A 71,170-nucleotide genomic window follows, 5' to 3' on the forward strand; every position below is an offset into this window, starting at 1 on the left:
TATACCTAGGAGTGAAATTGCTGGGTCATATGTAATTCCATGTCTAACTTTTTCTTTTTCTATGAACCTGACATTGTAAACAAAACAATTTCAAAATTGGTTTCCAAAGAGGTTGTTGGCCAGGCGCGGTGGCTCATGCCTGTAATCCCAGCACTTTGGGAGGCTGAGCCGGGTGGATCACCTGAGGACAAGAGTTTGAGACCAGCCTGGCCAACAGGGTGAAACTCCCTCTCTACAAAAACACACACACACACAAAAATAGCCACGCATGATGGCGGGCGCCTATAATCCCAGCTACTCGGGAGGGTAAGGCAGGAGAATCACTTGAACCCGGGAGGCGGCAGTTACGGTGAGCCAAGATCTAAAGAGGTTGCATCATTTTACATTCTTACCAGCAATGCTCAAGGGTGTGAGGTTGTATGTCATTGTGGTTTTTATATTTCCCTAATGATGATGTTGAGCATTTTTTCATATGCTTATTGGCCATGTATATATCTTCTTTGGAGAACTGTATATCCAAATCCTTTGCCCATTGTTTTTTAAGATGAGTCTCACTCTGTTGCCCAGGTTGGAGTGCAGTGGTGCAGTCTCGGCTCACTGCAATCTCTGACTCCCAGGTTCAAGCGATTTTCCCGCCTCAGCTTCACAGGCGCCTGCCACCACACCCAGCTAATTTTTGTATTTTTAGTAGAGACAGGGTTTCACCATGTTGGCCAGACTGGTCTTGAACTCCTGACCTCAACTGATCTGCCTGCCTCAGCCTCCCAAAGTGCTGGGATTACAGGTGTGAGTCCCCGTGCTCAGCCTGCAATAGTTCTTTATACATCTGAAGACAAGTGTCTTATCAGATATATGATTTGCAAGTATTTTCTCCCTTCCCATGCATTGTCTTTTCAGTTTCCTGATGGAGTCAATTTTAAATTTTCATGAAGTCCAATTAATCTATTTTTCTTTTTGGTGTCCTATCTAAAAAAAAACTTTGCCTAATCCAAAGTCATCCTACTTTTTCTTCTGAGTCTTATAGTTTTAATTCTTACTTATATCTAGGTGTATGATCCATTTTGAATTAATTTTTGTAAATGATGTCCAACTTCATTCTCTTGCTTGTGGACAGCCAATTGTCCCACATCATTTGTTGAAAAGACTATTCCTTCCCTCATTGAACTGTCTTGGCACCTTTGTTGAAAACTAATTGACAACAATTTTTCAAAGATAATACCTAGTTTAGGCAAGAGTGAGGGGAAGCCTTGTACACTGCTAACGGGAGCATAAAGTAGTAGCCTTTGAAGGGCAACTTGGCTACGTGTATACCAGTTTGAAATGTGTACACTCTGATTCAGGAATTGCACTTCTAGGAATTTATTCCAAGGAGCTAAATGTCTTCAACGCTGTTATGTATAATAGTAAACAACTGGAAGTAATCTAAATGTCCATCAGTAGGCGACCAAGTGAGTAAATTATTCTCCAATCCATACAATAAAATATGATGCAGCCTTTAAAAATGAAGTAACTCCAACTAACTTTGAGCAATTTCTGTGACCCATTGCTTAGTGAAAATTAAAAACATATTTTACAGTATCATTTATAGAATTCCATTTATATAAAATTATATATGATATATATGCACCTTCATTCACAGAGTAATCGCTTAGAAAATATTCACAAAAATGTTAACAGTAGTCCGTCTAAGTAATGGGATTTTGGCTGGCTTTTATTTTATTTATACTTTTTTGCATTGCATGAATTTGCTACATGAATATGTATTGTCTTTATGCCCAGAAAAAGAAAACATATTTTCATTTTTGTAGAAGAGTATCTTCAAGGAATATATAGTAGAAGATTATTCAATGACATGGGAATATGTCTATAATAGATTGTTAACTAAAAAGCAGGTTATACTATCCCACTTTTGAAAAGTATTTTTAACTGTAATATTTCCTAGGTATTATATTTTTTTCACTTCTATATGTGAAATATCTCTTATAATTGACATGAATATTTGATGTCATGGGTTCCCCCTCCCTCCCTCCTGAAAAGCTCTTACTAATGAGATGATGCTTCTCACTATCTGAGACTTGAGAAAATGCCATGTGTGTAGAGAAAAGATTGGAGGAACAGACAACAAAACATGAACAGTGCTTGGCCCTTTAAAAAAGCCTTAGACGGAAATTCTTATTTTCTTCTCTGTAAGTATAGTTTCCAAGTTTTCTATAGTACATGCATAGATAAACATAAAAAGAAGCCAGGGACCTAGATGCCCTTATTTTCAAGGATAAGGATATTTGGTACTTGTAGCCTTTATCAAAATAAGAGACTAGCAAATTTGGGACCATGCAAGCCACCTCAGTAGTGCCAGGGTCTAGCGTGAGACAGGACAAAAGCACAGGCCCACGGAGGGGTGCCTGGCTGGAGAACAGATGGCAGAGTTCAGTCAGCAGGAGCTGGACTCTTGGATCAGTCTCAGTTCCGTGTGGACAAGGAAATCCCTGTGAGGTATGAGAGGGTCCAGATGGCAGGGATGCTGGCTAATTATGGAGAAGGGCACTTCGATATTTTCCGTGTCAGGAGCATGTTCCAAGTTCCTCAAGAGTGACCAAGGACTATGTGAAACAGAAAATGAGCCTGACTATTTGAGATTTAAAAACATATTTCCCCCTCAGCCAAAGGGGTAGCACATGGAGCAGAGATGGAAAACTGATGGCCACAGCAGAATGTTCCTAGCCTTGAAGGCCAGCAGGCTCTGGGACGCTGCTTGGGTAAGGAAGGGACTCAGGCTTGCAGTGACTGTGGCTGCGGGGGGCAGAGAAAAGTGACAGGCACTCAGTTTCTCTAACGTGATTATGTCCAACCCTCAATAGTTCTGAGATGAGCAGCCTGAGGCCCAGAGAGGCTATATGTTTTGCCCTCAAGCACACAGCCAGTAAGTGGTGGAGTGGGATTCTCATCTCACTGAAGTCCTTCCCAAAAGGGGAACACCACTGAAGAAAGTTATATTAATACAGATTTATCATAATGATAGGCGGAAAAAGCAAGTCTCTAAAAAAAGATCTTCAATCTGATCCCAACACTTAAAAACAATATGTATAGTATAGAAAAAAATTGCAAAGATATACAACTTAATGGTGGTTATCTCTCAATGGCAGGAACTTTTAAATTTATTTTCAGTGTTTTAATTTTCTCTGCACAGTAAGCAAGTAAACCTTTTTAAAACAGGAAAAAAATGTTTTATTTTTCAGAAGCAGTTCTGAGGACTAGTCGATCAAAGTAATGAGAATGAATTACAGTGAGCCCTAATGACAGAGAAATCTAGCTTCTTAGTAGTTATGTGAATTTCAGCAAACCTACTTGGCTTTCCTGAGTCTGTTTCCTAAACACTATAAAAGGTGGATTATCATCCTGTCCTGGGGAGCTGTTGCTAGGATTAACTGAGAAGCAGTACACAAAAGTCCCATGCACAGCACTTGGCATAAGGATGGTGCTTAATAAATATTAGACTTGACTCTTGGTAGTCACAGCTCTTCCTTGCTGCACCAGGAAGGCTGAGCACCTCCAGCTGGTTCAGATAGCAGAAAGGAACCTGGGCAGGGGCCCATTACTGGGCCTAGAGCTTCCTGTACATCTGACACATTCCCCTCCTCTGTTTTTACCATGTGAAGACTAACAGGATCTCCTCCCTTAACCCATTTTCACCTATTTGCCTCTCCCTCTCCCCTTGTCTCAATAATCTCAGCTGCCTAGATGGTATTTTTTTTAAGTACATGTGACATTATTTTTAACATAACATACATTTGCAAAGCATCTGCTCTGTTCTAAAGATGGACCCAAGGTCCTCCTCTCCATTCCTATCATCCAGAAATACTTGTGAGTTCTAATTGAGAAGTTAGATCCTTCAACAACTACCATTTGTTGCCAAACTGCGATAATAGAGGTACACACACTAAGTTGTGGAAACTCCGGGGCGGGGAAGAGATATGTTCTTACCAGTGTATGCACATGTGTATGGAAGAGGACAGGAAGAATGGAAGTATTTAAAGAGTAATCATTTCCTCATCCTATATTATACATCAGCTTCAAATACTGTCATTACTAAAATATGCCCATTCTGTTAAGCTGGTTTCAGAGCCAGTTAAATCAATGACCTAGTAGGGCTGTTTCCTCTCATCTTCAGATTTATTAAAGTCTGTCCACAGCCACAAAGTTTGTGGGGAAGGCTCAAGTCATCTGATGATATGACAAGTAATATGCTGTTGCTGAGGCAGGGGGGTGGGGCACAGGTCCAAGGAGTTACAAACTGGCTCGCAGTGTTCTGCTCAGACATTTTAGAGCTTTTTGGAATACACAGCCATTCTCATTAACAGGCAGTTTTAAGGCTCAAGGGGTGCCAAAACCTGGCATTATTTGATATTTTTATTACTTACTGGTCAAACGTTAACATCAATGGAAGTAAAAAGAAATTCATTCTTAGTTTGGTCTAACAAACTCTTTTTACATTTCCTTATTCCCTTTCAGCCCTTGTTGAAATCCATAAATCTATGGTCACAATAATACTTGCAGATTAGATACAAGTGAATATTCTACATCTTTCTCACACACAGATGCATACAGAGAATGATGTTAAGCGCAGCAATATTCAAAACCCAGGCCCTGTGACAACAGCCCCTTCAGGCCTGTAGACTGACAGTCCCGTAGAAGATGTTGGCAGGGCAATGAGACACACCCTGTTCTGCCTGTGTTATTTATGCCTCTGGCAGTGAAGCCCCTGACAAAGAAGCATGTCACTGGAACACATGCTCTTTGTTCACAGAGGTGCATGCCAGCACCGGCTGCGTAAGAAGGGACAGTGCCGTGTCTGTAGTCTCTCCTCCTTTGGCTCTTTTGCCTTCTATTTGCAGCACATTGTGGCTATGTTTATTAATTACTTTGTAGCTAAATACTATAAAACACACATCTATCCTGTGAGCTATGTACCCTGAGGAAAGAGTCCTTCATACCCTCCAGTTGGCCATAAAGAGAGGACAGAGTCTCAAGATTTGCCCTGATGCTAAGGATTAATACCATCTCCTCCGGGAGCCACCAGGACTCCTTCAGCACCATCCCCTTTTCCTGCAAGGGGACACTTGCATGCTGTTTGGTATTAAAAGTCCTCTACAACTGTTCCCAACCTACAGCACCAACGCAGCCCCCCACCATGCTATGACTCCACTCAAGATAGACTGATGATGTAGCAGAAGATGGTGGCCTGCAGAGTCAGACCTATCTGGGTCTAAATCCTAGCTCCGCTTCTTGTTGGACGTGCAGCTTAAGATTCCTGAGCTCCTCATCTGTAAAATGATTAAATTATCACCTACTTCAGAAAGTTGTCTGAGAATCAGAGAAATAATATCAAGCCCCTTAAAGCAGATGCTCAATAATCGCTTGTTGGCTCATGAAACCGATTTGGTAGTTCTTATTTTTTGTTTGTTTGTTTTTTTGTAAAAGCCCTCATTGCATAGCCCGGTGGTTCTCATAACCTTAGTTACAGACCTCTTGTAACCTCCTGAGAACATCTGTCTCCATTTTCCCTTGTCATGAAGACATCTGCTGAGACAGTTAACAGGAGTCAGGGAACCACATACTAGAAAGTTTTTCTTTTCCCATATTCCTTCTAAAACTTTCATCTTCAAATGTTAACTCACTCAGTATTTTAAAAGCTGATCTATAATCGGTTTACAATTAAGTTTGGGTTGTTTGCCACTAAAACTTAGGTAAAATACGAATTGGGGCACTTTCCTAACTTCATAAAACTTTATATTAATGCATAGAATTTCAAGTTTTTCTTTCTTTAACAAATTGTTCTTAGTTTTTGGTGCTTCTAGTCAGTACAATCTCACATTGTATTTGATATATTATGTATTTACTTATTTTACGCTGAATATAAAGTCATTCCCAGGTGGTCTGCAAAGCACAACACCCACCCCGATCTGGTGCTCTAACCCCTGGGACCCTTTCAGCCAGACCATGACAAAGGCTGCCTGCCAGGTTTCAGCGAAACTTAGACCACCAAGAATTTACACACCTCACAGGGGTGCCCTAACGAATAAATGAGATTTAAAAAAAAAAAAAAAAAAAGGCAGGGAAACCCTGAGGCCCTATTAGAAATGCTAATGGTTTCCTTCTCTAGCTCCTATTAAAATGTTAGAAAACCGAGGGAGACTCTCCTGAAGAGGGTGGAGATGCTAGCCTGCTCTGCGGCTTAGCAAGCGACCCCTGCTGCCATGCCAGGGCCGGCCGGCCACGATTCTGTCCCGACGGGGGGCGCGCGGATCCTCGGCGGCACTACGGACGCCACTCCGCCAACGAGGCATTGGTGTTCGGCCTGTTGGCCCCAGACTGTGTGGCAGGCAAAAGGTGAACCTCAAAGCCTCTCTGTCCCCGGCTTCTTCACATTTCGCGCCTCCGCGGGCGTCGTGCTGCCCCCGTGAGCCTCCCCGGATGGACTGGGCTTTAGGGACCCCTGAAGCCGGACTGCCAAGCTTCCCACCAGCCCTGCCCGCGAACCTCCGGGCCCGGGCCGTAGACCCAGCTCCGGGCACGACGAGGTGGGGCCGGGAGGAGAAGTCTCAGCCCGGCGGGGGTCGGGGAAGCCCCCCCACCCCCGAGAAAGGTCTTACATCAGCCGCCCCACGTGCAATCGGAAGGAGGGAGGGAGGAAGTCGCTCCTCTACCCCGGCTGCGCCTTTGCCCAGCCTCCGCCCCGCCTGTCGCGCGTCTCCCCGCCCCGTCCTTGGTGCAACCGCGGCCGCCCAGCCGAGCAGCGCCGCGCGGGGCCGAGTGGAGCCGAGCAGCTGCCGCGCCGCGTCGCCGGTTTAAGCGCAGTGCAGGCCGCGGCCGGGGGCGGCGGTAGTGAGCCCAGCGCTGCGCTCCAGCCTCCTTTTCCCTCCATGGTTTCTCTCCGCTCCCGTGAGTAACTTGGCTCCGGGGGCTCCGCTCGCCTGCCCGTACGCCGCCAGCCACCCAGGACCGCGCCGCCGGCCTCCGCCGCGAGCAAACCCTTCCGACGGCCTTCGCTGCGCAGGCCGGGACGCCTCTCCCCCCTCCGCCCCCGCCGCGGAAAGTTAAGTTTGAAGAGGGGGGAAGAGGGGAACATGGACATGAAGAGGAGAATCCACCTGGAACTGAGGAACCGGACCCCGGCAGCTGTAAGCAGAGCCCCCTCCGGGCGCCCCCTCCCCTGATGACTTGCATGTAATGGTGGCCACCTGCGGGGCCCGGCCTGAGGGTTCGCCGGCCCCGGCGCGGGGAAGAGCGCAGCTCGTGGGCTTGGACGGGGAAGGCGGGCGGGCGCGGAGGGGGGAGCAAGCGCGCGAGGATTAACTCTTTGCCGCCCGCGGGCCCCTGGGGCGGCCGGAGGAAGGCAGCGGTGTGGGGGAAAGCAAACTTTGAGCGCTTCGCCCGCCGGGGTCTTTCCCCGGAGGGAGCGCGTGTGCAAGTGGCCGGCGGCGAGGGAAGGAGGCGGGGGTTGTGTAACGCTGGGAGCCATGTTTGCAGCCTCCCGGGATGCGCGGCCGGACGGAGGCCGGGCCTGTCGAGGAGCTGCGCGGCCATCCCCGCCTGGGCCAGGCCGGGCTCCGCGCGCCCCGGGCCGGCCGGGGAAGGGGCGCGGATGAGGCGGGGCGGGGGGTGGCTTCTGTGACCGGAGCTCGCGATGGGGGCCGGCCCGGCCGAGGGCAGCGGCTGTGGGGCGAGGAGGGGGCTTTTTTCCTTTGAAGGGAGCGAGAAGCCCCCTCGGGCGCTTGGGCGGGCGCGGCCTGGCGCGCAGAGCGGGGGAGGGGCGGGCCAGGGCGGCGGAGGTGGCGCAACCGCCGCCCCTCCCGAGGCCAAGTTTGAAAAAAGGACGCGGTTCCCGCCATTTTTCAAGCCTAAAAATAAAACTTTCTCTCTTGTTTCCTCGCTCCCTCTTTGCCCTCGGCCTTGCCCATTCCGACCTCCCAGAGGCAGCCCGGGTCGACCGGGGCCAACCGTTGTGGCGACGGCTTCGCCCTTCCCCCTGCGCCGCGGCGGCGGAGCCCGGGGCTCCTGCCCCGGGAGAATGGCCCCTCCGTGTGGGCGGGCGGCGGCTCCTCACGCCAGCCGGGGCGCGCCACAGGCCGCCGCAGCGCCATGTTGGCGGGTGCCCGTCTCCCTCCGCCTGGTGAGTCGGCCCACGAGCTTGGCCTTGCCCGCCCTCCCTCGGCACTGGCTGTCGGCCGCCTCTTCCCGCGCCGAGCCCTCGGTCTGTTTCCCCCCGCCCCGCCGGGGCTTGGCTCCCACTGGCGGGAGCCGCGCGCCGTGGCCGCCGCCGACTCATCCCGTCGCGGGCGCGCTGCCGACCCCCTCCCCCTTCTTAAAAGGGCAACGGCAGGCGGCCACCCCCGCCCCGCGCCGAGCGTGCGGGGTTTCGGGCGGGCCTCAGCTCGGCGCGCGGGATTTTGGGCGGGCCTCGGCTCGGCTCGTGGGCCGGGCGGCCTCTGGCCTCCCACGTGCTTGAGAGCGGCCTGGTGCGGCCGGCCGCGCGCCTTCCGGGCTGCAGGGGCCTGAGGGCGGCCCTCTGGCGGCGCGGCTGCGTGGGCGTGGGTCCGGTCTGTGGGAATCGCCCCTTTCGTCTCCCGGTTTTAGCGCGGCTGCCCGCCGCCGCGAGCCCCCCGACTCCGCGAACCGGCGCGGGGCCAGGTAGCGCCGCGGCCGGGTGCCCCAGCGGTCCAGTGGTTTCCCGCCGAAGGTGGCCCGGCGGGGCCTCCCGCCCCGGGCTAAGCGAGCGGCCGGGTTTCGTGCCCTCAGGTGGCTGTGGTTAACGAGTCGCGAACTTGTGGGAATTCGTCGACCAGGGTTCACCTGGTGTGCTCGACGTTTATATCCTTGCTTTCTAGTCTTTGAGGTCACCACCAACGCGGGGTGGGCCGGGCTCCACCGCCCGGCGCTGTCCCTCCCGGAGGGCCCGCGAGGTGGGCCGCTCCGGGGGTTCCGAGATGTAGGGTCGCGGGCGCGCGTTTTTCCGACCTTCCGTCAGACATTTTGTGCCCGCCACGTGCTAGCCCATAGCCGGGGCGTCCAGCTCGCGCCACAAAACTTGAGGAGAGGCGTTCTTGCCTTGGGAAGGTGTTCGTTCCAGACTTTTCCATTGCGGCATAATTGCAAATCCGTAGGATATGGACTAGCTAAAATTAGCCAAAGTGTCTGCGAGAGAAGTACACACGTGGGTCTTCAGAAATGCTTTAAAATCTTGAATTTGAGTTCTTTAGAATATGCTCAAACTAAAGGTCTGTTATAATTCTAGAGTAGTGTTCCCTCTGGGAAATAACAGTTGGCCTGCTGTTCCCCTTAGATAATGATTTCATATATGAAGTAATATTGCTTTAAAAACACATGATCTACAGGTGTTCATTTTTCTTTTTTTTCTTTTTTCTTTTTTTTTTTTTTTTTGAGACTGAGTCTCTCTTGTGCCCAGACTGGGGTGCAGTGGCGCTGTCTCGGCTCACGTCAGCCTCCGCTTCCTGGGTTCAAGCGATTCTCCTGCCTCAAACTCCCGTGTAGCTGGGATTACAGGCATGCGCCACCACGCTGGGCTAATTTTGTATTTTTAGTAGAGACGGGGTTTCTCGCTGTTGTTCAGGCTGTTCTGCAACTCTTCACCTCAGGTGGTCCACCTGCCTCGGCCTCCCAAAGTGCTGGAATTACAGGAGTGAGCCACCGCGCCCGGCTGCGTGCTCATTTTTCAAGTAATCAACTTAACCTTCTTGCCAGTCAGGCCAGAGCCATTTAATTCAGTTAAATTAAAACATTTTCTCGGTAATACTATCCACATTTCAAGTGCTCAAACGTGACAAGTGGCTCGTGGGTGCTGCATTGGCAGCACTGGCCTGCAGAATCCACTGGTTTATTAAGTAAACATTTGAAGCCTGAGAAACCATTGAGGTGATGTGGTGCTTTTTGCACTTGGGAGAGTTTGTGAGGCCTTGAGAGAGTGTTGCGGGAGCCAGCTGAGATTGTGGGGGTAGAGGAAGGTTCCCTTAGGGAGATTGAGACCAGTGGGAGTTAGGAACCCAGGTGGACGAATAAAACTTTGACCTAAAACTGAAGGGTTTTCAGGAAAAAATGCTGTAGATTTTGAAGGAAATTCTAAAAGAGAGTTTAAAGTGTTTCTCGCACAGAGGCATCATCTTTAAGGCAGATGAAAAGTTCGGAGATCACTCCCTTAAAATCACATTCAGCTAGTCACATGATACCTTATGTGCGATGTGCTGGAACATACCATAAACACCACAGAAATTGGTGGCATGGTCAGCTGTTACACAGTAGGCTTGGCGTCTGGGATCCTGCAGACTTGGCATGTGGGGTAACATGAAGAATCCATTACCCCGTTGAAGGTATACTATTGTATGCATAGGATGCTCTGAAATATACAGCAGTGTCCCATGGTTGACCTTAATGATTTTAAAGTCAAGTGAGATGTAAGAGTGTTTGAAGAGGGCGAATAGGGGTTTAATTGTAAATGTGTTCTTATGTTTAAGACCAGGTGGGCTTTTATTGTGTATGTGGCTTTTTTCTTATTACTGGGGTTTGAAGAAGACCCTAGTAACACTTTTGTTCAATTGGGCTCTTGTGTGTTCTGACTGAGGAAGACAAGAAGGTAAACACAAAAGTGTTACTAGGGTCTTCTTCAGTTCACCTATTACTTAACTATATCCCTATTCCTTATAAACACAAGTTTGCCAATTTCCCTAAGGGATGAGGGCGAGGGATTGTAAAGAAATACTGCATTTTTTTTTTTCTAAGTCCAAAACAGCTCTTATAGCAGCAGGGTGTATTCTCATAGTGGAACAAAATGGCCTAAGATGGCATTTTAAAGTAATCTTCATGAAGAATGGTGGTTACCGTTTAAAAACATAGATAAGGATAGGAGCTATTTTGCATGACAAGGAAATATTTTATATAAAATATTGGCAGTTCACTGAGAGTAAATTGAACAGTGCTGGAATATACCATATATACACCATGGAAACTGGAGGTCTGGTCAGTAAGATGAGAAGACAGTGACATGCAGTAATTAGATATAAACCACATTTAGTTGTATTCCAAAATTGGAAAAGAATACCTGTTCTTTATGTGAGATTCTTATCCTTCCAGTAAACTGAACATGTCGCTCTGTTAGAAGCACATCATTAACCATGCATCTGGGGACAATCAGCCTTCCTATCAGCTCTGAGTTTTTCGTTCAAAGTTAGAAAGCCAAGCATTTCCTTACTGTGGCTTGCAATCTATGCCCCTGCGAAATGCTGGTGTGCTATTTGCTGGATTGTGACATTTCATCTACCAAAATAAAAGCAGTCTTTACCTAGTCCCAGTTTACTGGGAAAAAATGTAGATTGTCTTTAACTTCCATCTTCTTTTGATCCGCACCCCCTCCCCAGCTTTTGACCTCTTTTGTTGTGTCTACTGTGATGTAATTTTGAGCTCAATCGGATATTCTAATTGGTTGCATAGCAACTAATCGGGGTTTTTTTCCTTGTATAAGCAATACATATTCATTGAAGAAAATTAGATATAGATAGGCCAAAAAAATTGTAGGTATAGATAAGCAAAAAGAGGATAGACATACATGCCTAACCAACCATCTAGACACTTTAGTGTAGAGTCTACCAGAATGTTTAAATTTTTTCTAAACTTGGTTCATGCAGATAATCTGAATGCTAGCTAGCTTGTTTTGTTTAGAAAAAAATACAGTGAACATCTTTGTGTGTGTCTTTATTTTATAGACTCATTATTAATGTCTGCATAGATTATAATTTAAACATCTCAGGTTCACAGGGATTTTGGCTGTTTTAAATACTGCTGAAATGAACATCTTATAATGTTATTTTTTTCCCCCCTGCCAAATTGCTTTTCAGAATGGTTCCCTTATTTTAATACCCACCAGTAGGGTACTGGTGGGTCTTAAACACATTGGAGAACCACTAATATAAATCCGTTCTCGGCTGGGTACAGTGGCTCATGCCTATAATCCTAGCACTTTGGGAGGCGGAGGAGGGTGGATCACCTGAGGTCAGTAATTCAAGACCAGCCTGGGCAACATGGCAAAACCCCGTCTCCACTAAAAATACAACAATTAGCTGGGGGTAGTGGCAGGCGCCTATAATCCCAGTTATTCTGGAGGCTGAGGCAGGAGAATTGCTTGAACCTGGGGGGGCAGAGGTTACAGTGAGCCAAGATAGCACCACTTCACTCCAGCATAGGCGAAAGAGTGAGACTCCGTCTCAAAAATAAAAATAAAATAATAAAAAGTTCTATTATTTTGAAAACATTTTAAATTAATGGGTAGAAGATTTGAACACTGACTAACTCAGAAGGATGGAAATTGCAAGGATGGCAGGAATTACTCTCTGTATTGTGGGATTATTTCACTTACCATAATAACCAGTATTGTTCTAATTAAAAGAATTGACAACTCACAAATATCTTTAATTCCTCCATACCCTTTCCTCCTTTTATGGCAGAGACAACTGGTATAGTTGGAGAGCATCACCCCACCAGTTAGGTAAAATTGATCTTTTTTCATAGTAGCTAGGGGAGTGGCAAATGAGCACATTGAAGAGAATGAAAGGGAAAAACATTTTTCCATCTCCTGTGGCCCCCACCTCCAATCGCTGGGGATATTCCCATGACCTAGACTCATCATAACTTAAAGAAGGACCTCATAGACATTTTGCCATTTAGAACTTAAAATGTGTGTGGTTTTTTTTTTTTAAGAGAGAGATAGTGTTATAAATCATTGTTATATCTTCCAATCAGATCTGAAAAGGTATTTGGCCACACTATAGTTCAAATTTTTCAATGAAAAAGTAGTAGGAAACTACTGTTTTGCTGCTAAATGTAGAAAACAAATATAAGAATTAAATAGGAGATAGTACGGATTTTTCATTTTTAAATGTTTACCTTAAATTTGTGTTTGAGAAAAGGCAAGTTTAATTGGAGGATGAGGGAGGAAGAGGAGTGAATTTGGCCCCAAAAGTTAAACTGTCCATCTTCAAGCAGAAGGCCAGTTAACTCTTGGACCAAATAGATCATTATGCACAAATGAACAAGGGCCTGCCTAACGTTTCTTCATTAGATAACAGCTCTGGGAGGATTTGAGATATAAGAAGAAACTAGGACCTTTCTCCTTTGATTAGGACCTTTGGTTTATTCTGAATCTAGATTGGGAAGCTGTGGGATCATCTTGACCCCAGCCCCACTCGGTCTCTCAACCACACTCTTCCCAAGCTGTTGTCTCCTTTGCAAGGCAGTTTAGATCTCTATACCCAGGGAGGAATAAAAAGAGATGATGAGGCTTAGTTAGCTCTGTGGAGATCCACTGAGAACCCCAGAGTTGATACAAAGATTGTTTTAAGCTGAAGATATTTGAGATTCAACCGATGCAGAGAGAAGCCTACTTGGAGTTTATCTGGCTAAAAGCAAATTCTCCCTTTGGAGTGTGCCTGTTCCCAGGAGAGAGGCCAAGAGTAAATCTCTGGTGGGGGTGGGGGGAGTAGTCTTACGGCCCTAAGAAAACAAAGACCACTCATATCTATGTAGACAGACATTGTAAACTTGATCTCTCATCTGTTCTGAAAATCCCATTTGTGTTCCCTAAAGAAATCTGTTCTTCCCAAAAAGTTTTTCTCCTCCTATCTTTTCCTCTTCTAAGTTAGGTATATAAGCCCTAAATTCTAACTACTCAGTTATCACTGAGCGTGAGTGCACCTGTGTATGTGTGTTGCACGTGTAAATACACTTTTTCTGCACCTCAAATGCCACTTTTCTGCCATTGAAACAATATCCGAGCTCAGAATACCTTTTCATTAAGGTCCTGTTGAGAACTTTCAACGACCTTGAAGTTGGCTGATGGAACATTTAGACCTGCTATCCTTGGGTACAGCCCTGAGTGGGGCCCTCCAGTGGTCTCTGCTTTATGCAGTAATTCCCATTATCCTCTGTGCTTATTCCCCAGTGACTCGTCTTCTCAATATGCTTCTTGCATTCTGTTCTTGGGGTAGCATGTTTCTTTACATTCTCAGCCTTGCTGGAAAAGTCAAGGGACGTGCCTTTTCTGCCTAGCCCAACAACTCTCTGCCCTATTTATCCCAGTATATCCTCTTGCCTCTTACTGGTAGAGGCAATAAAGGTCTCAGGTATTCATTTCCTGAACTTCTCACTCACTTAATAAACTCACTTACATCTCTGTCTATCCTAGCCACTCTCTTGAAGGAGCTGTCCCTCCTCCAACAAGGGTAGAATGATACCTCATTTTTAATATACATTTTTACTACTTACAGTTGAAACTTTTTTTTTTTTTTTTTTTTTTGAGACAGAGTCTTGCTCTGTTGCCCAGACTGGAGTGCAGTGGCGCAGTCTCGGCTCACTGCAACCCTCCGACTCATGGGTTCAAGCATTCTCCTGCCTCAGCCTCCCGAGTAGCTGGGACTATAGGTGCACACCACCATGCCTGGCACATTTCTTTGTATTTTTAGTGGAGATGGGATTTCGCCACGTTGGCCAGGCTGGTCTCAAACTCCTGACCTCAGGTGATCTGCCTGCCTCGGCCTCCCAAAGTGCTGGGATTATAGGCGTGAGCCACCATGCCCAGCCAAACTTTTTTTTTTCCCCTTTTAGCTGGGTCTCTGTCGCTGGGATTGTAGGCACTAGCCACTGCACCTGGCCTTGAACAGTTTTTTTAGTGTTGGCTATTTCTGTCTTTAAGAGCTTGTCTGTCCTTTGTTAGTGTTTCTGCTGGGGTATTTATTTTTTCAGTTAGGGTAAAAACGATAGAAGATATCCTCAAGAACAAGATAATGCAAATAGCCAGAATTTCCATAATCAAGAGGTTACAAAAAGTAACAGTCAAATCGGAAAATAATTTTGCAGCGGTTACAATGAACTACTCATTTAAAAGAGAAGTTGATGTTTTAAATAAAGAACTCTTAACTAATAACAGACTCAGATGTTTGTATTCTTTCACTTAGCAATGGATTCTGAAGACACAATCCTAAACACAGAAGACATTTTAAGTAAAGATATGGCATTATTTATAGTAGGGAAAATTGAGCACAAATGTTCAACAGGGAGGATTGTAAAATGATTTATAGTATATCCACACACTGTAATTTCTTTGGCTATTAAAAAATACTCTATGATCAGAAAGTTGGTCCCCTTTATGTCCAGGTTTTCATCTTAGTCCCCCGCAATTGTGTCACAAACCTCTGTACAATATTGCTGACAAACCTGTAACCATTTTTTTCCTCATTCAGCAGTTACGTAGGCTCTTATATAGTGATATAGTGTAACCGGAATATACATGACCCTGTGATCATGGAGCTTAGTCTAGCAGTGACTTTTTTTTTTTTTTTTTTTTGAGATGGAGTCTCCTTTGTCACCCAGGCTGGAGTGCAGTGGCACAATCTCAGCTCACTGCAACTTCCGCCTCCCAGGTTCAAGCAATTCTGCCTCAGCCTCCCGAGTTGCTGGGACTACAGGCACATGCCACCATGCCTGGTTAATTTTTGTATTTTTAATAGAGATGGAGTTTCACCATGTTTGCCAGGCTGGTCTTGAACTCCTGACCTTAGGTGATCCACCCACCTTGACCTCCCAGAGTGCTGGGATTACAGGCATGAGCCACCAAGCCCAGGCAGCAAACACATTTTTTAACCTGCATTTGAGTCCTCTGGTACTTTTTGATGACGCCTTGCAGTGGTTAAAGTGGAATTTTGCAAGTTGAAAGAAATGTCTTTAAGAGATGATTTCACTCTGTGAGCTGAGAGGCAGTATGGCTAACTCTAATTCTTCTTCACTTCATTTTTGGCATATTGGTGTGTTTTGTATAACATTTTTGGATTATTTTGGATAGAATTTTAGAAAATCTCCCAAGGTAAATGGGAACATTTTAATTATATTGCAGTATACTGTTTACATGGGTGGGTGATGGCAGTTGACCTTTCTAAAATTTTAATGGTTCGTTGGTTTTATGTTAAGTTTCTTTTTAATACAGAATAAATATATGCTTGTAAAAAATTTAGTACAGATATACGTAAACAGCAAAGGTCTCCGACGTTTTCCATTCCCTTTACCCAGAGGTTACTTTCTGGCCATTTATAATGTTCCAAGCCCTAGTCTCTACAACTTCATGAGGTAGGTTCTATTATCTCCACTTTATGGGAAACTGAGGCACAGAGAAGTTAAGTGACTCAAGGTCACACAAGTTCTGAGTGGCAGAGGAGAACCAGGATTCGATCCCAGGCATCTGTCTCCAGAGCCCAGCTTTTGTCAGAATTGACCTATTGAGTTTTCAGATGTGCTCATTTCTTATCAGAAAAGGGAAGAATGACAGAGATATCTAAATAAAAGTGGAAGGAAGGGAAGAAGTAAGTGGATGTAAAGAGTAAAAAGGATGCCTGGCTTCTGAAGAGGAAGTAGGGTAGTGAGAAGTGGTTAGGCACTTACTATGTTGTGGGTATTGCTGACTTGAAATCTGTTTCATTCTCTGTAAATGGGGGAAGGAGAGTGGTGGTAAAAATAATAAATGATTAAGTACTCTATAATTGATAGCAATTACTAGAGTAGCATCATTGGATGTTGTATGAGAGGATGAGGACACTGTTAATAGCTCCTATTCTCTTTTCAGACTATCAGCATCTCCCTACCATACACATGCTTAATTAATGCTATTAAATATGGTAGGTTCACTAAAAGAATGCCTTTGTTGATGCAGTTAGAACGGTAATTTGCATCACTGTGAGTAGATCAAAGTGGGCTAAAAAGTTGCAACTTTCAGGATGATCATAGAGCAAGAATGGCAACATGGATTATTGTGGTGGATCTGCATGTAGACTATTAAGTAATCAATATTCAAAAGTTCAAATCATCAGATGTGATACTGTTTTTGAGACGGAGTCTCACTCTGTTGCCCAGGCTAGAGTGCTATGGCGAAATCTCGGCTAACTGCCACCTCCTCCTCCCAGATTTAAGCCACTCTCCCACCTTAGCCTCCCGAGTAGCTGGGATTACAGGCACTCACCATCATGCCTGGCTAATTTTTGTATTTTTGTAGGGAGGGGGTTTCACCTTGGCCAAACTGGTCTTGAACCCCTGACCTCAGGTGATCTGCCCACCTCAGTCTCCCAAAGTGCTGGGGCTATAGGCATCAGCCACTGTGCCTGGCCAGATGTGATACTCTTGGATGGACTTAAATTCTGAAAAAGGAGACTGTGTAGCCTGAAAATGAAATTTAATTTATTATCTAGCAGTTCTCTCCTAGAAACTTGCAACGCAGATTGATCTTTGTTTTGAATTAAGGACTCTTGCATCCTGATTTCTTCCCAGTGTCAAGATAATCTTGGCAAAGATTAATAAAACCAGAGTTGGAAAGTGTGTTGGTGCAGAAACCTCTAGCCAGAATCTCTTAGTGGTCTTGGTAGGAAACATAAAGCTTTCCTCTTTTCCAGTGGTCATCTTCTGGGCCTTAAGGTAGAACCAGCCTACAGGGTGTCTTCACTCTGCATTTGCATTTAGATAAAAGCTGCCCTTTGGGGAACAGGCTGGAGAAAATAAATATGGGAATACACTTATTTCACTTACATTTTAAGAACTATACTTTCTGTTTCTGGAAAAATAAAGAGTGTGTTTATACCCATGGAGTAATATTCCATCTTTGAATCTGTCAGTATATTGTTACTGAAGGCTTAATCAGTTATCCTTTTTTTTTTTTTTTTTTTTTTTTTTTTTTGAGGTGGAGTCTAGCTCTGTCGCCCAGGCTGGAGTGCAGTGGCCGGATCTCAGCTCACTGCAAGCTCCGCCTCCTGGGTTCCCGCCATTCTCCTGCCTCAGCCTCCCGAGTAGCTGGGACTACAGGCGCCCGCCACCTCGCCCGGCTAGTTTTTTGTATTTTTTTAGTAGAGACGGGGTTTCACCGTGTTAGCCAGGATGGTCTCGATCTCCTGACCTCGTGATCCGCCCTCGTGATCTCGGCCTCCCAAAGTGCAGTTTTTATCTTTTTATAACTAAGATCTAGGTCTAAGTAAGAGGCTACCTGTATATATGGGTGTTTTTGCAGGATATTTATGGTAGAAGTTTTTGCATTATTTGTTTTCCATGTGTTTTTGAGCGCTTATCCTCTTTTCTTTGTCATCCACAGGTTCGAGAACTTGTCTTGGACAATTGCAAATCAAATGATGGAAAAATTGAGGGCTTAACAGCTGAATTTGTGAACTTAGAGTTCCTCAGTTTAATAAATGTAGGCTTGATCTCAGTTTCAAATCTCCCCAAGCTGCCTAAATTGAAAAAGGTAAGTGCTTTTTCTTTAACAGTAGAAGAGAATGATCCTGGGAAGGGAAAATGTATGATTTTACCTGTAAGGAAGCACTTAGTGTAGCAGAAAGCACATGGCCTTTGGAACTGGGCAGATGTGGGATTGAATTCTAGCCCTAGCATTTCCTTGATGGGCGCACTTCTGCAGGTTACTTAATCTCTCTAAGGCCCAATTTCCTCACCTGTAAACTGGTGGTATTACTTGACCTTGCAGAACTGCTATGATGTTTGGAAATAATGTATGTTGGGTGCTCAATAAATAGAAGTTAGGAAGAATAATTACTGTATTTTGTGAGTAATTTATTTGTTAATTGTTATAAAACCAATTCTCCTTTCGGAAAAAAGGACCAAATGCTACATAAGAATGTTTTCTCTGGTCATTGCACATTTAACTGTCACAGAGTCCCAGAATGTCAGAACTGGAAGAAACTTTGCTCCTCTAACCCAGCCCCTTATTTTATAGGCACAGCAATAGTCCCAGAAAAGTGTAGTAATTTGCCTAAAGCCACCCACAGAAGTGGTTAGCACTAGAGCCAAAACTAGAACCCGTATCTCCTAACCCCCTATCATTTCCATTGTATAGGAAAAGATACGTGGTTGTATAAGTCTTGCAGAATTCTCTGCCATTTCAATATTCACTTTACTAGGAAAGTTAAGTTGTACCTTTATTTAAACTAAGGCACACGTAGAAGGAAACGCAGTAAAACTTGGGCAAAGGTAGGTTGTTCCTAGAGCTTGGTTGAGTTCTGAGTGGGACAGTTAGTTTTTTGGTATTGGGGTTTGTTTGTTTGTTGTTGTTTTGCAGGGGGTGGAGTAGGTTAAGTATAATACATAAGGCTGGGCATGGTGGCTCATGTCTGTAATCCCAGCACTTTGGGAGGCCAAGGTGGGAGGATCACGTGAGGTCAGGAGTTCGAGACCAGCCTGGCCAACATGGCAAAACCCCTTCTCTACTAAAAATACAAAAAAAAAATTAACTGGGCACGGTGGCATGCGCCTGTAGTCCCAGCTACTCGGCAGGCTGAGGCACGAGAATCGCTTAAACCCAGGCGGTGGCTGAGGTTGCAGTGAGCCGAAATCGCGCCACTGCATTCCAGCCTAGGCGACAGAGCAAGACTCTGTCTTGATTTAAAAAAAAAAAAAAAAAAAAAAAGTATAATACATGAATTAAAAAGTAGAAGTATTTTTTGTTTTGCTTTATTTACCTTGCGTTAGGTAATATTAATAAATGCTCAGGCAGTCTTCATGAGTTTCAGGTGACCGTTTCTGATGAGAAAGAAATTTCCCCTTCTAAGTATATACTAGAGGTTCAAGTATAATCCTTTTATATTTGCATGGTTTATCAGTGACATTGGAAGCGCTGATTAGCCCAGTTAAACATAGGAAAGCTTTTTAGCATCTATTTACATAAACTTGATGCTAGCAGATCCTTAGTGTGTGTGTTGTGTTGTTTTCCTAGCATTCTGATTTTCCTGAATTACTCTTGGTCTCTGTAGTCTGTAGTCTCAGACTTACTCAGAAATTCAGCCTATCAGTGACCATTTTTATAGGGACTTTAATAAACCTTTCTGAATTCCGAATAGAGCTTGCTTGAGTTCTGAGGAGGACAGGGTTTTTGTTTTTGTTGGTTTTGGGTGGGCGGGGGCGGGCGTTAAGTTCATGAATTAAAATCTTTTAACATTTAAACATTAATCACTTCACTTATAGGGCTAATGAGAGGGAATCATACTTAAAGGCAGGTTGAGTGTACTCATGTTCAATAAGAACTTTATTTTCTTCCTATTCCAGAACACAAACTGGTGTTGTTTTGTTTTGTTTTGTTTTGTTTGTGAGATGGAGTTTAACTCTTGTTACCCAGGCTGGAGTGCAGTGGCACCATCTTGGCTCACTGCCACCTCTGCTTCCCACGTTCAAGTGATTCTCCTGCCTCAGCCTCCTGAGTAGCTGGGATTACAGACATGCGCCTCCACGCCCGGCTACTTTTTGTATTTTTTTTAGTAGAGATGGGATTTCCACTATGTTGGTCAGACTGGTTTCGAACTCCTGACCTCAGGTGATCGGCCCACCTCGGCCTCTCAAAGTGCTGGGATTAGAGGTGTGAGCCACTGTGCCTGGCCCAGAAACTGTTTTTAACAAGAAATAAGTACTGAAAAAAAAATTGATGTGTAAATGTCACAAATTTTCTAAATTTACACATCTATTTCATTTCAAAATAAATATGCTAATAAGTGTTTTGGTAGATTGCCTTGTTATTCCTACTCCCTGAGATACACATGTTAAAAGGATATGGATGTTACATGTATATGTGATATTCTAACCACATGGTTTAAAACATGGGTCAGGAAAAGTGATCTCTGTTTTTATTTGATTTACTAAAATCACCAATAAAGCTAACACTTGACTCTATTATTTATGGGCTTATGTTTTTAAACTTAGACCATGACTGGGTATTTCACTGAAATATTCCATTGAAAGGAAAAAACTGCTTTGAAATGTTACATTTTCCTCTTCTGAAATATTTAACAACTTAAGCAGCTGACTTGTTTTTTTAACTCAGTTTTTCAGCAAATATTCATATTTTTAAAAGTTACTCTACTCTGCATTATGTAGTACATTTCATTGCATGGCAAAAACTTCATTATATGAAGCTTTCATGCTATTCTAGGTACGTAGCATAATAAGGAGGACATGGATATTTTGTCTGGCTTCAAATCATAGGCCCACTATGGTAACAGCTGGGTGATCTTGAGCAAGTTTGTTTTCCTCATCTGTAAACAGGAGTGGTAATTCTGCCTACCCCATAGAGTTTTTGTGAGATCAGATGAGTTAAGGTGTTTCTAGTGCTTTGAGCAGTGCCTGGCATTTAAATACTATGTAAGGGTTAAAGTTACTATTGTTGTTGGCACTTTAAAAGAGAGAATTAGAACCAGCTGTGTAGCCGAGTTTTCTTGCCTGCAAAAGGAAGAGCTTGAGTTAGATGTTCTTCACAATGCTTTCCAGGCTCCAATTCTTTCTACTCTAAGGTTCTAATATTCCTTGGTGAACGCTTATTCCCTCATTGGCACATTACTTGCCTGTGCTACTTGACCTGCAGCTTAGAAATTAGAGTAGGTTCTAATAAAGGCTAGTGCCAGGTTTATGCAAGATGTGGCCTCCAGGGAGCTGGTTTCATAAACCTGAGCCTGTTGACCCATTCCCTTTGCTGAGGTTATGAAGCTTCTTTATGGGCTTACTTGTAGGACCCGTCCCTCTCTTATAGCTTTCAGAGCAACATTCCCTGGTGGCTTCCAGGTGTAGAACTCCACAGTGTGTCAGTATTGTCCAGAAATTAGGTTTCAAGTGGGCATTGCAAGCTTTGAAGGCACACAAAATAAGCTGCTCAGAATGCACAGACTATTAAACCATTTACCCTTTCTGGCAGATATAGGGTATTACAACTTGTCAAAGGATTCTAATTGGTTTTGACCTACTTTTTAAGTTAGAAAATTTATTTGCTGATGTTAGAAACCAGTTCTTGAGTAAGCTGTTAGTAGCAGCTGATTAGGAAAACACAATACTTCTGACCTTTCCTTCTCCTGTTAATTATTTGGATTTAAACAAAATGAACACGCATGCCCTGATAGAAATATGGATCGTTTGATCTTGATACATATTTGAGAACTGTATTGGTTACTTATAATACCTTAAATGATTTGTTTTTCTCTTTGTGTATTTGTGTTTGTGCTGTATCCATTTTCTCTTGCAGCTTGAACTCAGTGAAAATAGAATCTTTGGAGGTCTGGACATGTTAGCTGAAAAACTTCCAAATCTCACACATCTAAACTTAAGTGGAAATAAACTGAAAGATATCAGCACCTTGGAACCTTTGGTAAGAAACCGAGAATTTGGAAACTGGGATTTACTGGTCATTTTCATTTTCATTTTTCTTTATAGTAGGGGGGAATTACTGGCAATAATAATTGGTTGAGAAAGTGGTGGTTTTTTACTTTTTATAGAAGTCCCAATTTTAAAGATCAGGGCCTCTCTAATTAGATGTATTCTTGTAACTTTGCTCTCTCCCTGCCTGATATTGTGGTGGCATCCTTCAGAAGAGAATTTTTGGGGGTATTTTGTTTTGGGTCCACTTTTGAAATTTATATATTGACTGTATAGCCTTAAACATGTCTCTTAACAATTTTTTCCCCCAGACTGGCCAAGCCATTATGCACTTTTATACTCTAACAGAAAAGGCTATTTATGTTGTGTGGCATGCCTGAATTGTAGATGGAACAATCAAAGACAGCTCCATTTTAAGCTTTAAGTCATCTAATTCATGATCTTGTATTCTAGCTGGATTACTGTTGCCTAGAGTTTTGCATGGAAACCCCAAGATCATCCTCAGTCTTACATATTGGGATAAGATATGAAAAGCTAAGTTTTAGTGCCACTTGGGTTTTAGACTTGCTGTGTGACCTTGGGCAAACTGCTTCTTCTCTCTGGGCCTCAGTTTCCTCATTTATAGCAGGGAGGATAATAATCCCTGCCTTACCTCACTTAGGAGTTCTGAGAATAAGATAAAGTAATGTATTTACTTTGCTTTGTAAGTTAATGTACTTACTTTGCTTTTTGTCCAGTTTGTGTGGAAGTTGTAGTGGCCAGAAAAGGGCTTCCAGAGGCAGGGGGCTTAATGCAGTTTGTAGGGCAGCCCCGTAGGCTGTGCTATTTGGCAGAGGGTTATGTAGCATATAGGTGTCTTTCAGAATCCAGAAGAGACCCTAGAGGGTGAGACATTTCTTCTCTGTTGTCTCTATTCTGATGTCAGAGTATATTAAAATATGTGGATTTCACATCACTTGTATAGAATGCTCTGTTGATATTTCAGGGGAAGACAGAGTTAAATTGTAGCTTCTTTTATAACGAAGAGGACTTCCTGACAAGAGTTAGAAGATCTTTTCCTTCCTAAACAGTTTGAGACTGCTCCAATACAGATTTAATCACCTTTTACTGAGTCTCTTTGTGTGTGTGTAATATATGTATTCTTTTAGAGGGGTTTCACTAGGTTAGGCCAGGCTGGTCTTGAACTCCTGCCCGCAAGTGATCCTTCCACCTCGACCTCCCAAAGTGCTAGGACTACAGGCCTGAGCCGCCATGTCTGGCTGAGTCTCTTTAGTTTTACATTTCATTAAGTTGTCCATATTTAAGAGCTCATATTTCTCATAAATGTAATGCCTCACCAATGCTCCATGCATTTTGCCCTTTTTCCTATTACAGGTATACCCAGATACTCAGGCTCTTACAGTTTCATTCATTTCCTTCAAACCAACCCCCATTTCTAGTATTTAAGCCAACATTTACTGACTTTTGCTGCATCCAAGGACATGAACATTTGCCCATTGTATCCTTATATAACCCAGGGAAGAGAGAATGACTGTCCTCTTTTTAGAGATGAGGAAGCTGAGTTTAGAGAATGTAGATAATTGTTCGGGACAAATGGCAGAGTAGGGATTCAAATCTAAGTCTAGGCTGGGCACGGTGTTTCACGCCTGTAATCCCAGCACTTTGGAAGGCCGAGGCGGGCAGATCACTTGAGGTCAGGAGTTTGAGACCAGCCTGGCCAACATGGTAAAACCCATCTCCACTAAAAATGCAAAAAATTACCCAGGCATGGTGGCAGGCGCCTGTAATTCCAGCTACTTGGGAGAGGCTGAGGCAGGAGAATCACTTGAACCCAGGAGGTGAAGGTTGCAGTGAGCTGAGATCATGCCTCTGCACTCCAGCCTGGGTGACAGAACGACACTGCATCTCAGAAAAGAAAAAAAAAAAATCAAAGTCTGCTGTGCTTTCCATAGCCCTTGGGACCTGTTCTCTTTCCACCTGTAAATTTATTTCATGCCCAAATTTCCTTAAGCTGGGAATTCCAACAGGAGCACCAAATTTTAATTGCTGATGCTTTCCCATTCAGATGGGCTACACTAAGCCTTTGTTTATTGGTTAGTGACAGACATACTAATCCTAGGTTGTTGTGAGCATAAGAAACCCTTCTCCTCCCGCCCCCTGTTTTTTCCCCCTCGTTTGATTTTTAAAGAACAGAGTAGCAGGCAGTACCTTTTCACTGTTGGCCAGTTGATGACTGGCCATTACCTGATTCTCGTGGCAGCCTGAATCCTCTGATGATCAGAAGCGTTTTTCAGTGTTGTAGCACACAGCAATGGAGCAGAAGCAAATACTGTGTGGGAGTTGTTTGTTTGCTTAAGTTTTTTCCGGATCTGGTCAGTAATGTATAAGAGGACCCTCTGGTGCTGTGAAAGTCTCAGTCCCCCAGGATAGTGAAGGATGAAAAGTAATCTTGGTTGTGTTCACCATTTTTAGAGGATCTGCTATACCCATACACTTACTGGGTGCTTTAGGCATGTTTTATTAGTAATTGTCAAAAAAAAAAAAAAAAACTTGGCTACAAAGTGGATAGAAGTAGCATGGCCCTTATTTTATATTGAGGAAGCTAAGGCTTGGGTGAGGCTGAATCCCTTGTCCAGAGTCACACACCCTGTGGCAGAACCACAGGGCTGCACACCAGAGCTATTTCGAAAAGCCTGGGGTCCCGCCATTCTGCTGTACTTGGCACTGAGATTCCTGGTGGTGCTAGGTTGGTCTCCTGAAGTTCTAACTTGGAGAAGGTGAAGGGGGGAGAAGTTGGGTCCATTTTGATTTCTGGCAGTATTCTTCAGTGGGGAAAAACACCATCCTCATCCTCATTAACCACATACATTTTGAACACCGTCTACTTTGAGCCCAGTTCTTACAGTCAATGCAATGATTGTGAATGCCTCTGCTTGCTACAGGGACATTAATCGAGAGACAAAGAAGGCATCAATTCAAACTTCCTTGGACACCTTTTTTAAGAGACCTGGGCCATCCAAACCATCCCCCAAAGCCCTTCTAAATTCTAAGAAGGCAAGCAAAATTATTGTTAATAAAATGTTTAATGTTTATTATGGCTAGCCTATTAGCTTACATCAAATTTCTGGTATGGTAGAGTTGTAATTTTTTCTATCAGTATTTACACATTACATTGGGATCCTGAATAATCTGTGTATAGTATATTTTGTGCCTATTGGGCCTTAAAGCACAATTTTACTACTTTCAGCAATTCCAGAGTACTATAGTTATTATTTGGGATTTTTGTTGTTTTCTTGCTTTCATTTCATTTTTCAACCTACTGATTGGCATGTCCAAATTGTTTGATAAGGGGTGCTTTGCCAGGAAGTAGCCAGAAATCTCACATAATTGTACAGTTTCGGAAACAGGAGCGCCTTGGAGGCCCTGTATACTGGAAGAGTCAGTGAAACTAGATAGAGAAACGACTTTTGGTATTAAAAAGCATTAGATAAATATCAGAGGTTGTATGTGTTTTTGTGCACCTATTTCTAGGAAATAATTCTGAAATATAAATGGCTCATTACTTTTAAGTGGAGAATTTTTAGAGTGAACCTTTTTGGAAAAGCTGCCTGAAGCTGACACTCTAGCTGGCATCGAGTCAGTCTTTGTGAAGAGAAAGCCAGTATGCTAGCTAGCTGTCTGGGGTGGCATTGCAGCATTTTTTTCCTCTTTGGCAAGAAGTCATACCTGGGCTTCTGGAAGTCAGGGCCTGACTGGAAGGAAACCTAATCTGAAAATTACATGTTACAAAAGCAGCTCTATGACCAGAAGGGCTGGGGACAGCTTTCTTAAGAGGTCAAGGAACTGACTATATAAGCACATTGTTTGGTCCACAGACTCTTGGATCATTGTACAATTTGTGTTTTGAGGGGTGCAACGTTTGCCTGTTGCTGTAACCCTGCTGCGTGTTCCCTGCATGAATAAAACAAGTGTGGGAGCCTCTTTCTTGATCAAGAAGATCAAGTTTCTTCATGTGCAGGGGTCAGTAGCCCTTTTCTCTAAGGGCCAAATAGTAGGTTCATTTGGCTTTATAGCTTGTTTATATAGTCTCTGTCACAACTAGTCTGCTTGGCCATTTTAGCACATAAAGAGCCATACATAAATAAATGAGTGTGACTGTGTTCCAGTAGAGCTTATTTTACAAAAACAAGTGGTGGGCCAGAATTGGCCACTGGACCACCGGTTCCCAACCCCTGCTCTAGAGCCTTGAGGCAGATTTTCATATCATTTTATATCTTCTCAGAACTACATAGATACCTTGAGTTCTGAAAATAAGGTTTTGTTTTGTCTGCCTTTCTTCTCAGGTCGTTGTGAGTGTTGTAACAGCTTTCCTAATAAAGCAGCAAAGCCTGTTAAGCATCAACATTTATTTTTTAGAAATTATTTCATGTGGAGGTCCTTTTAATGTTTGTTTGGGTGTTTTTAGTACTCTTTTCTTAGAGAATACCAAGGATTTTCTCTTGATTCAGAACCATTAAAGGTTGTGTCTGTGAAGCTATCTAAATATATGTACTTATTACTCCTATTCTGGAAGGCACCAGGCTATGTGCTACTTCACATTGGGTTTGCCTTTCATAGGCTGCTCCCTCTTCTATCTACAAGGGTCTACTGTCGCTTCCTGTTGCTATCTCCTGACTTGCCTATAGTGTAGTCTCTTAATTTACCCTTAATCAAAACTTAATAGACCTGGGATTGAAATACTAGTACACATAATAAATGAAGATCTGAGTAAATACATAGACATTTTCCAGTGCACTTTGACTACTCAGAAAACGTAGGCCACCTTTTTATAGCTTAACTGTTTTTAGATAGATGAAACTGATGGTTCCAAAGAAATAAGGTATTGCAACAAAATTTCAAGGTATGGTAAATAAAATCTGAAGAACTTCACATCATAGGAGTCTGGTAACATGTCAGTCTTTTCCCCGAACATTGAAAAAGAAGAGTGCAATGTTTCTCCCTATTTCTGAAGTTTCAACTCTGCGCCCCTCTGCTTTTTCCCCAGCCTGTATTGACTCCTGTCTTCCCTGAAAATAGCTGCATTGCCACACTTTATATTTTATTTCATTCTCTAGTGTTTCATGTCTGTGCCCTAAGTAAAATTGTAAGCACCCTGAGATTGTGTTATAAATCTCTGAATTTTTCCCTATACTACCACCCTAGAACATTAAAGACTGCTTGATACCCAGGAAGTTCTTAATGGCCATTTGATTACTCGAATGTTAACATTTGTTTCAGCTAAATTTATTAAACTGTTTGATTGTCTCATACTGTGAAAATAGCTGGATTTAATAAAAATTATTTTCAATTTATATTGCTTTAGACTACTACGCTGCCAGAAAAACACATAGTTCTCTGGGAGAGTAGATAAAGGAAGAGAGGGACTAAAGTCTAGTAACCTAATATAAAGGTTGCAAAAGACTTGATGTGTTTTTTTGTATATGAGACTGAATGGGTAGCAGGAATCGAATATAGAGCCTAGAATTTTACCTCTTCAAGAGATGGGTTTGTTACTTATATTCCTTTGGTTTAGGAGTTGTGGTTTTTGATCGTTTTCCTCAGAAAAAGTTAGAATGTCTGAAAAGCCTGGACCTGTTTAACTGTGAGGTTACTAACCTGAATGACTACCGAGAGAGTGTCTTCAAGCTCCTGCCCCAGCTTACCTACTTGGATGGCTATGACCGAGAGGACCAGGAAGCACCTGACTCAGATGCCGAGGTGGATGGTGTGGATGAAGAGGAGGAAGATGAAGGTGAGTAAGCTCAGCATCCAGTGAACCTGATGTCTGCCTTTCAAAGCCTCTGATAAAAGCTATTGGATGTTGGCCGGGTGCAGTGGCACACACCTGTAATCCCAGCACTTTGGGAGGCCAAGGCGGAGGGCATTGCTTGAGCCCAGGAGTTTGAGACTAGCCTAGGCAACATGGCAATACCTTGTTTCTACAGAAAATAGAAAAAAAATTAGCCAGGTGTGGTGGCACATACCTGGAGTCTTAGCTACTCAGAAGACTGGAGGCTGAGGTGGGAGAATCACTTGAACCTAGGAGTTTGAGGCTACAGTGAGCCATGATTGTGCCCCACTGCACTCCATCTCAGAAGACAGAGAGGCTGCCTCAAAAAAAAAGCTACTAGATGTTCTTACTATTAAGGAAAAGTATGTGTGCACGTACGCGTGTGTGTGTATTTTTTTTAATGTAGGCATTCCATTAAATTGATAGCTTAGGCCTATTTCCTAAGACCCTGGCCTCAATGGATCCTCCCACCTCAGCCTCCCCAAGTGGTGGGATTACAGGGATGAGACATTGAATCTGGCCCGGGAAGCATCTCCTGAAGCCTACAAGCTAGGTTAGGATGCTGTGCGTATTAAACTGTAAACCCCTTACTCTTACAGGCTTGCCACTCTGCTCTTCTCAAGTCTTCCTACTTCAGGGGTCTTCAACCCACAGGCCACAGACTGGTACCGCTCCATGACCTGTTAGGAACCAGGCCGCATGAGCGGTGGGGAAGCCTCATCTGTATTTACAGCCACTCTCTATTGCTCATATTACTGTCTGGGCTCCACCTCCTGTCAGATCAATAGTGGTTGGTATTAGATTCTCATAGGAGTGCAAACCCTGTTGTGAACTGCACGTGTGAGGGGTCTAGGTTGTGTGCTCCTTATGAGAATCTAATGCCTGATGATCCAAGGTGGAGCTGAGGTGGTGATGCCAGTGCTGGGGGGTGGCTGCAAATACAGATTAACATTAGCAAAGAGGTTTGACTGTACAGAGATCATAATAAATCAATTGCTTGCAGACTCATCAAACCCTATCTGTGAGTGGCAAGTGACAATTAAGCTTCATCTGGTGGCAGGCTTTATAGTGGCAAGTGAGTTGGTGTACTTCAGTTGTACAGCTGCATCTGGTGACAGGCTTTAAGTCAGAATCTGATGCTTATTTTAGTCCGTGCCTGGCCTGCCCATTTTTTTATTTACCACTTCCATCCGCACCTCTTTCCTGCACTGCGTATTCGTCTAAGTCACAGTTTTGGTAGGCCCACAAGCTAACCCTATCCAACATGAGTAAAAAACGTCGCTGGAGAACTTCTTTGTAAAGGGGGAAAGATCCAATAATGAGACAGCGGAAGACAAGACTGCCAATGAAAAGAAAGCTTCATTGAAAAGAAAATACCAAGAGTGCTACTTAAATTACAGGTTCATTGCAACAGACGATTCACATTCTCCAAGCCCACTTTGTATAATATGTGGCAACCAGCTATCCAATAAAGCCATGAAACCTTCGAAACCGCTTCACTGGTTGGGCACAGTGGCTCACGCCTATAACCCCAGCAGTTACGGAGGCCGAGGTGGATCACCTGAGGTCAGGAGTTCAAGACCAGCCTGGCCAACATGGGGAAACCCCGGCTCTACAAAAATACAAAAATTAGCCAGACATGGTGGTGCACACCTTTAGTCCCAGCTTCTCTGGAGGCTGAGGCATGAGAATTGCTTGAACCTGGGAGGCAGAGGTTGCAGTGAGCTGAGATTGCGCTGCTGCACTTGAGCCTGGGCGATAGAGCGAGACTCCATCTCACACACACACAAAAAAAATTGTTTCACCACTTGGAGACCAAGCACCCTGCATTTAAAAGACAAGCCTTTGGAGTTTTTCAAAAGAAATAAATGTGAACATGAAAAACAGAGGCAATTATTGAAAGCTGCCACTTCATCAAATGTGACTACACTGAGAACATCTCATTCTTAGTGGCCAACTGCATTGCTAAAGCGAAGTCCTTAACTAACTGCATTGCTAAAGTACGCCCTTTACTATTGAAGAGTTGATCCTGCCTGTTGCTAAGGACATTTGTCGTGAACTTTTAGGAGAGGCTGCAGTTAAGCTGCAGTTCAAAAGGTGGCACGTGTTCCTCTTTCGGCTAGCACCATAACTAGATGAATTGATGAAATAGGAGAGGATATTGAGGCACAGTTGTTAGAGAGGATTGATGAGTCACCGTGGTACGCAATGCAGGTTGATGAGTCTGCCAGTGTTGACAACATGGCAACAATGCTTGTTTTTGTGCGATATATTTTCAGGAGGATGTGCATGAGACTATGTTATGTGTACTTCGTTGCCAACCAACACCACAGCTGCAGAACTATTCAAGTCTTTTGAATGATTACATATCAGGAAAACTGAATTGGTCATTTTGTGTCGTATATGCACAGATGGAGCGGCTGCCATGGCTGGACGGCTTTCTGGTTTACTACTCGAGTCAAAGAGGTCACTTCTGGATGTGAGTCTATGCACTGTGTCATCCTTAGAGAAATGCTGGCTAGCTGACAGATGTCACCTGAACTTAACATTTTGCAGGATGTGATTAAAATTATCAACCACATTAAAGTACATGCCCTTAACCCATGTCTGTTCACGCAGCTCTGTGAGATGGATGCAGAGAATACTTCTCTTACACAGAGAAGCGAGGTGGTGTTCTAAAGGTGGATCACTGGCCAGAGTTTTTGAGTTACGAGGCCTGCTCCAGAGATTTCTTTTAGAATTAACAGTCACCACTAGCAGAACATTTTAGTAACAGAATAAGTGGTAAAACTTTTTTTTTTTATAAGTTCAGGGGTTCACGTGCAGGTTTGTCGCATAGATAAACATGTGCCATCCCATCACCTAAGTATTAAGCCCACTGTCCATTAGCTAGTCTTCCTGATGCTCTCCCTCCCCAGCCCCCACTTATAAGTGAGAACATACGTTATTTAGTTTTCTGTTCTGAGCATTGGGATTTTTGACATGTTTCAAACAGTAGCAGTGATTTTGAAAGAGACTGAGCCAGGGCCGCCTTTCTCGCAGCTGGTGCATGATCATCTATCTCAGCTTTCAAAAGAGTTTGAGCATTACTTCCCAACCACAAAAGACCCCAACCTGGGAAGGAATGGATCCACGACCCATTTGTGAATAAGCCAGGTCAATTGACTTTGTTCATGCTTGAAGAGGATCAACTGGTTGAGATCACAAATGGCAGTGGCCTTAAAAGTATGGTTTGAGATAACTTCAAAATCTCTATATTCTGGATTAAAATCAAGGTGGAATATCCCGAGATTGCCAAAAAAGCACTGAAAAACCTGCTTCCATTTCCAATATCCTATCTTTGTGAAGCAAAGGTTTCTGCAGTGACAGCAACCAAAACAAGATTATGGAGTATACTGGACATAAGCAGCACACTTCGGGTGTCAATGTCTCCCATTGCCCCCAGATGGGACTGTCTAGTTGCAGGGAAAACAAGCTCAGGGTTCCCAATGATTCCACATTATCATGAGTTGTGTATCATTATATGTTACAAGGTAATAATAGAAATAAAGTGCAGAATAAATATAATGCATTTGAATCATTCTGAAACCATCCCCCGACCCACAGGCTGTGGAAACGTTGTCTTCTACAAAACTGGTCCCTGGTGCCAAAAAGGTTGAGGACCACTGTCCTACTGTACTACAGTCATCATCTTGGGTAAATCTCTTGATTCATAAGGCCTGACACTTAGTAGGTACTTGGTACCTGTTTGTTATTGCCAACTATAAATAAAATAGCTTTCCCTTCCATTGACATATGACCAGAGTTTAAAAAGGTAATGATTTCAAATAACTATATGTTAGATTCCATTTTTCATTCATAAGGGAAAGAATCTCTGATCATAACATAGAATTAAAAGATGATTTTCAGTAGTTTTGGCATTTGACCCAGGATGTTTACATATTTTACAGATTTACTGATTTTAAGAAATAACTAATACTTCCTACCCAAGATATCACTCCTGTTAAGTTTGTGTTTTCTTTGCATGCTGAGTTTGTTTACTCTCAGTCGTTCTTAGAATAAAACACTTCTTACCTCCAGGTGGCTTAGAGCAGCAGTCTCCAACCTTTTTGGCACAGGAACTGATTTCATGGAAGACAGTTTTTCCACAGATGCGGGAAAGGGGTTGGGGGCAGCAGCTGAATGGTTTTGAGATGAAACTGTTCCACCTTACATCAGGCATTAGATTCTCATAAGGAGTGCACAGTCTAGATCCCTCCCATGCGCAGTTCACAATAGAATTTGCACTCATGAGAATCTAACAGGTGATGTGACAGGAGGCGGAGCTCAGGTGGTAATGTTCACTGGCCTGCTCTTCACCTCCTGCTGTGCGGCCCAGGCCACAGACCTGTGCCAGTCCTGGGAGTTGGGGACCCCTGGCTTAGAGGAAGCAGAATGATTAGTTTTCACATCAGGAAGTATAAATACCTCTTTTCTTTAAAAATTAGCACATACAGCAGAAATTATCAAGAAGATAGAGGAAGAAAAGAAGGAGGTTGGGTGCAATTAATGGAAGCATTTTTGCAGTTTTTTTTTTTTTTTGAAGCATATTGAGACAGGCAAAAATTAATGAGTTATAAGGTGGTAAAATGGACAGAGAATAGGACATCTCACCTACTTCCAAATGTTACGTCCCTTTGTCCCTTCTGTAATTTTTCCATTTTTCCTAAAAACCGTTTGTGCTTGTTGTCTATTTAAGTTCACCTCAAGAACAGCCACATGTGCAAGAGCCGGTAAAGGATATTCCTTGGAAGGTGGGGGGCAATTCCTGAGAGCAAAGATGGATCAGCCAACAAATACTGGAGCATTTCCTATGTGCCAGGCACTATGGAAAATAGTGATTTAAAAACAAACAACAACAACAGCAACAAAAAAAAAACAAGATGCCTACCCTCTTGGACCTCACAGAGAAATGGTTATATATATTTTTAATCATAAATAGGCTGTGTATGGTGGCTCACACTTGTTATCCTAACACACTTGGGAAGGGTGAGGAAGGATGATTGCTGGAATCCAGGAGTTCAAGACCAGCCTGGGCAACATAGCCAAACCCTATCTGTACAGAAAAAAAATTGTTTTAAATTAAAAATCGTAAATAATAATTGCAAGTAAGCAAAGTGTGTTGTAATGGAGAAGCACCACATACTCATGGTGAAAGCCTATGACCTGACATTGGGAGGTCTGGTGAGTAAGACTGCCTAAGGAAGTGATGTTGACTGAGACTCCAAGGTGGAGTCAGAGTTAGCCAAGCAAAGAGGATGGAAAGAGCATGCAGAGACCAGGAGGTAGGTGAGAGCATGGTGAGCTCTAGGACCCAGGAGAAGCAAGAATGCCACACTAGCGGTCTGCACAATCAGGTAGAGATGCAGGTGCCTCTCAGCCTCCTGTCCCCTGAGTCATGGGGTTATTATGGGTGTTTCTCAGGTTCCTGATTTGAGCAGCTGACTGTGACTGGTGGTATCATTACCCAAGAGAAGGTACATGATTTTTTTTTTTTTTTTTTTTTTTTTTTTTTTTTTTACTTTTTACTGTGAAAAATTTCAGACAGTGATAAAGGTAAAAATAATAGCGAAACAAACCCCCATATTCTTATCACTCAGCTTCAGCAATTATTGGTCATAGCTGATCTTGCTTTATTCCTGCATACCCTTCCCTTCTTCCCCACTCTATATTATTTTGAAGCAAATCTTAGCCATTGTATCATTTCATCAGCGAGAATTAAAGTGTTTATCCTGTCTGCCAGGACTTCTAGCCCTCTTGATTTTATGGGACTGTATTGGACAAAGGGACTGAGCTTTTATCTCGTAGTAGAAAGTGACTGCAGTTCGTGGCCTTACCAGGATTTGTTCTGTGAGCCAGCCCACAGATTCTCAATACCTTGTGCCCTGTGGCACATCGAGGATGTTTAATGAATCCTTTTCGGACTGTTTTCAGAAGGAGAAGATGAGGAAGATGAGGAGGATGAGGATGGTGAAGAAGAGGAGTTTGATGAAGAAGATGATGAAGATGAAGATGTAGAAGGGGATGAGGATGACGATGAAGTCAGTGAGGAGGTCAGTGCAGCTGTTTTCTACCCTGCTTCCTATTTGTAATTACAACAAAAGTGGGGGTTTCAAAAAGATGACAAAAGAAAAGAAAAACACCTTTTGAAGAAAGTAGTATACATTTACAATATGAATACATTTACAATATGAATCCGGTTAATTTAGTTTTTGTCTGCCTTTAAATAACTACTAAGTGGAATGCCTACTGAACTCAAACTAGTATGTTCCTGGCTGTGCAAGGTAAGTTCTGGCCCTCTGGGGGAAGGAATGAGTTGAGTATTCAGTATGGTGAGAAAACTGGAAATGTTGAGAATTGATGGTATGTCTGTTCCTTCATTGAATTGTAGGGAAGTCTATGTTTACCAAGTCTAAATTTTTTCTTGTATATTCAGTTTAATTCAGTAAATATATACCTGCTATGTTAAAGAGTTGGGGGTACAAAATGAAATGAGATTGTGGTGTGCCCCGAAAGAGCAGATAGTCTGGTTTATAGAATACCCAATAATAGAGGATCGCTGAGGAAATGAATGCTATACGAGGGCAGGAGAAAACAGTGTCTTGACTTTGACCCTCAAACAGGTTTGAGAAACAGGCAGACAACATTAGCTGTTAACAGAACGCATCCTCTTTTGCAGTATAAAAATAAGGCTAGGGGTTTGTGTGATCTCATTAGGTGTATGATTGACATTAAGGTTCTGAAAGAAGCTTTGTATATGAATGGGATATAGAAAGGAATTTTTGTCTAAACCAGTTTTGAAGTTTGAGATTTTAAGATGATTTCTTGAATTATCCAAAGTTACATACTAATTAAACATCTAGCAAATGAACTGCTTGCTTCTTAAAAAAATTTTTTTTAGAAAAATTATAAAACACATTAAGGAAAATCAGTGGGTCTTGGTACATCAAAGTAGATAAAAATAACATTACAGTTTCCTGCTTGATTGATATTGTCGCGTTTATTTGTACTTAGTTTGGCAGAATTTGTACTATTTGCACTTTTCAGTTTGGCAGAATTAATCTAATGTTAGGCTGTTTGCTATTCTTTAGGAAGAAGAATTTGGACTTGATGAAGAAGATGAAGATGAGGATGAAGATGAAGGTAGGCCTAATGCATGCATTTTGATCATTATCAGTCAAAAATTAGATAAAAACATCCATTATTTAGAATTTGATCCCACTGAGAAGAAAATAAAATACCCTTGGCTCTGGCGGTCTACACACACATTCACGTTCTCGTTTCTATCATCCCATCAGTGTGTCTGTGCTGGTGCAGGCTGCTTGCTGCTACAGCAGTTATTCCTGTCTGATGGCAAGGGTCCTGTTGGTCTTCAGTCCTCATGGGTTTTTTTTGGGGTGGTGGTGGTGGTGTTTTGCCACAGAGTCTCACTCTGTTTCCCAGGCTGGAGTGCAGTGGCACTATCTCGGCCCACTGCAAGCTTCGCCTCCTGGGTTCACGCCGTTCTCCTGCGTTAGCCTCCCGAGTAGCTGGGACCACAGGCACCTGCCACCACGCCCAGCTAATTTTTTTGCATTTTTAGTAGAGATAGGGTTTCACCATGTTAGCCAGGATGGTCTCTCTCCTGACCTCGTAATCTGCCCACCTCAGCCTCCCCAAGTGCTGGGATTACAGGCGTGAGCCACCATGCCCTGTTGTTTTTTTTGAGATGGAGTCTTGCTCTCTCGCCCAGTCTGGAGTTCACTGGTGCAATCTCAGGTCACTACAGCCTCCACCTCCCAAGTTCAAGCGATTCTCTGCCTCAGCCTCCCGAGTAGCTGGAATTACAGGCATGCACCACCACACTTGGCTAATTTTTGTATTTTTAGTAGAGATGGGGTTTCGCCATGTTGGCCAGGCTGGTCTCAAACTCCTGACCTCAGGTGATCCACTCACCTCGGCCTCCAAAAGTGCTGGGATTACAGGTATGAGCCACCATGCCTAACCTGGTCCCCATGTTTTAAATATGTTTTTAGGACCAGTCATTTGGTTTACTGCCAAGTGTGAGGTTTCTGTGTTTGGGAGTTATTTCATTTAAAAAAAAAGAAAAGAAGGCTTTAATAATTGAACCATCATTTTCAGAATATATAAATAGATGTAGCAGTTTCCCAGTTTTATCAGTGTTAGTCCTTTCCCCACTACAACCAAGACGAGTGAAATAGCTGTTACTTATTTAATACTGTTGAAAGTATGCCACCCTGGACAACGTAGACCCTATCTTGACAGAAAATTTAAAAGTTAGCTGGAAACGGGTGGGGTGGCTCATGCCTGTAATCTCAGCACTTTAGGAGGCCGAGGCAGGTGGATCACCTGAGTTCAGGAGTTCGAGAGCAGCCTGGCAACATGGTGAAATCCTGTGGTGGCACGCAGTCAAACCCAGGAGCAGAGATTGCGGTGAGCTGAGATCATACCACTGCACTCCCCTGGACAACAAAGCAAGACTCTGTCTCAAAAAAAAAAAAAAAATGTTAGCTGCACATGGTGGTACACGCCTATAGTCCCAGCTACTCGGGAAGCTGAGGTGGGAGGACTGCTTGAAGTTGCAGTGAGGCTGTGATGGTGCCGACGCACTCCAACCTGAGTGACAGAGGGAGACCTTGACTCAAAAAAATAAATAAAAGTCTCATGGTTGTGTCTCAGAGAATCAGGTGTTCACTGTGCTGTTGGCTCATGTTTTCTCAGCATCCACTTTGTGTCAAGCTCTCAATTACATTTACACTAGATATTACCCTGGTTAGGACCTGGTCACTGCCTTTAAGAACCTGTATGATTGGGAGACCGAGGCGGGCGGGTCATGAGGTCAGGAGATTGAGACCATCCTGGCTAACACAGTGAAACCCCATCTCTACTAAAAATACAAAAAAATTAGCCAGGCGTGGTAGCGGGCGCCTGTAGTCCCGAGCAAAGATCGTGCCACTACACTCCAGCCTGGGCAATAGAGTGAGACTCCGTCTCAAAAAAAAAAAAAAAAACCTGTCTGAAATACGATTTTAACATATAGTTAATTTCATTAAAATAACCATGGATTTTATTAGTTGAAAAAGCTGGTCTATATGTAAGTCTCTGTGTCTCGACTACATAATACTCTTAAGAAGTTCCTTTATAGTTAATACTAGTTTGCTACAATTTGAGTCTTAACGATGTTCCATACTAAGTGTTTTTTGTGTTATTTAATTCTCAGAATAACATTTTAAAGTCAGTACCATTGTCCCCATTTTACAGATGAAAAAGTCTTAAAGAGGTTAAGCTTGTCCGAGGTCACTTGAAAATAAGCATGGCTTGAAGACATCCTAGATAGCGCGAGGGTTTTTGTTTTGTTTTTTTGGAGACACAGTTTTGCTCTTGTCACCCAGGCTGGAGTGCAGTGCACAGTCTCAGCTCACTGCAACCTCCACCTCCCGGATTCAAGCAATTCTCATGCCTCATCCTCCAGAGTAGCTGGGATTACAGGTGCATGCCATCATGCCTGGCTAATTTTTTTTTTTTTTTTTTTTTTTTTTTTTTTAGTAGAGACAGGGTTTCACCACTTTGGCCAGGATGGTCTGGAACTCCTGACCTCAGAACATCCGCCCACCTTGGCCTCCCAAAATGCTGGGATTACAGGCATGAGCCACCATGCCTGACCAGCTCAGGTTATTAATATGCATTTTAGTAACTGCTAGATTTGTTAAAAGAAACATCTGGGCCGGGCGCGGTGGCTCAAGCCTGTAATCCCAGCACTTTGGGAGGCCGAGACGGGTGGATCACGAGGTCAGGAGATCGAGACCATCCTGGTGAACACAGTGAAACCCCGTCTCTACTAAAACTACAAAAAACTAGCCGGGCGAGGTGGCGGGCGCCTGTAGTCCCAGCTACTCGGGAGGCTGAGGCAGGAGAATGGCGTGAACCCGGGAGGCGGAGCTTGCAGTGAGCTGAGATCCGGCCACTGCACTCCAGCCTGGGCGACAGAGCGAGACTCCGTCTCAAAAAAAAAAAAAAAAAAAAAAGAAACATCTGGAAGAAAACACCTTAAAATTGAGGAAACTGGATTAACTTTCCTGTGTGAGTTGAGGTGCTGCTGTGCATTTTGCTTTTCTTGGTTCTATGGTCACCACTTATACTCACTATTAATCACCTATGTTAATCTGATCAAGTTTACATTGTTTTATCTCCTAACCATCAAAAACTTTGTTGCTGCCTCCATTGGCAATAATCTAAGCAAAATGCCTTGCCACTGTCCTAAAGTCAATTTTTGTTACTGTTCAGAGGAGGAAGAAGGCGGGAAAGGTGAAAAGAGGAAGAGAGAAACAGATGATGAAGGAGATGATGATTAAGACCCCAGATGACCTGCAGAAACAGAACTGTTCAGTATTGGTTGGACTGCTCATGGATTTGGTAGCTGTTTAAAAAAAAAAAAAAAAAAAAAAAAGGTAGCTGTGATACAAACCCCAGGACACCCACCCACCCAAAGAGCCAAAGAATAGTTCCTGTGACATTCCGACTTCCTTCCATGTAGTCCCTCTTGGTAATCTACCACCAAGTTTGTGGACTTCACCCCAACAAAATTGTAAGCGTTGTTAGGTTTTTGTGTAAGACTCTTGCTGTAGCGTGGATAGCTGTGATTGGTGAGTCTACCGTCTGTGACTACCAGTTACACTGAGATTGTAACAGCATTTTTACTTTCTGTACAACAAAAAAGCTTTGTAAATAAAATCTTAACATTTTGGGTCTGTTTTTTCATGCTTTTCTTTTTAATTATTACTTTTTTTTTACATTAGGACATTTTATGTGACAACTGCCAAAAAAGTATTTTTAAGAATTTAAGTGAAATAAACACGTTACTCTTTGGTAAAGCCTAGTTGTATGCTTACATTTTTAAATTACACTCTCATTGTAAGCTCATGTTAAAACACACCAAAAAACTGGTTTATTTGGCATTTTTGTATTAGTAGTTGTTGAGGGCAATTGCACAAATTTGTAGGATCTTTGAGCATTTAGATCAAATCCTCATTGATAACAGAGGAGTAAATGAAGCATACTTTTAAAAATAATGTTCAAAATGGAATGCTCTGGTGCCCTGAAAACCAGTAAAATAATGTTAGGTTTCAAGTATTATGTGAATTAAGGGAAAGAAGATAGTGTAAAGCAGAAGGCCTTCACCAGAATCCCAAGAGATCTGAATTCTAGTTCTGACTCTGCCACTGATTTTCTGTGTGACCTTGTGTTGACTCTGGGTCACCTCCCAGTCTGTAAAATTGAGGGGGTGTGACCAAATGGCTTCTGAAGTCACTTGTAGCACTGATGTTCTGTGACCCTTGTTGACAGGAAGGTCTGAAGAGGAAAATGGGCTTTGCACTCAGCTGAAACATGTAGGGTTTGACTGATGGGTGAACACAGTATGGTTTGTTGTCAAGACAGGCGTGAAAAGGGGGAATGACATGTGAAAAGCCTCACCAAGCAATGGATAGGCACTGCCTGAGGTCAACTCAGGTTTTCCAGAAGATGGAAATTTTCTCTATTCTTACAGATCTTAAAAGGATTTGGGAAAGGAGAAGGATATTCTGTCTGTATTCAGTGATTAACCATTTAGCAAAAAGAGATGTATGACTGTATTATCAATACAGTTTTTTATAGTGGAAGATTTAAGGATTGTTTTAGTAAATCTTAGCTTACGGCTACTGGAATGAGTGAGGTTTTTGATGCATGTAAATGCAATATGTAAAATTGGAATCTAATTTGAATTTATAACTAACAAGTCACAGTCTCTATGGAGCCCCCAAATTCTGTACTTTAAAATCAAAATCTCCCATAGACTTTAAAATGGAGTTTCTTTTTTGCAAAGAAAATCCAAGAAAATTTGATTTTTGATTTTACAGGTATTAACTTTATTTTCCCCAACCATGAGGCCATTTTAGCAAACCTTCAATACATTGTAAAATGGTTTCTTCTGTAGCCTAGGTGTGTCCTTAAGGTTTTGCTTATTTGTCAAATGTCAAACACAGTAACTGTGAGTGATTATTTTTCCTGGTTTTTTGTTTTGTTTTGTTAGTTTTTTTAAAGAAAGTTTACAGAACTTTCCAGTACCTACCAAGCCTGTAGGGTATGCCGGGCTCATTGGCTAGGCAAAAGGGAAGGGAATTGGGTTAAAGAGACAAGCCAGCCTTTGGTGCTCATAGTAACTAGTCAGGAAGAAAAGACATCAACACAAGTAATATTTACTAGGACCTAGGAGCAAGAGGTTTGGGTAAGTTTTAGTGTAGCTCAGAGGCTGGAGAGGTAGCACCCAACCCTGAGGGAGGGAAGCTTCATAGAAAAGAAAGTACTTGAGCTGCACATGCAAGTATGAGGAATAGAAAAAGAAGGGAGTATCTTGGTAAGCAGAGGTTAGAGGTAGGAAACTGCCGAGTATAGTTAGATACAAGTAGATTTGATAACACGTGAATAGATGATGATACTGGACAAGTCATTTGGGCTCTTATAGAGGGCCTTGAAGGTCAAATCCTTTCTGTGCATTATAGTAAAATGTTGATTTCATCTATATGTGGCTGGTGAAGATGCCTTTGACATGGTCCTCAGCTGTTTGGTGATGAGGTCACACAGCAGACTATTTTTGGAGTTGTCTCCCATCTGAAGGGGAACATTGAGAGGATTTGCTTCCAGTTCTGCAGTAAAATGAGTTATAAAATGTCCGAGCTGGGTGGCAGCTATGATGGGCTAGATGACTGGTCCCGACTAGCTGCTCCGAAGTTGGTGGAGGTGTATTTCACATACACACCTACATGTGTGATACATTGGTGTGCTATCTTTTTGAAGCTATTATTTCATGCTTTGAAATGTTGAAGCCATTGTTTGTAAAGATGGGGAAACAGGCACAAGAGATGATCCAGGATTGGCCCAAGGTGTCTTTGTGAAGTAGTGAAAGAACCTAGCCTAAAAACCATGGCGCCTTGTTTTCTTTTTTTCTTTTTTTCTTTTTTTTTTTTTTTGATATGGAGCCTTGTGCTGTCGCCCAGGCTGGAGTGCAGTGGCATAATCTCGGCTCGCTGCAACTTCTGCCTCCCGGGTTCAAGCAATTCTCCTGTCTCAGCCTCCCAAGTAGCTGGGACTACAGGTGCCTGCCACCACGCCTGGCTACTTTTTGTATTTTTAGTAGAGACGAGGTTTCACCGTACTGGTCAGGCTGGTCTTGACTGACCTCAGGTGATCCACCCACCTCGGCCTCCCAAAGTGCTGGGATTACAGGCATGAGCCACTGTGCCTGGCCCATGGTGTCTTGTTTTCAACCTCTGCTCTTACCTTTATTTAGTTCACTCCTGTTTGAGGAGTCCAGTGCCTGAAGAATGATACTGGCTAGCGTGGAAATGCAGACTACCTTGTGTAAGATACTGCACCCTACCCGTGCCTGTATCACCACCACCAGGACTCCTGGTACATACTCCAGGATAGGTACAGGAGAGTTGAGTCATTCTGTTCCCTGGCATTCCTATTTGGGCTGCACTACCTACCCCATCACCAGAGAAAGGTGAGACGGAAGCACAAAGTGGTTGTACACTATGCTATGACCTTCCAGTTTTCTCCAGCTCTGTTGCGTTGTGCTGACATCAATTTTAATGAGCCTGTTGATACCGCTGTGTTGACAGTTTGGAAAGGGAATCATGTTACTAGTAGACTTAAGCTTCAGCCAGCCAAACAGTTGCTCTGCAGGAAAACCACCAAGATTGCAGTGAGTGTGAAAGTTCTCAGAGCCAATTAGGTCAGCTTGATAATCTCTGATCAAGTGGGTATTTTATAACTTGTCCCAGGGGTGTTGGGAGGGCATAGAGAGAAAATACTACTCTTACTCTATTACTTTTTGTTGAGATGGTCTGACTGTCACCCACGCTGGAATACACTGGCACAGTCATGGTTCACTGTATGCTCACCTGGGCACAAACAATCCTCTCACCTCAGCCGAGTAACTGGAACTATAGGCACGTGCCACCATGCCTGGCTAAATATTTTTGATAAAGACGAGGTCTCACTATGTTGCACAGGCTGGTTTCAAACCCCTGGGCTCAGGTGATCCTCCTGACTTGAACTCCCAAAGTGCTGGGATTACAGGCATGAGCCACCGCACCTGGCCAAAATTAATCTATTTCCAATTAAGGGGACTCGACCCTTGGGGTGTCTGTTTAAGACAACACTCCCCAACGCCAGCCCTGGCAGAGGAATAGTGGAGGTATGGTGAGGGAGGCCTCAAACCGAGAATCTAGAGATCTATAGCCCCAACCTGGCCACTGAATGGTATTTGCTCCGCCTCTGTCACTTCCCCTCTGTGAACCTCCAGTTCCTCAACTGAAACTGAGGCCCAAGCTAAGTGAGCCTGCAGGTTGTTTCAACTGTACAAATCTGCATGTGGTTCACTGTGAGCCTAACCAGCAACAAGGATGCTAATAGTTTTTCATGCTCTTACTCCCAGTTACCCTCAAGGAGTAGGTAAGGGTTTGGGCTAGTAGAAAATGTCAGAGCTGTGTTTAGGCTGATGGAATTGAAAAGGATAGACCAGTAGCAGGGGGCCAGATGAGAGCTGCACTGACTTCAGTGAAGGAGGTGTCTTCCAGAAACTGCCATAGGTATATACATAAGTTGGTCAGACTAGTCAGTCATCTAGTAGCATTACAGATGCAGGTTAGCACATATATCTGCCATCGATGGTCATTTATTGAGAGGAATTTAGTCCTCAACTTCCCTGAAAAATAACCTATAATCCCCTTTTATGGATGTGGAAACTGAAGGATTTAGAGGTGAAGTGCCCTACCCAATGTCATGTAGCTAGTAATGGTGGCTGGACTGGGATCCAAACCCAGCTCTACCCAAAGCCAAAGCTGCTGTGTGTCACCATATGTCCCTCCCTAGGGCCCTTGCTCCTGGCTCAGTTATGATGAGAACATCAGTGGGCCTAGTTCTCCCTTAGTCCAAAGTAGGGAGCAAAGTAGACACTAGCTAACAAGACTCATTGGTTCCAAAGGTTCAGGACAGGGTAAGAACAGAGCTACAGTTTCCAGGGTTGGAACCATAAAATGCTTAGGGACACAGGCAAACACTGAGCACTGTAAATACTGACAACTGGCCAGGCACAGCGCCTCGCGCCTGTGATCCCAGCACTTTTGGAGGCCGAGGTGGGTGGATCACCTGAGGTCAGGAGTTTGAGACCAGCCTGGCCAACAGGGTGAAACCCCATCTCTACTAAAAATACAAAAAATTAGCCAGGCGTGGTGGTGGGCGCCTGTAATCCCAGCTACCTGGGAGGCTGAGGCAGGAGAATCGTTTGAACCCAGGAGACAGAGGTTGCAGTGAGCTGAGATTGCGTCATTGCACTCCAGCCTGGGCAGCAAGAGTTAAATTCCATCTCAAAAATAAAAAATAAATAATACTAACAACTGCAACTCTTATGATAATTTCACACTGTGGGAGGCAGCCTTGTCATACACCATCTTAGAGAACTTGCCAAAGACCCTTTGCTTCTTGGAACTCAGTTTTCTCGTTTATAAATTGTGAGAGCCCTGCCTACTCTCTGAGTCAATAAGCTAGACAGGGCCGGACACCCATGAGGAGTAACTTAAGAAGAGCTGGCGACAGCCTATGCCATGGGCCTCTGTCGGTGATAGACTGCACTAGTGTGCATCTGGCCAGGGCCTGAGCACACGAGAAATCCCTAGAAGTGGTTCTGCATAGCCGATGCTAGACCAGCTGCACCTGGGAGTTACAGTAGCAATGTGTGGGTCAGAAGCCAGCAGAGTGAGTGACCTGGCTCTGGGGAGTCTGACAGTGGGTGAAGGGCCCTGCCGGCCCCAAGAATGAGAATTCCCATCCAGCCCTGGCTTATTCCATTCCAGTGACTGGGTCAGGGCCTGATCTGCCCTTAGGCTCCCTTCCTGCTGGAACATGGGGCCATTGTTTCCTGCTTCTGTAGCCACCTAGTTCCCCCACAGCTACCTGTCCAGATCCTACCTACAACCAACCTGCCAAGCTCAGGCCTGACCAGCCACTGACCTGCCTGAGCCCTGCTTCTGACAAAGGGAATGGCCCCTGATGCGCCCATGGCTCACTGCAGTTTACAAGCTCTTTTACATTCATTGTCTTGTTCAAAGGAGGCAGTGTGAGGATCTGACCCCATCTTTCAGACAAGGGAACTGAGGCTCAGGGTCACTTGCAAGGTCCCAGAGTGCAGATCAAGGGTGACTTATTTCCCTGCCTGCCTTATGCTACTCTTGGGAAAGACTGGGGGTGAGGCAACTAATGGGACTGCTAGGACCACTCCATTTAGGCAAAGCTTGTCTCAGTGGATGGGAATTTCTGAAACCTAGAGCTCTCCACAATGCAGGTGTTTTCAGTAAGTGGAAGACAAAAGAAACGAAGCTGAGGAAATCCAAGTTCCCACTCACAGCTTCTCCTGGGTCTGCATTACTGACCACCTGAGAGCCCTCAGTGCTGGCCCACCAACCCCAGCTTGTCCTCCACCATTGCTCAAGTAACCACACAGCTGGTGCTCTCAGCAGCTCCTAGCTCAGGAACTTTCTGTGACTTCCCAGGGCCTGCAGAGCACTCCTGGCATTGTTTCCCCACCAGCCTGCTCTCAATCCACCTTTCAGCCTTCTTTTCACACTGTCCCCACATGTCCTAGCTGGCCATCTGCACATTGTCGCACTTTGACTTTGTTCAAGCTACCTCCTCTGTCTCTTTCCTTACCTGTACCAGCAAAATCCATCCCAGTGTTTAAGAACCAGAGCAAAGGCATTAGCCCCTGAGAGCCTAGCAGGCAGGAGGCTTCCTTCCCTGGATTTCTCGTTGGATAGCCTTGATGACTCGTTCTGGCCCTGGCAGTGGCTGCTCTGCTCCCTGTCCTGTCTCCCCTGCCAGATAGCACTCTGGGCCATGTGTCTGATTCCTCTTGCTGGGCCCAGTACGCTGGCACTCAGTGAATGTTTCCTCAATGACCAAATGTATTCATTTCCAGGGGCCACTATGACAAAGTACCACACACTGAGTGGCTTAAACAACAGAAATTGATTGTCTCACAGTTCTGGTACCTAGAAGTCCAAGATCTAGGTGTCAGCAGGATGGGTTCCTTCTGAGGCTGCTCCAGGCCTTTCTCCTTGGCTGGGGATGGCCATCTTTTCTGGTGTCCCTTCACATGGAGTTTTCCCTGTGTATGTGTGTGTCTATGTCCAAACTGCCCTTTTTTTTGAGGTAGAGTCTCGCTCTTATGGCCCAGGCTGGAGTGCAATGGCGTGATCTCAGCTCACCGCAACCTCTGCCTCCTGGGTTCAAGTGATTCTCCTGTCTCAGCCTCTCAAGTAGCTGGGATTACAGGTTTGTACCACCACAACCAACTAATTTTTATATTTTTAGTAGAGAGGGGGTTTCACCATATTGGCCAGGCTGGTCTCGAACTCCTGACCTCAGGTGATCCACCTGCCTCAGCCTCCCTAAGTGCTGGGATTACAGGTGTGAGCCACCGCACCAAACCCGTTTTCCTTTTCCTTTATCTTTTTCTTTTCTTTTTTTTTTTTTTTTTTTTGAGACAGAGTCTCTGTCACCCAGTCTGTAGTACGGTGGCGTGGTCATAGCTCACTGTAACTGCGAACTCCTGGGCTCGGGTGATCTTCCCACCTCAGCCTCCTGAGTCACTGGGATTGCTGGCATGAGCCACTGCATGCTGCCCGACTGCCCTTTTCCTAAGGATACCAGTCGTCTGGGATTAGGGCCCACCCTAATGACCTCATCTTAACTATGTCTGTAACGAGCCTGTTTCTGAATACAGTCACATTCTGAGGTACTGGGGGTTAGGACTTCAACATACGAATTTTAGGGGGACACGATTCAACCCCTAACATGAAACAAATGAGTTGTGAAAACCTCTGGACTGAGAATGGCAGTCAGGTGCTTCACTCCCCTCACGGTCCAGTGTTTGGACACAAGAGTGATGTGATTAAAAGGAGGACTTGGGAGCTCAGGTCTGGAGAACAGAATCAAGTCCTGGTTTGCCTCCTATCTGTTTTGTGATCTGTGTAAGTCAGTTATTCCCAGCTGTATTTCTCTTTCACATTATATTAATTATATTAATTCCCATCTCCCAATCTCACCAGAATTGTTTCATTTTGAGGCACAGAGGGCTAAAATGGCAGCAGATTATACAAATCAGTATGAGGGTCTGGACTCCCAAAAATCAGAACTACCAATCTGGAGTTAACAAAGTTGGTATCTCCAGACATTTGTGGAAACTTCTAATATGCAGTGAAAGGCAGGCACCCTGGGCTGGAAGAAACCAGATCACATCTAGTCCCTCGGCTGATGCTGAAACGCCCTCTGTAACATGCCTACCTAACTTGTTGGATACCTTGGTGATGGGGACCCCACTTCTTATAAGGCAATGTATTCCATCTTTTAAAAACAAATTTGGCTGGGCGTGGTGGTTTATGCCTGTAATCCCAGCACTTTAGGAGGCTGAGGCAGGCGGATCACGAGGTCAGGAGTTCGAGGCCAGCCTGGTCAACATGGTAAAACCCCGTCTCTACTAAAAATGCAAAAATTAGTAGGGCGTGGTGGCACATGCCTGTAATCCCAGCTACTCAGGAGGCTGAGGCAGGAGAATAGCTTGAACCTGGGAGGCGGAGATTGTAGTGAGCCAAGATCCCACCACTGCACTCCAGCCTAGGACAGAGCTAGACTCTGTCTTAAAAAAAAAAAAAAAGAAACAGAAATTTTTAAATCTCAAAAATAGTAACGCAGGCCAGGCGCAGTGGCTCACTCCTATAAATCCCAACATTTTGGGAGGCCGACGCAGGTGGATTGCTTGAGCTCACGAGTTCAAGACCAGCCTGGGCAACATGGCGTAACCCCGTATCTACAAAAAATAGAAAAATTAGCCAGTCGCAGGGTGTGCACCTGTAGTCCCAGCTACTCAGGAGGCTAAGGCAGGAAAATCACTTGAGCCCAGAAGGCGGAGGTTGCAGTGAACCAAAATCACACCACTGCACTCCAGCCTGGGTGACAGAAGTGAAACCCTGTCCCAAAAAATAATAAAATAGTAAGGCAGCTTTATTTTTTTAAAATTTTTTACCTTGTTACTAATATGATAAACAAATCCTTTTTAAAAAGCTCTTATTTATGCAATTTCCTGTAACACTTTTGGCTGTAATTTTGCCCAGTGGAGCCAAAGAAGAGTGGATTTAATTCAGCTTCTTTCTTTTTTAAGACAGAGTCTCACAATGTTTCCCAGGCTGATCTCAAAACTCCTGGGCTCGGCCGGGCGCGGTGGCTCAAGCCTGTAATCCCAGCACTTTGGGAGGCCGAGACGGGCGGATCATGAGGTCAGGAGATCGAGACCATCCTGGCTAATACGGTGAAACCCCGTCTCTACTAAAAAATACAAAAAACTAGCCGGGCGAAGTGGCGGGTGCCTGTAGTCCCAGCTACTCGGGAGGCTGAGGCAGGAGAATGGCGTGAACCCGAGAGGAGGAGCTTGCAGTGAGCTGAGATCCAGCCACTGCACTCCAGCCTGGGTGACAGAGCAAGACTCCGTCTCAGAAAAAAAACAAAACAAACAAAAAAAAAAACTCCTGGGCTCAAGCAATCCACCCACCTTGGTTTCCCAAAGTGCTAGGATTCCAGATGTGAGCCACCACACCCTGCCAAATTCAACTTTTTTTTTTTTTTTTTTTTTTTTTTGAGACAAATTCTGGCTCTATCAATCAGTGTCTATCAGGGGTATCCTGTCCCTTGTTCCATTACATCCCTATTGATACAGCCTTAGCTGCCAGCCCCGTGATGTCACCATCATACTGCCACAGCCACTGGGCTCAGTTCACTGAAACTTCCTGTGTGCTCTGCTGTGCACAGGCCTGAGCCTTGTCTGCCCCACCTCTCCGTCCTGGACCTGGGCTGGTGATGTTTTAGGCCCCAGTGAATTTTTTTTAGTTTGACAATGCTTGTCCCCTATCATGACTTCCGTGGAGGCCACTCAGCTAATAAAGAAGGAAGCCCTCTTTGAATAATGTAGGCTCCATTCCTCATGTCTATACTTAATGTGGGGACAGTTCTTCTAGAGAGGGAGGACCATAAGTACCCAGAGGTTATGGCGGACAGCACTCCCTCCTGGTGTAAATCTAAAACTGCTCAAACCACATGGGACAGCCCAGCCATCCATGTTAGAACTGATGCCATTCTCCCTGGGGAAGAGTCACTGATTCTTCCACTCAACACATTGAGCATCTACTGTGTACACAGCTCTGTGTGAAGTACTGTTTACTTGAATCAGCAGAAGGGCTCAAATGTCAGGAGGTGATGAGTTATATTTACATATGAGAATACAAAAAGATGAACAGGATAGAAATAGTCTCTAGTCCTACCCACATAGAACCTACAGGCTAGTGAGCAAAACACTTATGTAAATATGTAATTGCAATGCAGTGTGTAAGTTCCGTAGCATCGGGTGGCACGGGAACTGAGGAAGGGCAGGGCAGGGACAGAGCTCCAGAGGAAATGACCTGAGGAGTGAGTAGGAGGGAGCCAGGCAATGTGGGAAAAGAAGAGCATTCAGATAGCAGGACCATCCAGTGCAAAGGGCCGAGGGCCAGACGGCTGATACTCAGCATGGGAGAAATGAAGAGTGAAGAGGGAGCTCGTGAGAGATGAGGTTGGGGCAGGCCAGGAATAGCTCTTGGGGCCAAGTGCGGTGGCTCATGCTTGTAATCCCAACACTTTGGGAAGCTGAGATGGGCGGATCATGAGGTCAGGAGTTCAAGACCAGCCTGGTCAATATGGTGAAACCCCATCTCTACTGAAAATACAAAAATTAGCTGGGTATGGTGGTGGGAGGCTGTAATCCCAGCTACTTGGGAGGCTGAGGTAGGAGAATCGCTTGAACCTGGGAGGCGGAGGTTGCAGTGAGCCAAGATTGTGCCACTGCATTCCAGCCTGGGCGACAGAGCTAGAATCTGTCTCAAAAAAAAAAAAAAAAAAAAAAAAAAAAAAAAAAAAAAGCTCTTGGGGCCTTTGAACAATCTCAAACAAGCAAGTGGTGGGACCAAAATTTCTTTGTGAAATTGCACGTGGAGGCTGGGTGCGGTGACTCACACTTGCAATCCCAGCACTTTGGGAGGCCGAGGCAGGCAGATCACTTGAGGTCAGGAGTTCAAGACCAGCCTGGCCAACATGGTGAAACCCTGTGTCTACTAAAATTGCGCGCGCACACACACACACACACACAATAGCTAGGCATGGTGGTGGGTGCCTTTAATCCCGGCTACTTGTGAAGCTGAGGCAGGAGAATCATTTGAACCTGGGAGACAGAGGTTGCAGTGAGCCGAGATCGTGCCATTGCACTCCAGCCTGGGCGACAGAGGTAGACTCTGTCTCAAAAGAAAAAAAAAGAAAGAAAGAAATTGCACACGGAGCTGCATGGAGATGTTTGGGGAAAGAGCAGGCTTAGAGGCAGGAAGATCATTTAGAATAGGCAGCAATCTATTCTAGAGGCAGCAGTCACAATGAGGAATGAAGGAGGCCTGAGCTAGAGAAGTGGACAGGCTAGCAAGAGATGAATAGGGTCTGGGGTTAGGGAGAGAGGAAATGTAAGGCAGGCGCTCAGATCTGGCACCTGATCAGTGACACCCAGGACAGGAAATGGAGGAGGGAGAGGAGCAGGCTGGGAACAGGACAAGAGAAAAGAATGAGTCTCAGCATCTAGGCTTTGACTGAAGTTACAGGTTTCATCCATTTATTTATTTATTTATTTATTTATTTATTTATTTATTTATCTGACAGGGTCTCACCGTGTCACCCAGGCTAGAGTGCAGTGGCATCTGGCTCACAAGCAGCCTTGACCTCCAGGGTTCAGGTCCCATCTCAGCCTCCCAAGTAGCTGGGACCACAGGCATGAGCCACCATGCCTGGCTCATTTTTGTATTTTTTGTAGAGACCAGGGTCTCACTATGTCGCACAGGCTCGTCTGGAACTCCTGGAATCAAGTGAACCTCCTACCTCTGCCTCCCAAAGTGTTGGGATTAAAGGCCACCATACCCAGCCTCATCCACTTTGTTATTCAACAGATAGTGAATCCTCCTCTGTGCCGAGTCCTGGAATTATGGTTTCAGGATTCATTGGCACAACAGTTGGCAACTGAAATTAGGGGTATAGACAGGTCACCTAGGAAGAGTGTGTAAAATGAGAAGAAAAGAGGGCCCAGAACAGATTGTTCAGGTACTATTTGTTGTTGTTGTTGCTGTTGTTGTTTGAGACAGAGTCTGGCTCTGTCAGCCAGGCTGGAGTGCAGCGGTGCAATCTCAGCTCACTGCAACCTCTGCCTCCCAGGTTCAAGCAATTGTCCTGCCTCAGCCTCCCGAGTAGCTGGGACTACAGGCATGTGCCACCACCCCTGGTTAATTTTTGTATTTTTAGTACAAACGGTATTTCACCATGTTGGTCAGGCTGGTCTCAAATTCCTGACCTCAGGTGATCTGCCCACTTTGGCCTCCCAAAATGCTGGGATTACAGGTGTGAGCCACCACACCCAGCCTGTTGTTTGTTTTTTAAGGGAGGACAGAAGAGGAGGAACCAGCCAGGCAACAAGACACAATGGAGCCAGAGCAGTTGGAAGAAACCAGGAGAGTGATGTCCCTAAAGCCAGTTTTTTGTTTGTTTTTGAGATGGATGTAGCCCAGGCTGAAGTGTAATGGTGCGATCCCGGCTCACTGCAACTTCTGCCTCCTGGGTTCAAGCGATTCTCCTGCCTCAGCCTCCCAAGTAGCTGGGATTATAGGCATCTGCCATCATGCCCAGCTATTTTTATTTGTTTGTTTGTTTGTTTTTGAGACAGAGTCTCGCTCTGTCATCCAGGCTGGAGTGCAGTGGCACAATCTCCGCTCACTGTAAGCTCTGCCTCCTGGGTTCACGCCATTCTCCTGCCTCAGCCTCCCGAGTAGCTGGGACTATAGGTGCCCGCCACCACGCCCAGTTAATTTTTGTATTTTTAGTAGAGACGGGGTTTCACCTTGTTAGCCAGGATGGTCTCAATCTCCTGACCTCGTGATCCACCCGCCTCGGCCTCCCAAAGTGCTGGGATTACAGGCGTGAGCCACTGCGCCAGGCCTGTTTGTTTGTTTTTTGAGATGGAGTTTTGCTTTTGTTGCCCAGGCTGGAGTGCAATGGCGTGATCTCGGCTCACTGCAATATCTGCCTCCTGGGTTCAAGCGATTCTCCTGCCTCAGCCTCCCAAGTAGCTGGGATTACAGGCATGTGCCACCATGCCCAGCTAATTTTTGTATTTTTAGTAGATACGGGGTTTCACCTTGTTGGTCAGGCTGGTCTCGAACTCCTGACCTCAGGTGATCCACCCACCTCGGCCTCCCACAGTACTGGGATTACAGGCATGAACCATCGCACCCGGCCTAATTTTGTATTTTTAGTACAGATGGGGTTTCACCATGTTGGCCAGGCTGATCTCTAACTCCTGACCTTAGGTGATCCGCCCACCTCAGCCTCCTGAACTGCTGGGATTACAGGCGTAAGCCACCGTGCCCAGCCCCTAAACCCAGTTCAGATGACCCTGAAGACAGGGTCCTCAGAAGCCTAGGGTGTCACACGTGTCCATGCTTCCAAGGCCACCAGTAAGATAAGGCCTTAGGTGCATCATTGCTAGTCTGTCATAGAGCAATTCAAGGGTTTGGGTTGGGGTTGAGGCAAGACCAAGGAGAGATGGGCAGCGGGAGGGATAAGTGGAGATAAAAGTGTCCTTCAAGAGGACTGGTTGTGAAGAGGAGAGAGAAGGTGAGAGGTGAAGAAAGGACAAGGGGTGTAGGGAGCTTCCCCAGCAAAAGCTGAAAGACCTGACCAGGATTCAATGCTCATGCAAAATGCCAGCTGAAAAGGGGAGGCTGAATACACAGGAAGGGAGATAGACCATTAGGCAGGTTTTCTCCAAAAACCTCATGATGCATAACTAAGATTGGAGTTTGAGAATTGGAGGATAGAGAATTTAAGTTTGATATAAAGAAAAAATAAGGAACTAAAGAACAGAACTGTGAATCAGTGGAAAGGTATTTGCAGACCAAGGTGGGACCACTGGTACTTGTGAATACTGTAGAAACAGATCCTAGCTCTATATACAGGTTGGACAAAATGAGGGCTGAAGTGCCTTTCAAATATTTAAATTCTTGATCCCATCCCACATTTTTTTTTTTTTTTTTTTTTTTTTTGAGACGGAGTCTCACGCTGTTGCCCAGGCTGGAGTGCAGTGGCGCGATCTCGGCTCACTGCAAGCTCCGCCTCCCAGGTTCCCGCCATTCTCCTGCCTCAGTCTCCTGAGTAGCTGGGACTACAGGCGCCCGCCACCGCGCCCGGCTAATTTTTTGTATTTTTAGTAGAGACGGGGTTTCACTGTGGTCTCGATCTCCTGACCTTGTGATCCGCCCGCCTCGGCCTCCCAAAGTGCTGGGATTACAGGCTTGAGCCACCGCGCCCGGCCCCCATCCCACATTTTATTTTATGGTGAAGGGGTGCACAATTTACAAATGAACTATGCATTTCTGAGAATAAAGTTCTCCTCATTATTTCATTCAAGGTCCCTAAATACCCACTGTGTTACAAGCACTGGGTTGGGACACAGCAGATCTGAGTTCTATACACCAATCCTTTTCCAGTTAATGTCAGTTATTTAAATGGATCAGGTCAAGTGCGATAGTGCGCACCTGTAATCTTAGCTACTCAAGAGGCTAAAGTGGGAGGATGGCTTGAGGCCAGGAATTGGAGGCTGCAGTATGCTATAATCACACCTGTGAATAGCCACTGCACTCCAGCCTAGACAATGTGGCAAGATCCCATCTCTAAAAATAAAAATAAAAGTAAACAATTTTAAAAGGGGTTTCACTTTGTTGGTCAGGCTCACATCTGTAATTTCAGCACCTTGAGACGCCACATCTGTGCATAGTGGCTCACACCTGTAATTTCAGCACTTTGAGAGGCCAAGGCTGGAGGATTTTTTGAGGCCAGGAGTTTGAGAACAGCCTGGGCAACAAAGTAAGACCCCCATGTCTACAAAAAAAAATTAAAAATTAGCTGGGTATGGTAGCATGTACCTGTAGTCCCAGTTTCTTGGGTGGCTGAGGCAGAAGGATCCCTTGAACCCGGGAGATCAAGGTTACAGTGAGCTGTGATCACACCTCTGCACTCCAGCCTGGGCAACAGACTGAGACCCTGTCTCCTAAAAAACATAAAAAATAAAAAATGGGATCAATTTCTGTATAAGTCATTGTTTGCACTCACCTTGTTGGTAAACTGGAAGCGGCTGTGGCTGGAGGAGAGTTGAGGCATGTTATCTTGGTATTGCTGAATGCTGCAGTTAGCAGTGGAGAGGATCTCCGCTTCATTCCTTCTTTACCATCTCAAGAGCTCCTGAGAAAGCTGGAGGTTTGGCCAGGGACGGTGGCTCACGCCTGTAATCCCAGCATTTTGGGAGGCTGAGGCGGGCAGATCACTTGAGGCCAGGAGTTCGGGACCAGCCTGGCCAACATGGTGAAACCCTGTCTCTACTAAAAATACAAAAATTAGCTAGGCATGGCAGTGTGCACCTGTAGTCCCAGCTATGCGGGAGGCTGAGGCTCGAGAATCTCTTGAACCAGGAGGTGGAGGCCGCAGTGAGCCAAGGTTGTGCCACTGCACTCCAGTCTGAGCGAGAGAGTGAGACTCCATCTACAAACAAACAAACCAAAAAAAAAAAAAAGGAAAAAGAAGAAAGGTGGAAGTTTTTGGAACATTCTTAGAGTGCAGTATTTGTTTCTAAGTCTTGGGGGGCTGTAGAGATGGGGCAGAGGCAGGTGGTTCTTCCATTCTACCCCGAACCCCACTGGACTCAGACTCTCAGGGACACACTATAATGACTGCTAACTTTGGTAGCACCTGCACCTAGTGTGGCATCCTAATTCTTCCATGAAGCCCAGGGACAACACTGTAAAATGAGCATATGATCTTTTACTTCTCACTTAATTCATTGTGTCATTCCATTGGTTTGTGAATTGTGTCAATAGACAAATGTTTGGACTGTGGGTGTATGGAAATACATCCAGCCCTTCTACATTAATTCTTATGAAAAAAATCTTTTATTCACCTTTTTTACTGTAAGACGAATTTCCCAGTAATGTAAACTTGATGCAAATAAATGCTGTAACGGTTGTGCCAAAAGTTGCAATTAATAAACCCAGGGTCTTGTTCTTCTTCTCAACCCAATTCTAAAATGAGGGTTTTCTCTAAGATGCAAATTTTAACACACACGAATAATCTTCTTATATAAGGTTGATGGTTTCGCTAATACAAAACTTTTAACAGTTTGGATATAAAGTGGCTGTACTAGGATGTATTCAATTTCATAAAGTTCTCCACAGCTTGTAGCCTCATTAGAAACAAAACTCAGTCTCAAAAAACCCTCAGAAAACTAGGAATAGAGGGAACTTCCTGAATTTGATTAAGAGCATCTACAAAACCCTGCATTTAATACTATACTCAATGGTGAAAAATGGAATGCTTTCTTTCTAAGATTGGGAACAAGGCAAGGATGTCCACTCTCGCCACTCTTATTCAACATAGAGCTGAACATTCTAGGCAGTGTAATAGGCAAGAAAGAAAAGAAAAGGCACACATTTCAGAAAGGCAAAAATAAAATGGTCTGTATTTGCAGATGATACAGTGATGTAGTAGAAAGTCCCAAAGAATCCACACGCACACACACACACAAAATTCCTAGAATCTATATACTGATGAACACATGGAAACCAAAATTAAAAATAAAATACCATTTATAATCACTCAAACCATGGAATATTTGGGTGGAAATCTAACAAAACATGTATAGGGTTTCTATGCTGAAAACTATAAAATGCTGATGAGGGAAATCAAAGAATATCTAAATAAACTGAGTAAAACTGTGTTCATGGGTTGGAAGACTAAACCTAGTAAAGTTGTCAATTATTCCCATACTGGCACACTTTCTATCAAAATTCCAACAAAATCTATTTTTTGCAAATATTGACAAAACTTTTCTAAAATGTATGTGGAAAGGCAAAGGAACTAGAATAGCTAGAATAATTTTAGATAGTTTATTAAAATTTAGCTAATTTTAGAGAAAAATCAGTCTACCTAATTTCAAAACCTGTTATGTGGTCACAGTAATAAAGCAGTGTGGTTCTGGCCCAGGAATAGCACATAGATCAATGGAACAGAACACAGAACTCGGAAATAGTTCCACACAACTATTTTTGACAGCTGATTTTTGACAAAGGTGCAAAAGCAATCAATGGAGACAAGTCTTTTCAACAAATGGTGCTGAAGCAACTGGACATCTGTAGGCCCCCAAATCAACCAAACAACAAAACCTTGACGTAAGTCTTACATATTGTACAAAAATTTCCTTAAAATGGACCTCAGCGCCGGACGTGGTGGCTCACGCCTGTCATCCTAGCACTTTAGGAGGCCAAGGCAGGAGGATCACTTGGGGCCAGAAGTTTGAGACCAACATGGCAAGACCTTGTCTCTACAAAAAATACAGAACTCTGCTGAGCATTGTGGAGCACACCTGTAGTCCCCACTATGACAGAGGTTGTGGCGGAAGGATCGCTGGAGCTTGGGTGATGGAGGCTGCAGCAAGCTATTACTGCCTCACTGCCTCACTGCACTCCAGCCTGAGTGACAGAGCAAAATCCTGTCTCAAAAAAAGAAAAAAAAAAAGACCTCAGACTAAAATGTAAACATAAGACCATAAGACTATGTGCTCACTTTGGTGACACATAAACCAAAGCTGGAATGATACAGAGAAGATTAGCATGGCCCCATGTAAGGATGATATAAAAATTTGTGAAGCATTTCATATTTTAAAAACAATTCTATAAACATTTTAGAAAAAAAAAAAAAGCATAGGAGAAAACATTTGGGATCTAGAGTGAGGCAAAGAGCTCTTAAACTTAGCCCCCAAAACATGATTCATAAAAGGAAACATTTATATATTGGACTTGGTCAAAATTAAAAGCTTTTGCTCTGCAAAAGACCTTGTAAAGAGGATAAAAAGACAAGCTACAGCTACAGACTGGGAGAAAAGATTTGCAAACCACATACCTGACAAAAAGACTAGTATCTAGAAATATGAAGTACTCTCAAAACTCAACAGCAAAAAAACAAGAATAGAATTAGAAAATGGGCAAAAGACATGAAGAGATTCCACTGAAGAGGATATACAGAAGGCAAATAAGCACACGAAAAGATGTTCAACATTATTATTAGCCATTTGGGAAATGCAAATTAAAACCACAATGAGATATCACTGCACTCCTCTCAGAATGGAGAAAATGAAAAATAGCGACAACACCAAATGCTAGTGAGAATGCAGAGAAACTGGATCAATTATGTATTTCTGGTGAGAATGTAAAATCATACAGCCACTCTGGAAAACAGTGTGGCAGTTTCCTGTAAAAATGAAACATGTGCCAGGCGCGGTGGTTCACGCCTGTAATCCCAGCATGTGGGAGGCCGAGGTGGGTGGACCACTTAAGGTCAGGAGTTCGAGACCAGCCTGACCAACATGGTGAAACCCATCTCTACTAAAAATACAAAAATAAGCCGGGCATGGTGGTGCATGCCTGTAATCTCAGCTACTCGGGAGGCTGAGGCAGGAGAATCGCTTGAAACCAGGAGACAGAAGTTGTGGTGACTGAGATTGCACCACTGCATGCCAGCCTAGGCGACAGAGCAAGACTCCATCTCAAAATAAAATAAAATAAAATAAAATAAAAAATAAATAAAAAGGAACACACTACCCATACACAAAACAACCAGGATGAATCTCCAGGGAGTCATGCTGAGGGAAAAAACCAGCTGCCAAAGGTTATAGAACTGCATTGTTCTGTTTATTAAAAACCCTCTTAAGCCGGGCGCGGTGGCTCAAGCCTGTAATCCCAGCACTTTGGGAGGCCGAGACGGGCGGATCACGAGGTCAGGAGATCGAGACCATCCTGGCTAACACAGTGAAACCCTGTCTCTACTAAAAATACAAAAACTTAGCCGGGCGAGGTGGCGGGCGCCTGTAGTCCCAGCTACTCGGGAGGCTGAGGCAGGAGAATGGCGTGAACCCGGGAGGCGGAGCTTGCAGTGAGCTGAGATCCGGCCACTGCACTCCAGCCTGGGTGACAGAGCAAGACTCCGTCTCAAAAAAAAAAAAAAAAAAAAAAAAAAAACCCTCTTAAAATGACACAGTTATAGAAATGGAAAACATTAGTGGTTGCCAGGGGTTAGGGAGGGGGTGGGGCTGGAGGGAAGTGGGTATGGATATACAAATCAAAATGATGGGTTTATTGGGGTGTTACGGGAAGGGTCTCAAAAGAGTTGAAACTGGGCAGCTCTGGTGAACTCAGTTGGCAGAAGTCTATGGACTTGCCATTCCTCATGATTTCCGGGTTATAGAGTCATCATTAGCAGACAGAATCATGAGAGAAGAAAACCTGGTTGATAGAGCTTTGGAAGGATAGCCAAACATCAAGGTTGGGCACGATGTCTCACGCCTATAATCCCAGCACTTTGGGAAGCTGAGGTGGGAGGATGACTTGAGCCCAGGAGTTTGAGACTAGCCTGGGTAACATGGCGAAAACCCATCTCTATCAAAAAACATTATCTGGGCAGGGTGGCACACACCTGTGATCCCAGCTACCCAGGAGACACCAGCCTGGGAGTTCAAGGCTTCAGGCATCACTGCACTCCAGCTTGGGTGACAGAGCGAGACCCTGTCTCAAAAAAAAAAAAAAAAAAAAAAAAAAAATCCACATCCTTGTTATTATTTTTCTTTCCAATTTTAAACATCCTAGCAAGTGCAAAGTGGTATCTCACTATGGGTTTGGTTTGCATTTCCTGATAGCTAACTATGTCGAGCATCTTTTCATGTGCCTATTGACCCAGAGATGATCTTCTATCAGATGTCTGCATCAGGTTGGTAAGCTTCAGGGGACAGTATCACACAGCGGAGCCCCGGTTACTGTGGGGCACTCTGGTTCCTGGGGTTGTTTTCAGAGATGACCATGAGGAAGCAGTGTGGTGAGAAAGGTCTCCCATGAAGATACAGATTTTTTTTTTTTTTTTTTTTGAGACAGGGTCTTGCTCTGTTGCCCAGGTTGGAGTATAGTGGTGCGATCTTGGCTCACTGCAACCTCCACCACCCAGGTTCAAGTGATTCTCCTGCCTCAGCCTCCCAAGTAGCTGGGACTACAGGCACCCACAACCATACCTGGATAATTTTTCTATTTTTAGTAGAGATGGGGTTTCACCATGTTGGCCAGGCTGGTCTCGAACTCCTGACCTCAAGCGATCCTCCTGCCACTGCACCCGGGGAGATTTTGAAGCCCTAGAATGGAGGAGATTCCCAATGACAGTGAGGGAGAAGCGGGAGAGTTGTGACAGCTTTGGGAACCCTTTGAAGTTAAGGGTGAGATGAGAAGGTGGAGACACATCAGACCCACTGTCCTAACTGGGTACGGGGAGGGGCAGGACCAGCCAAACTAGGGATAAACTGTCAAGATGAGGTCTGAGGGTGGGAAGGTCCCCGCAGGCTGCAGGCGGTAGAAACAGGCCTGGGAGCAGGGGCTCAGGAATGAGACCCCTCCCTGAGTGTTTGGGCAGGTCTGAGCCAACAGGGCCTTACACACCTCTTCTCGTGCAGTCCTCACTACTGCCCTCTGGTGGTGGCTGTCTCCATTTCACAGGGGAGGATGTTGAGAAGTTCCTCTGCGTGAAGGGACAGAGCTCGGAGGTGAACCCCGGCCTGAATTATCCAAAATGCTGTGCACTTCTCAGGACACTGTAGTGTTCCAGCACCCCATAGGGACCCAGTGAGGGAAGAGATTATTGTCATGTGGAAGACATTTGGGGTGGGGGTCTCAGCCAAAACATCCACTCATCAGAAAGACTCCTCTTGGCCACCCATCTAAAGAAGGTCCCTTTCCTAATTTCTCATGCGGCACTCAGTTTCTTCACTGCCCTCATCATAATTCAAGATCATATATTTATATGTGAATATAGTTTACTTTTATCGTAAACTAAAGTTTGCAGGAAAAGGACCGTGGAGGCCTCTTTTGTTCTGCATTCTATCCCCAGCACCTGCTGTGGTACCAGGCAAGCAAGCAGGCACTCGAAACTGCTTTGGTGGATGCAGCAGTGGGGTACACTGGAAAACGGAGGCAAGTGAGGGATGTCACAGGTCACAAGCCTCCACCAGAGACTGAAGGTGTTGACTTTCACCTCCCACACCCTCTAGAGTGTGATGGGAGGTTTGCTCTCTCAGGGACAGCATAAAAATAATGCTTATGTTACAGGGATGAGAACCAAGGTTGGGGAAGCAGAAAGTAGGTGGTGTGACCAGCAACGGTGTGATCAGCAAGGGTGCCTGAAAATGGGACAACTGACAGCCTTGGAAGAAGCAGGCTCTTTGGCCATGGGACCTGAGGCAGGCCCTCAGCAGCTGGGGCTGGGCAGCTTGGGCGGCTCCATGCCTCACTTCCTCCTCTGAGGAACTGGCCAGAAAGCTGACTTCAGTGACGACTCAGGGAAGAGTCAGGTTCACCCAAGGAACAGAATGTGGCCTGAGAACAGATGAAGTCAGTTATGCCTCAGTCATCGCTGTCATATTTTCTCCTCTGCACTTGCTCATTCAGGAAATATTTATTGGCATCTACTAGGTATTAAGAAGTCCTTGTAGGCCGGGCGTGGTGGCTTACGGTTGTAATCCCAGCACTTTGAGAGGCCGAGGTGGGTGGATTACGAGGTCAGGAGTTCGAGACCAGCTGACCAACATGGTGAAACACCATCTATACTAAAAATACAAAAATTAGCCAGGCATGGTGGCGTGCACCTGTAATACCAGCTACTCCGGAGGCTGAGGCAGGAGAATCACTTGGACCCGTGAGGCAGAGGTTGCAGTGAGCAGAGATCATGCCATTGCACTCCAGCCTGGACAACAGAGTGAGACTCTGTCTCAAAAAAAAAAAAAAAAAGTCCTTGTAATCCCAGCACTTTGGGAGGCCGAGGTGGGCAGATCACCTGAGGTCAAGATTTTGAGACCAGCCTGGCCAACATGGTGAAAACCCATCTCTACTAAAAATACAAAAACTAGCCGGGTGTGGTGGCTTGTGCCTGTAATCAGCTACTTGGGAAGCTGAGGCAGGAGAATCACAGGAACCTGGGAGGCAGAGGTTGCAGTGAGCCAAGATTGCGCCACTGCACTCCAGCCTGGGCAACAGAGTGAGACTCCATCTAAAAAAAAAATTAAAAATGCCAGGCGAGGTGGCTCACACCTGTAATCCCAGCACTTTTGGAGATTCAGACGGGTAGATCACCTGAGGTCAGCAGTTCGAAACCAGACTAACCAACATGGAGAAACCCCATCCCTACTAAAAATACAATATTAGCCAGGGGAGTAGGGGGTGCATGCCTGTAATCCCAGCTACTCCGGAGGCTGAGGCAGGAGAATTGCTTGAACCCGGGAGGCGGAGGTTATGGTGAGCCGAGATCATGCCATTGCACTCCAGCCTGGGCAACAATAGTGAAACTCGGCCTCAAAAAAGAAAAAAAAAAAAAAGTCCTGTGCTTGTTGCTGGAGATAGAGTAGGAGAGACTCCATGCCCTGATCTCAAGGAGCTCCTGGCTCCATAGGACACAGTGACAATACAAGGCTCCAGGCAACCTCAGGCAGAGGCCTGACCTGACTTGTCACCTTGTCTCTTTAGGGCTTTGCCCTGGGTTCAGTGCTGGGAAGGTGCTCCAAATGGTTCCTTAACTGAAGGCGCCTACACTCTAAAGGGAAAGACAGACAAAAGAGGTAGATGTTGCTGAGACCAGCTTGGTCGGGGAGACCCCAACCCAGTGGTGCTAGAGGAATTAAAGACACACACACAGAAATATAGAGGTGTGAAGTGGGAAATCAGGGATCTCACAGCCTTCAGAGCTGAGAGCCCCGAACAGAGATTTACCTGTATATATTAACAGCAAGCCAGTCATTAGCACTGTTTCTATAGATATTAAATTAACTAAAAGTATCCCTTATGGGAAATGAAGGGATGGGCTGAATTAAAGGAATAGGTTGGGCAGTTAACTGCAGCAGGAGCATATCTTGAAGGCACAGATCGTTCATGCTATTGTTTGTGGTTTAAGAATGCCTTTAAGCGGTTTTCTGTCCTGGGCGGGCCAGGTGTTCCTTGCCCTCATTCCCATAAACCCACAATCTTCCAGTGTGGGCGTTATGGCTATCATGAACATGTCACAGTGCTGCAGAGATTTTGTTTATGGCCAGTTTATAGCCAGATTTTGGGGGGCTTATTCCCAAAAAGATGTCATAAAGGGTGAGAAGTGGGTGAAGAAGGGGCCAGGCATGGTGGCTCATGCCTGTAATCCCAGCACTTTGGGAGGCCAAGGCAGGCAGATCACCTGAGCTTGGGAGTTCGAGACCAGCCCGGCCAACATGGTGAAACCCTGTCTCTACTAAAAAAATGTAAAAATTAGCTGGGCATGGTGGCGTGCACCTGTAATCCCAGCTACTCAGGAGGCTCAGGCAGGAGAATTGCTCAAACCCAGGAGGTGGAGGTTGCAGTGAGCTGAGATTGTGCCACTGCACTCCAGTCCGGGCGACAGAGCAAGACTCCATCTCAAAAAAAAAAAAAAAGAAGTGGGTGAAGAAGAGGGTCTTGTGGGAGCCCAGAAATGGCTACTGGGGAGATCAGAGAAAGTTCTGAGAGGAAGCAGCTTGTGCACTGAAGGACCTGCAGACGGTAGCCAGGTGAGGCTCAGTGTCGTGAGGGTGGAGGAGCGGGGAGTGTGCAGGAACAGGAAACAGGCTGTGCCAAGACCTGGAGGTGACAGAACATGATCTTTAGGGAACTCAAAATAGTTCTGTGTAGCTGGAGCACAGAGTGGCAAAAAATTAGGCAGGAGTCCTAAAGGTTGGAAGAAGTTTTCTAGGAGCCAACTTCAAAAGGAGCCTGGCACAGTTGGGGTAGCCACTGGGGCCTCAAACTCCAGAGGGTCTAATCTGAAAACTGGACCCCCCATCCTCAACCTTGACCCCATGACCTAGCACTCTGGGTACTCTAGCTTCTCCAAACTAAGTTCTTCCTTGGCCTCTCCTCCTAACAACAGAAAAGAGTCCCTCCTTGGTTAATTTGTTGTTATTACTTGCTTTTCTTTGAGATTGGATCTCATAATGTTGCCCAGGCTGGCCTCTAACTCCTGGGTTCAAGCAATCCTTATGGCCTCAGCCTCCCAAGTAGCTAGAAGGCTACAGGTGCATGCCATTGCACCCGGCTGTCTTTTTTTGTTGTTGTTTGTTTGTTTGTTTTGAGACAGAGTTTTGCTCTTGTTGCCCAGGCTGGAGTGCAATGGAGCGATCTCGGTTCATCGCCACCTCCGCCTCCCAGGTTCAAGCGATTCTCCTGCCTCACCCTCCCTAGTAGCTGGGATTACAGGCATGTGCCACCATGCCCAGCTAATTTTTTATTTTTAGTAGAGACGGGGTTTCTCCATGTTGGTCAGACTGGTCTCGAACTCCCAAGCTCAGGTGATCTGCCTGCCTCGGCCTCCCAAAGTGCTGGGATTACAGGCATGAGCCACCGCGCCCAGCCTGCACCTGGCTCTTAATTTATTTTTATTTTTATTTTATTGTATTTTATTTTTGAGATGGAGTCTTTGTGTCACCCAGGCCATAGTGCAGTGGCACGATCTTGGCTCACTGCAACCTCCACCTCCCGCGTTCAAGCGATTCTCCCGCCTCAGCCTCCTGAGTAGCTGAGATTACAGGCGCGAGCCACCATGTCCAGCTAATTTTTTGTATTTTTAGTAGAGATGAGTTTTCACCATGTTGGTCAGGCTGGTCTCGAACTCCTGACCTCAAGTAATCTGCTCACCTCAGCCTCCCAAAGTGCTGGGACTACAGGCATGAGCTACCGAGCCCGGACTAATTTATTTTTAAAAACCTTCCTACACGTTCTCATCCATTTGGACAGATTGAACATTGATTCATTATCCAAGCAGAAAAAGCACCAGAAACTGACTTTAAATCCAAGAATAAGAGTGGAATGAAAATTGAGTCCTTTCCCTCTTTACTATAGTAAGACAAAGTACTACGTTAAATTACTGAAAATTTTTACTTAGTCACAAAGAGCCTAACTTGCTTTCGTGAGATGACTATTTTTAAATGTGATTTCTCTTTTTTTTCCTTTAATTTCCACGTATTCACAAATTATGCAAAACTGCAATAGCTTTCTTCAGTCAAAAGCGACTGAGTTACTTTAGTGCTGGATTTCATTTTCTCCGTGATCAGAGTCCACTGCTCAGCCTCACCCCAGAATGCAAAGGCCATTTAAACCTGAGACACGGCCAGGCACGGTGGCTCACGCTTGTAATCCCAGCACTTTGGAAGTCCAAGGCGGGTGAATCACGAGGTCAGAAGTTTGAGACCAGACTGGCCAGCATAGTGAAACCTCGCCTCTACTAAAAAATATAAAAATTAGCTGGGCGTGGTGGCGGGTGCCTGTAGTCCCAGCTACTGGGGAGGCTGAGGCAGGAGAATCGCTTGAACCTGGGAGGTGGAGGTTGCAGTGAGCTGAGGTTGCACCACTGCACTCCAGCCTGGTGACAGAGAGAGGCTATGTCTAAAAAAACAAACAAATAAACAAACAAAAAACACCAAAACAAACAAACAAACAAACAAACTGAGACACTAAACACATGCCATCTAGGGTAGCACACCCATATCTCATGCATGATAAGTGAACTTGCTTCAACCTCCCTCCCTCTTATTTTTACTTTTAGAGACAGACTGTCACTCTATTGCCCAGGCTGGAGTGCAGTAGCATGATCACGACTCACTGCAGCCTCAACCTCTGGAGGCTCAAGCAATCCTCCTGCCTCAGCCTCTTGGGTAGCTGTGTAGCTGGGAATGAAACCGCCTTTGCAAAATTATGACTGAGACAGTGAAAGAGCTCTAACTTAACTTATTCCAACTTGCTTCTAACCTCCAAGCTGTCCTTGTTCATTCGTGGGCGTAGGCTGAACTAACTTTGGGAGAAACTTAGTTTACAGTTTAAACAAAGACACTAACAGCCCTTTCCCAAAGCAGACCTCCTTGCCTGGGCTCTAGATTGCCTTTGTAGGAGTAATATTAGCCATAAGATTAGGAATTATGGTTTAGGAGTTGTGCAGCTGGAGGGGGACAAGATTCTGACCCTCCCTAAACTGCTCCTAAGGTCAGTGCTTGAGATATTTTGCAGACCCTGCACTTGATGGATCAGCTGGCCTCACCCAGATCAATAAACTGGCTCATCTGATCTTGCGGGCCCCGACCCAGGAACTGACTCAGTGCAAGAAGACAGCTCCGACTCCCTGTGATTTCATCCCTGACTAATCAGCACTCCTGGCTCACTGGCTTCGCCCACCCACCAAGTTATCCTTAAAAACTGCTCCCTGAATGCTCAGGGAGACTGATTTGAGTAATAATGAAACTCCAGCCTCCTGCACAGCTGGCTCTGCATGAATTACTCTTTCTCTATTGCACTTCCCCTGTCTTCATGAATCAACTCTGTCTAGGCAGTGGGTAAGGTGAACCCCTGGGTGGTTACAGGACCACAGGCATGCGCCACCATGCCTGCCTAACTTTTTTAGCTTTTGTAGAGACCAGGTCTCACTATGTTACCCAGGCTGCTCTTGAACTCCTGGGTTCAAGTGGTCCTCCTGTCTCAGCCTTGCGAACTTCTGAGATTACAGGTATGAGCCACCGCACCCGGCGTCTCTCTCTTTCCTTTGGTTGCCTCCTGTTGGGTCTCCAAACACGCACTTCCTCACAACCCCTCCACTCTTTGGATTCCTCCATCCCAGGGTCCATTCTTCACCTGCTTTGACAACTGAGCTTTTCCAAGAAAGGGCTATTTTCACTTTTTCTATTTCTTCAACTCCCCTTTGCCACCAAATCTGCTGTCTCCAAGTGGCCCCTTGATCCCCACTGCCACTGGTGTCTTCTCGTTCCTCATTCTTCTGGACTGCTTGGGGCCTTTGATGTTGTGGGTCTCGCCTCCTCAGGACACACACCTGTTCTGCCTCCTGCTTGTTTCTCCCAGGGCAGCTGCACCTGCTGGCTACTCCGCACTGCTCAGCCCCCTGCATGCGCTCTCCTGCAGTAGTCGGGCCCATCCTCGGTCTTTTTCCAAGTCAGAGTGGCTCCCAGATCTCTCTCCACTCGAGACCTCTGCTCTGAGCTATCATATTGCCTTTCCTCCTGCCTGGGCGGCAGTTTCACCTGCGTATTTTCTTTTCTTTTTTTTTTTTTTTTTTTTGAGACGGAGTCTTGCTTGGTCACCCAGGCTGGAGTGCAGTGGCATGATCTTGGCTCACTGCAACCTCTGCCTCCTGGGTTCAAGCAATTCTCTGCCTCAGCCTCCTGGGTAGCTGGGATTACAGGTGCCAGCTACCATGCCCTGCTAATTTTTGTATTTTTAGTAGAGAGGGGGTTTCACCATCTTGGCCAGGCTGGTCTTGAACTCCTGATCTCTTGATCCACCCGCCTCGGCCTCCCAAAGTGCTGGGATTACAGGCGTAAGCCACCGTGCCGAGTAATTTTTTTTTATTTTTGTTACAGACAGGGTTTCATCATGTTGGCAAGGCTGGTCTCAAATTCCTGGCCTCAAGTAATCCACCCACCTTGGTCTCCCAAAGTGCTGGGATTAGGTAAGGTGTGAGACTTATTAGGCATGCCGATAGAAGTGCATCTTGGAGACTCATAAGACCTCTTCTTTTCCCCCTATTTAGACTTGCAATTCTTGATAACCTGTTTTATTACTCTAGGGAATTGTCAGCCGACCAGCCCTAAATTTGCATTTTTTTTTTTTTTTTTTTAGATGGAATCTTGCTCTGTTGCCCAGGCTGGAGTGCAATGGCACAATACTGGCTCACTGCAACCTCCCCGTCCTGGGTTCAAGTGATTCTTCTGCCTTAGCCTCCCGAGTAGCTGGGATTACAGGCGTGCGCCACTATGCCCAGCTAATTTTTGTATTTTTAGTTTCACCATGTTGGCCAGGCTGGTCTGGAACTCCTGACCTCAGGTGATTCGCCCATCTCAGCCTCCCAAAGTGCTGGGATTACAGGCATGAGCCACCATGCCTGACTAATTTGCATGTTAAAGCAAGCAACTCTTAAGTGAAAAATCAGACAGCAAAATTTACATCTCTAAATACAGAGAGGAAAAAGTCTGGTGTGCTAGAGGGAAATTAAAACTGATTTAATTACCAGTTAAACATAAAATTATAGAAATCTATCATAAAGGTCTTTTAAATACACACACACAAACATACACACACACAGAGATCCTATAGCTTTTACTTCAGAACTCTAGCCATGAGATAAACACAAGTTTACCGGCTTGCAAAAAAAAAAAAAAAAAGTTCGGATCCAAACAGTGGTTTTTATCTCAGTAGAAAAGTAACAGCAGAGTTAAAGTAAGCAGAAAAGAAATAGAGAAAAAGAGAACTTAGAAATTCTATGGACCTTTGGGCTCTTTTTCTTTTGGTTTTTTTTTTGTTTTTGTTTTTGTTTTTGTTTTTTTTTTGCGACGGAGTCTTGCTCTGTCAACCAGGCTGGAGTGCAGTGGCCGGATCTCAGCTCACTGCAAGCTCCGCCTCCCGGGTTTACGCCATTCTCCTGCCTCAGCCTCCCGAGTAGCTGGGACTACAGGCGCCCGCCACCTCGCCCGGCTAGTTTTTTTGTATTTTTTAGTAGAGACGGGGTTTCACCGTGTTAGCCGGGATCGTCTCTCCATCTCCTGGCCTCGTGATCCGCCCGTCTCGGCCTCCCAAAGTGCTGGGATTACAGGCTTGAGCCACCGCGCCCGGCCTGGGCTCTTTTTCTTTAATGCAATTGTCGTCTTGTGCACAAAGACCGTAATATTTCAATTTTACACAAATTCTAACAAGTAGAGGTGCCGTAACACTAAGAGGGCCCCAAAGGGGGTTACTCTTCTTGTTTTCTCCGCCTTCTTAGATTATTTGTTTCCTTTTTTTTTTTTTCTTAAAAGGAGGAACTGAGCTGTGTCCTAGGGCTTTTGTGGAGTGCGTCAGTGTGTGCTGTTTGCGGGCAGGACTCCATAGTGTGTCTCCACTACGGCGTTGCTGCCTTCTTAGCGTCTCAGTTTCTGACTCTGGAGGTCTAAGTCCCTCCAGGAGGGCTGAAAGTGCGGAGTCATCAGCTTCCATATGCCCTTCCTGGACGAGCCTTTTTAAAACTAATTTTGGTGGAGGGTTCCCTGTAGGGCCGTTGCACGTCATGAGGGTCAACCCTCCAGACACTCCCACGTGGCGCCCGGTCACTGAGGGGCGCCTTTCAGCGAGGAAGGGCAAAATGCTCTTTCTTTTTTTTTTTTTTTTTTTTTTTGAGATGGAATCTCGCTCTGTCACCAGGCTGGAGTGCAGTGGTGCCATCTCGGCTCACTGCAACCTCCAACTCCCTGGTTCAAGCTATTCTCCTGCTTCAGCCTCCCAAGTAGCTGGAATTATAGGCACACGCCACCACATCCAGCTAATTTTTATATTTTTAGTAGAGATGGGGCTTCACTATGTTGGCTAGGATGGTCTCAATATCCTGACTTCGTGATCTGCCCGCCTCGGCTTCCCAAAGTGTTGGGATTACAGGCATGAGCCACCGTGACTGGCTGCAAAATGCTTTCTCTTGGGTGCTGAGTAAACTCTGTCATTTACCTATGAAAACAACAGTTCAGTTCCTCACCTAAATGTACACAGACAAGCCAAATTGAGATTAATTTTGGGAGAAAAAGCAATGACGAAGACCCTTTAGAATGCACCTCTGAGTTCAGTGTGGTGACTCACACCTATAATCACAGCACTTTGGGAGGCCAAGGCGGGTGCATTGCCTGAGCTCAGGGGTTTGAGACCACCCTGGGCAACATGATGAAACCCTGTCTCTATTAAAATACAAAAAATTAGCCGGGTATGGTGGTGCATGCCTGTAGTCCCAGCTATGTGAGAGGTTGAGGCAGGAAAATTGCCTGAACCCAGAAGGCGGAGGTTGCAGTGAGCCAAGATTGCACCACTGCACTCCAGCCTGGGTGACAGAGCAGACTCTGTCTCCAAAAAATAAAAATAAAAATAAAGAATGCACCTCCAAACTAGAAGTATGATCCTTAAACAACAGCTTCCTAAGAGAGAAAAAAACAACAGCCAAGACTACTCCTGTAAATTGTGCTCAGCCACCCCTAACTTTGTAGCTCTCGTCCACCATTACACACGCCAAGGTCAAATCCTCTCTCAGTACAAGGTCATCTCTGATATCCCTTGTTAAATCAAGTTTAGCCTAAAGCTGCCTCCTTACATATTTTAAGTTCAGCCTAAAGGGTTTTCTGTACATCGTGAACTATAACAAGTGGAGGTATAAACAAACCATGGCCCACACCTGTGCCAATTACTGAGTTTTTTTTTTTTTTTTTTTTTTCCAATCAAATGTAGCCAACTGTTTAAACTGTGCTCAAATAAGGCAAATGCCGAGCTGTAACCAATCCAGTTGTTTCTGAACCTCACTTCTGTTTTCTGTACATCACTTTCCTTTTTCTGTCCATAAACCTTCTTCCACCATATGGCTGTGCTAGAGTTTCTGAGCCTAGCCTGGCTCAAAAGGCTCCCCAGTTCATGAATTGTTCTTTTCTTAATTAAACTCCCTTAAATTTAATTCAGCTGAAGCTTTGCTTTCAACTGATGTGGTCAGAAGCAGGATCTGAAGTAGAGCTTCTAATGACCCCCAGGGGTGCTGAGTGAACAAGCAAGGTACCTGCAAGACCCATTTGTGTCCGCTGATCTCTTGGAGCAGCTGGGGATCATGGTAAGTTCTTGCTCAGATTTCAGAACTCCATGGATTTGTGTTTTGAGCTCTCCGAGTTTCTTTGAGGAAATTTCTGTTCCGAACTGGGTTTGGAAATCACAACAGAAACTGGACTGGGTCCAGGATTGAATTAGATCTGGTAATTAACTGGCTTGGATCATGTTAAGGCCTCTTACATCTGACTGGGTCAGAAAGAAACTGGTAGTAAATGGTAATATTGCAGGGGTTGTAAAATTTGGGTTTTGGAAATCACAGGGATTTTTGTTTTTCACCCCTTTGTTTCATTTTTCTTGAGTGCTTACATAGGAAAAAAAGCATTGGCTAAGTTAATCAAGGGAACCTGAGAGCAAACCCAGTATCTTAGATAAAAATTAGATACTTAATTTCTGAAGAACTGAGTTCCTTCTGACTTATATATACATAAGTGTTAGGGCCCCGGAAGCAGCAAAGTCTTACAGAAATGGTGAAATCGTACTAAACGTAACTTAAAGTGGAACATTCCAAATGAATAAAACTGTACTGAAATGCATTTGAAAATGAGGGCTCCCTAATTAGTCTCATCTAGGGATGTCTGTTGATATGCAGAAGAGTTTTTTTATTTGTTTGTGGGTTTTTTTTTTTCTTTCTTTCTGAGACGGAGTTTCGCTCTTGTTGCCCAGGCTGAAGTGCAATGGCGTGATCTCGGCTCACCCCAACCTCCGCCTCCCAGGTTCAAGCAATTCTCCTGCCTCAGCCTCCAGAGTAGCTGGGATTACAGGCATGCGCCACCGCACTCAGCTAATTTTGTATTCTTAGTAGAGAGGGGGTTTCGCCATATTGGCCAGGATGATCTTGAACTCCTGACCTCGTGATCCACCCGCCTGGGCCTCTCAAAGTGCTGGGATTACACGCATGAGCCACCGTGCCCAACTGATATACAGAAGAGTTTAAAAAGATTTCCACATTTTTATTTAAAGACTTTACAAAAGGCAAATAAAAAGCCTAGGCAACTAATTGATTTAAAAAATTAAACCTGCCTTGTACTCTTTGCTGACAGCTGTGGGTGACAGGATTAGGCACATACGGGACCTTGGAACATGGGGAAGCTTTTCTCCCCAAAGGTGAAATTTGGGATCTAATGGGACAGCTGGAAAAGGTCCCTTGGTGACCAAAAAGCGACTACTTGAACTTTTGATTAAGCATCACTGCAATGGGTGGGTGATACGGTTTGGCTGTGTCCCCAACTAAATCTCATCTTGAATTGTAGCTCCCATAATTCCCATGTGTTGTGGGAGGGACCTGGTGGGAGAGAATTGAATCATGGTGGTGGTTTTCCCCATACTGTTCTCATGGTAGTGAGTAAGTCTCACGAGATTTGATGGTTTTATAAGGGGAAATCCCTTTTGCTTGGTTTTCATTCTCTTGTCTGCTGCCATGTAAGATGTGCCTTTTGCCTTCCACCATGATTGTGAGGCCTCCCCCACCAAGTGGAACTGTGAGACCATTAAACCTCTTTTTCTTTATAAATTACCCAGTCTTGGTTATGTCTTTATCAGCAGCATGAAAATGGACAAATACTGTAAATTAGTGCCAGTAGAGTGGACCAGTGCTGTAAAGATACCCAAAAATGTGGAAGTGACTTTGAAACTGGGTGACAGGCAGAAGTTGGAACAGTTTGGAGAGCTCAGAAGAAGACAGGAAAATGTGGGAAAGTTTGGAACTTCTTAGCCACTTGTTGAATGGCTTTGACCAAAATGCTGATAATGATTTGGACAATAAAATCCAGACTGAAACAATAAAATCCAGGCTGAGGTGGTCTTAGATGGAGATGAGGAACTTATTGGGAACTGGAGTAAAGGTGACTCTTGCTATGTTTTAGCAAAGAGACTGGTGGCATTTTGCCCCTACCCTCAAGATATGTGGAACTTTGAACTTGAGGGAGATGATTTAGGGTATCTGGCAGAAGAAATTTCTAAGCAGCAAAGCATTCAAGAGGTGACTTGGGTGCTGTCAAAAGCATTCAATTTTAAAAGGGAAATAGAATATAAAAGTTCAGAAAATTTGAAGCCTGACAATGTGATAGAAAAGAAAACCCCATTTTCTGAGAGAATGAGAGCCAAGTGAAAGGGGAAACCCCCTATAAAACCA

General features: G+C 44.8%; 2 protein-coding genes and 1 non-coding gene across 5 annotated transcripts in view; all 3 read left to right on the forward strand.

Moving 5' to 3' along the window:
• Positions 1 to 6,822: 6,822 nt before the first annotated feature.
• LOC105477195 (acidic nuclear phosphoprotein 32 family member B) lies at positions 6,823 to 38,852 on the forward strand. Of its 3 annotated transcripts, none has more exons than XM_011733590.3 (7): positions 6,823 to 7,178; positions 18,182 to 18,331; positions 22,100 to 22,222; positions 27,832 to 28,021; positions 34,034 to 34,152; positions 35,191 to 35,242; positions 38,384 to 38,852. In XM_011733590.3, exons 1-7 carry the CDS (start codon positions 7,125 to 7,127, stop codon positions 38,449 to 38,451), a joined length of 756 nt encoding a protein of 251 aa, XP_011731892.1. In that variant the 5' UTR covers positions 6,823 to 7,124; the 3' UTR covers positions 38,452 to 38,852. The 3 variants fall into 3 exon arrangements, with proteins under 3 accessions (XP_011731892.1, XP_011731890.1, XP_011731891.1); XM_011733588.3 differs by lacking the exon at positions 6,823 to 7,178 and adding an exon at positions 7,670 to 8,170; XM_011733589.3 differs by lacking the exons at positions 6,823 to 7,178; positions 34,034 to 34,152; positions 35,191 to 35,242; positions 38,384 to 38,852 and adding exons at positions 7,670 to 8,170; positions 30,340 to 34,026.
• Positions 38,853 to 55,910: 17,058 nt separating this feature from the next.
• On the forward strand, positions 55,911 to 56,016 carry LOC112425846 (U6 spliceosomal RNA). Its single transcript, XR_003017002.1, has one exon. It is a non-coding gene; the product is annotated as a U6 spliceosomal RNA (small nuclear RNA).
• Positions 56,017 to 68,944: 12,928 nt separating this feature from the next.
• The window catches only part of LOC105477199 (N-acetylneuraminate synthase), a 40,567-nt gene continuing 38,341 nt past the window's right edge, over positions 68,945 to 71,170 (forward strand). The window contains exon 1 of the mRNA XM_011733597.2: positions 68,945 to 69,043. Within this exon, the coding sequence (XP_011731899.1) occupies positions 69,041 to 69,043 (3 nt within the window). The 5' untranslated portion in view covers positions 68,945 to 69,040. The remainder of the gene's footprint in view (positions 69,044 to 71,170) is intronic.

The sequence above is a fragment of the Macaca nemestrina genome, chromosome 14, assembly GCF_043159975.1.
Source record: "Macaca nemestrina isolate mMacNem1 chromosome 14, mMacNem.hap1, whole genome shotgun sequence".
NCBI classification, from domain to species: Eukaryota; Metazoa; Chordata; class Mammalia; order Primates; family Cercopithecidae; genus Macaca; species Macaca nemestrina.

Coding starts and splice junctions, on each gene's coding strand:
- LOC105477195 (XM_011733588.3), top strand. CDS start 7,685: ATGGGGGCCGGCCCGGCCGAGGGCAGCGGCTGTGGGGCGAGGAGGGGG. Junction 18,332..22,099: donor AGCTGCCTAAATTGAAAAAG/GTAAGTGCTTTT, acceptor TTTCTCTTGCAG/CTTGAACTCAGTGAAAATAG. Junction 22,223..27,831: donor TCAGCACCTTGGAACCTTTG/GTAAGAAACCGA, acceptor CGTTTTCCTCAG/AAAAAGTTAGAATGTCTGAA.